The 68,937-nt window shown below is 40.5% G+C and overlaps 1 protein-coding gene across 1 annotated transcript; it reads left to right on the top strand.

Annotated features, from left to right (window-relative positions):
• The first annotated feature begins 24,284 nt into the window (after positions 1-24,284).
• On the top strand, positions 24,285-41,922 carry LOC134638822 (glutathione hydrolase 5 proenzyme-like). Its single transcript, XM_063489729.1, has 12 exons — positions 24,285-24,540; positions 29,806-29,933; positions 30,013-30,120; positions 33,080-33,257; positions 33,346-33,506; positions 33,734-33,880; positions 34,013-34,143; positions 35,798-35,982; positions 36,149-36,240; positions 40,286-40,392; positions 40,569-40,679; positions 40,765-41,922. Exons 1-12 carry the CDS (start codon positions 24,302-24,304, stop codon positions 40,900-40,902), a joined length of 1,725 nt encoding a protein of 574 aa, XP_063345799.1. The 5' UTR covers positions 24,285-24,301; the 3' UTR covers positions 40,903-41,922.
• Positions 41,923-68,937: the final 27,015 nt, after the last annotated feature.

Below are 68,937 nucleotides of genomic sequence, written 5' to 3'. Positions count from 1 at the left end.
CTAATAGGATATTATGGTCAACAGTATCGAACGCAGCACTGAGGTCTAGCAGGACAAGCACAGAGATGAGTCCACTCTCAGAGGCCATAAGATCATTTGTAACCTTCACTAAAGCTGTTTCTGTGCTGTGATGAGCTCTGAAACCTGACTGAAACTCTTCAAATAAGCCGTTCCTCTGCAGATGATCTGTTAGCTGTTTGACAACTACTCTTTCAAGGATTGCTGGGGTTGTGGGCGGGTGGGTATATGGGGGCCCAGTCCTGGCGCAGGGCGCCGCCGGTGCATCGAGCCACCTGGGGGACTCTTCAACTGGTGGGGGAGGTTGTCACATCTTGCAGGAGCTTTCCTCTCCTCAGGAATTCTCTCTGCAGGAGGGGGAGATATAGGAGAGGTGGAGGAAGATCTCAGCCTGGGCGTCTATTGTCTTGTGTAGTCTGGAAGATGAGTGGATGATGGGGTGGGTGCAGTTTTCTCTGTAGTGGGGTCGGGTGGGCTGTCCCGGGCTCTGTGGGGCCGGGCGGCGCTGCTGCACTGGGCCCTGGTCCGGATGGGCCTGGGCCCCCTTTCCCTGGCGGGTTGCAGAGCATGGGGGTGCCTACTGGGGTCAGCGGGGGAGCTGGCCCCAGGGAGGGGTCACTTGCCCCTCCCTTTCTTCCCTCCCCATCTCCAGCTGCCTCCCTCTTCCCGCTCCACCACAATCACCCACACATGCAGGGCCTTGGGGTAGGGGTGTGTCACCAGGGTGCAGAGGAGGCATCCCCCCCCTCTGTCCCCTTCTGGCTGCCTCTGCCTCAATTTTATCTCACAACTTAGACATTCACATTACTCACACTCTCATAACACATACATATAGGATCTTGGGGGTGGGCTCACAACACGGACTCCAAATTACCATCAGGGTGTACACCGCACCCCTGGCGTCGTTGCCCACCTCTCAATTTTAAATACACGTAGACATTGAGGGCTATCAGGAGGGGCTATGCGCTTACCTGCTGCTCTCTGGCAGGTAGCTCCATGCCCTCCTGGGTTTTAATTGCACCTTAGAACACATATACATCAACACTACATATGAGCGGGTAGAGGGAGGTTTGGAGTCTTCTCACACCCCCGGTCTCTGCGGCCTGCTGGAGCGGGGGGGCTAGGAGGAGGAGTTGGCCGTCCGACTGGGGTCTGGTGTGTGGGGCCTCCCTGCTGCTGCGGAGTCGGGGCAGTCTGCTTCTCCCCACTGCAGGGAAAAGGGTAACACCACCTGGGTCTGGGTGCAGTTTCCCCCTCCAGGGGCAAGGGTACCTAGACCCGGTTCTTAGAGTACGCTTGGGGAGTGTGATTGTGTGTACAGCGTCTCTTTATGTCTGTCTCCACGTTGGTTGAGTGTGGAGTAATTGCCTATGAGAGCATGAGGGTGGGAATGGATGTTTGTATTTGAGTGTGCCTGTATGTCTGTGTCTATATGTCAGGTTGGGTATCAGACGCCACCTCTCTGGGGACATCTCAGGCCCTCCAAGGTTTGGAGGCCTATCTCCCCCCACCACTTCCCCTGCCGGTGGCAGACGCCCTCAGACATCGATGCGTTGGTGGTTCTTTGTGTCCGGGGGTGGGCGTCCGGGTACACACCGGCTCACTCCTTGGTGGCTGCTTATCCGGGCCTGGAACCTGGGGCTCGCTCGGGCCACTTCGGGGGTGGGGTGCCCTCGGCCTCTCGGCCTGGGGCTCGGTCACTCAGGCACAGCTGGCTGCCGGCGGAGCTCACGGGCACGTCACTGCAACCCCCCCTGGCTTCTGCTCCGCGGCTGCTGAGTGATCCCTCATCTGGGACTCTCCTCAGCTCTTTCTGGGACAGTGGCGCGGCTGCCCCTCTGTTGGTCTTCCTTGGTCTCTTGTGTTCTGGGGGCCTCTGGATGTCTGGAGTTTTGATCTCCTCCATACCTGCTTCATGCCCTGGAGGATGGGACTGTGGCCCCCCACACCCTCTAGCAGATCATTACATGAAGGAACCTTTTAAATACAAGCGCGCTCATGCTCACAGGTGTACACACAGGTGATCACACACACAAACTACACCCTTTTTGGCTCCTACCTCAAAGCACACTGTGCGCTGTCGATCTTACGTGCTGCACAATGTTTAATATTAAGTATTTAGTGTTATATTCCCATATATCATTGTGATGTTGTTTATTCTATTACTCTCGTTTTCTTCTGCTTGTTTTCTTTTTTCTTTCTCAACAGGTGATCCAGGTGATCAATATATGTATTTTTTGTCTGCTTATTTTGTTGGTTTTTGTTTTTTGCCCTTTATCCCCGTCCCTCTTCTCCGCTGTTTTTTTTTTTGTGTTGTTTTGTTTTTTCCCCCCTCTTTCTTTCTCCCTTTTCTTTTCCCCTGTCCCGTATCTAGCAAGTAAAAAAAATAAAATAAAATAAAATAAAATAAACAATAAAAGGTAAATCAAATGGACCATTACGGCAAGGCTGGGATGGTCCATTTGGTAAAGTAAATCCGTTGGGCATCTTTCTTCGCCTTTAGACAATAATTCTGATGGCAAAAGAACCAAACGGGACAGGTTTAAAAAAAAAAAAGAAAAAAAAAAAGAAAAAAAAAGGGATTTTTGATATGAAAGGAAGGTTGGAGATTGGCCTATAATTAGCTAAGACAGCTGGGTCTAGAGATGGCTTTTTAAGTAAAGGTTTAACTACAGCCAGCTTGAAGGCCTGTGGTACATAGCCGATTATTAGAGATAGGTTGATCATATTTAAGATCGAAGAATTAATTAATGGCAGGACTTCTTTGATTAGTTTTGTAGGAATGGGGTCTAAAAGACACGTTGATGGTTTGGAGGAAGTAATTATTGAAGTTAACTCAGAAAGATCAATTGGAGAAAAAGAGTCTAACTTAACATCAATGGTACTAAGAGTAGCTGTAGACGATATTACATCTGTGGGATGATTATTGGTAATTTTTTCTCTAATGATAAAAATTTTATTTGTGAAGAAGTTCATGAAGTCATTACTAGTTAACGTTAAAGGGATTGTTGGCTCAAAAGAGCTCTGACTTTTTGTCAGCCTGGCTACAGTGCTGAAGAGAAACCTGGGGTTGTTCTTATTTTCTTCAATCAGTGACGAATAGTAAGATGTTCTGGCTTTGCGGAGGGCTTTCTTATAAATCAGCACACTATTTCTCCAGGCTAAATGATGATCCTCTAAATTTGTGACACGCCATTTCCTCTCCAGCTTACGAGTTATCTGCTTTAGGCTACGTGTTTGAGAATTATACCACGGAGTCAGGTACTTCTGATTTGAGGCCTTAGTTTTCACCTGAGCTGCAGTATCCAGAGTCGTACGTAGTGAGGAGGTAAAATTATTAACAAGATAATCGACCTCTGTTGGGGTAGCGTTCAGATAGCTGCTCTGCTCTATGTTGGTACAGAGCATTGAAGATGATAACAGTGGGTGGATTATATTGTTAAACTTAGTTACAGCGCTTTCAGAAAGACATCTACTGTGATAAAGTCTACTCTCCACTGCTGTGTAATCAATTATTGTAAATGTAAATGTTATCAGGAAATGATCAGACAGCAGAGGGTTTTCAGGAAACACTGTTAAATGTTCAGTTTCTATGCCATATGTTAAAACAAGATCTAGAGTGTGATTAAAGTGGGGGGTGGGTTCTTTTACATTTTGAGAGAAGCCAATTGAATCTAATAACAGATTAAATGCCATGTTGAAGCTGTCATTTTTAGCACCTACATGAATGTTAAAATCACCCACAATAATTATTTTATCTGAGCTGAGCACTAAATCAGATAAAAAGTCTGAGAAATCAGACAGAAACTCTGTGTAAGGCCCAGGTGGACGATATATGATAACAAGTAAGACTGGTTTCTGAGGTTTACAGCTGGGGTGGACAAGGCTAAGCATCAGGCTTTTAAATGAATTAAAAGTCTGTCTTGGTCTTTCATTAATTAATAGGCTGGTGTGAAAAATTGCTGCCACACCGCCCCCTCGGCCTGTGCTTCCAGGTTTCTGGTAGTTAGAATGACTCGGGGGTGTTGATTCATTTAAACTAACATAATCATCAAGCCCGTTCTCACTCCCGAGGCGTAACATCCCGACGTTTTGTCACGTCCTGCGGCGTTCCTGAGGAACGTGAAAGGTGACCTTCCACGTTGTTATGGTACGCGGCGGTTTCCAGCCCTGTACTGCAGCCCTAAACTTAACCTTATCACTAAGCCTAACCATAACCTTATGCCTAACCTTAACCATAACCTTATGCCTAACCATAACCTTATTCCTAACCTTAACCATAACCGTATCCCTACGCCTAAACCTAACCTTATCCCTAAGCCTAACCATAACCTTATGCCTAAACCTAACCATAACCGTATACCTAAGCCTAAACCTAACCATAACCTTATTCCTAACCTTAACCAGCACTTTAATGAGGTGAAATAGTGTTTTCTAAAGCGATTTTAAGGGAAAAAGCGAAGATGTGTAGATTGAGTCCAAACGGTTCTCATGTGTCCGCAGTTTTCCGATGTCGTGACGTAGGAACGCCTTGGGTGCCCGAAAACGTAATATGTTGACGATTTGTCACCTAGCGTAAAATGTTACGATTTGGGAGTGAGAACGGGTTGAATCATCCTGCTGCAACCAGTTTTCTGTAAGGGAGAGCAAATCGATTTGTTGATCAATTATTAAGTCATGTACTAACAGAGACTTGGAGGAGAGAGACCTAATATTTAATAATCCACATTTCACTATTTTACTCTTTGGTTCAGATGTGGATACTGTATTGTTCTTTCTTTGTGATTTTTTATGTTTAAGTTGTTTATTGCTGGTTTTTAGTTTGTTTTTTGTCTGTTTGGGAGCTGACACAGTCTCAATGGAGATGGGTTTTTGGGGGGGTAGCAGGAGGAGAGAAGCTGCAGAGAGGCGTGTAAGACTGCAACTCTGCTTCCTGGTCCCAACTCTGGATAGTCATATTTTGGGGGGTTTAATAAATTTGTCCAAATTTCTAGAAATGAGAGCTGCTCCATCCAAAGTGGGATGGATGCCGTCTCTCCTAACAAGACCAGGTTTCCTCCAGAAAGAAAAATTATCTATGAAGCCCACATCGTTTCTTGGACACCACTCAGACAGCCAGCAATTTAAGGAGAACATGCGGCTAAACATGTCACTCCTGGTGTGACTGGGGAGGAGACCAGAGAAAACTACAGAGTCCGACATTGTTTTGGCAAAGTTACACACCGATTCAATATTGATTTTAGTGACCTCTGATTGGCGTAACAGGGTGTCATTACTGCCGACGTGAATTATGATTTTAATGAATTTAGCCAGCAGTTTTAAATTTCCCTCAATGTCACCTGCTCTGGCCCCTGGAAGACAATTGACTATGGTTGCCGGTGTCTCTAGCTACACATGTCTGAGAACAGAATCACCAATTACCAGAGTTTGACTCCAAGCGGGTGTGTCGCCGAGTGGGGAAAAACGGTTAGACACATGAACAGGTTGGGGCTTCTGTTTAAGACTATGCTTCCTCCTCACCGTCACTCAGCCGCCCTCTTTCCCCAGCTGCTTGGGGTCTGCCGGGGAACAGCTAGCGGGGCCTACGCTATCTTCGGCTGCACCAGCTACAGGGGCCTGGCTAGCTACGGGTGAATGAAGGGTGCGAAGCAGAGTCTCCAATTCAGTAATCCTGGCCTCCAGAGCTGCAAATATGCTACATTTGTTACAGGTATCATTACTGCTAAAGGAGGCCGAGGAGTAGCTAAACATCTGACACAGTGAGCAGGAAAGTGCGGGAGGGACAGGTGAAGTAGTCATGGTGCTAACGAGTCAGCTATGAGCTAAGCTAAGCTAGCGAAACAGTACAGAGACAGTGAGTGAATACTTTGGCTATAAATTAGGTAGTGAGTACACAGAAATTGTGCTTCGGATGAAGCACGTGAAGATTATACTATGAAGAAAGAAAGTATTTAGAAGTTTTTAATTAAATTGCTAAGCAGATAAGCTACTCAGAAACACCACTGTGTTTGAGCAGGAACAGGAAGTGATACTCTACCGCACAGCGAGCGAACACCAAGTGACGACAGCCACCAACAACTACAAACATGTTTAATGAATCATATTTCGTAACTTTAAATGCAAATATAAATTGTCATTTTTAAAATCCTATGCACAAGTTTTGCAAACAACAAAGTTATTTGCATCCATTTACCTTTTACCTTGATTTTTAAATAACCATTTCAAACTATTTACAGAACAACCAGCTGTTCTGCAGTCAATACGATGCCACATAAATTATTTGTGCCACTCCAAAAAAATAATTTCTGTCCACTATAAAGGAGAACATCACAGCCTGATACCTGCAGGTCTGACAGCAGGTGTCACTTCTTTTTCTACCTGGAGACAGCAGTCGCCTCATTGTTCTGACACACAACACAAAACTATCCACAACACTACACACTAACTACACAAGACAACACATTAACTACACACTCCAAACACGCTAAACGTCACAAATCTCTCACATCTCAAAACTCTCTCTCTCTCTCTCGCTCTCTTGCCGTGACTCCTAAAACTTCCCCTGTTTTGTTTTGTTTTGGTCATAAGCAGAGAGTGCTTGCTCGCACTGTCCTTAAACAGTAAACGTGACGAAACTATTGAGGAAAAAACGCCATCTATATATTGTTTATCATGACTCTGGTTTTACGTGGCCTATCAACACAATTTATAAACTGGTATATATCACCTTGTTGCTTTGTCTTTAAGTGGTCATGTGAATGGCTTACCACGACTACTTTATTCTTCCTCGGTCAAACAGCAGCACTCATGCGATTGTTTTGGCCCTTAGCTCCAGGTGTTGTGCTAGAAAGTGATCGTGATTATCGTCCGCGGGAGCGCGCAGCTGCTTAAAGCTGTAGCGTCCAGATTACTTACAGCTACTTCCGTGCAACTGATATAAGGTGCGGTAAGCTGAACACAGCTTCAACCGTCTGTTTGTTGAAAAATAGTAACGGACCGCATTTTCTTGTTAGTAACTGTAACGGCGTTGTAACGATAGGAATAGTAATTAGTTAGATTACTCGTTACTGAAAAAAGTAACGCCGTTATTCCCATCACTGACAAGCATTAACAAAATGAAAGAGATAGCAAATGGTTTTAATGAATTCTTCGTAAATATGGGGCCAAAACTGTACATAATAAGAAGTACACACTTGGAGTTTTTTTTAAATAAAAAAAAAAAACTCTTTGATACTGTCAATCATGAAATTCTAATAAAGAAAAAGGAAAGTATGGGTTTAGGGGAGTGGTTTTGGACTGGATAAAAAGCTATGTAGTAAATATGCAACAATATGTACAAATAAATGAGTAGAAATCTAAATTGATGGATGTTGCTTGTGACTTACCTCAAAGATCAGTATTACGTCCAAAAGGATTCAAGGATTCTTTATTGTCATTCGTATCACGTTTACATGAGGTGGAATGAAATTACGTGCACATTGTCCCGGAGCGAAAGAAACAGAGTAACGAAGAAACAGAATAAAAAGAAAACAGAATAACAAGTAATAAGTATTACAAATAAATTAAGTGCCACAACCTGAGTATTATAAATGCAAGTATTAAAGTAATACAAATAAAATAAATAGAGTGCAACAACCTGAGTACCAGTATGGAGTATAGATATAGAAATGTAGGTATAAATACTTTAGCAGCAAACGGCATGATGTCTAGCATTGATAAAGTGACGGTGTCAGTAGTGATTAGGTGCTACAATAATAGTTCTTATCCATTATTGACTGAGAAGTCTCACAGTTTCTGGAATGAAGCTGTTTCTCATTCTGGTGGTTTTGCATTTAATGCTCCTCAGCCTCCTGCCTGAGGGGCAGTAGGTTTATTATGTATATAAATGATATTTGCCAAGTATCGAAGATTCTAAAGTTTGTAATATTTGCAGATGACACAAATATATTTTGTTCAGGTGTGGAATTGCCACAGGTTTTGGAGGTGATCACACAGGAATTAAAGATATTAAAGAAGTGGTTTGATATAAATAAATTATCATTAAATCTAGATAAAACCAAATTTATTTTATTTGGAAACCCTAAGAAAAATATCAAAGTAAAAGTATGTTTTGACAATGTATATTTAGAAAGAGTAAATGAAATAAAAATTCTTGGTGCATCGACCACACCATCATTGTTAGGGGGAAATTGTCACGGGGCGTTGCCGTTCTGGGAAAAACAAAGCAAATCTTGGATCAGAAAGCACTGCACATATTATACTGTGCTTCACTACTACCATATATGAGCTATTGTGTAGAGGTCTGGGGAAACACATACAGAAGTAATACACAAACAATAACTATAATGCAGAAAAGGGCCATTACAGTAATAAATAATGCGGGGTACAAATGCACTCTTTATCAAAATGCAAACTATAAAATTCCAAGACTTGGTGAAGGTTAAAACAGTGCAAATAATAAAGCAGGAAATAAAATGCTTCCAAAAGACATCTGTAAATTGTTTCTAGAAAGAGAAGGGGGATATAACTTAAGAGGGAAATGGAATTTAAAAATACAAAGTGCTAGAACAAGGACACAGTATGTCTTTCTCAATAGTAGGAGTTAAATTATGGAACAGTCTAACAGAAGAAATAAAAGAAAGTAACAAAATAAACCAGTTTAAAATAAAATGTAAAAAACAAATTTTAAACAAATATAAGAATGAAGAAAACGGGGTTAACCCAGGACGGTAATTGAAGTGATGTTTTGGTTTGATGAAACTATATTGTGATGTTTTTTTGTTTTGTTTTGCTGTTGTTTCATTTGTTTGTTTGTTTAATTTAAGACTAAAAGAAAATTAAATGAATGAGATGTAAAATTTGAGGGAGTAGGGCCAAATAAGTGTATACTTCTGCCTACTTTTTTTCAAACAAAAGAATGTAATGATGTTATGTAATGATGGTGAATGTACATGTTTGAAATAAAAATGAACTGAACTGAAATAAATATGACCAGTCTTTGGATAAATAGTACTGCGACCACGTTTTGTACTTCTCTCGTGCATCGATGAGGTGCATTCTCACAATTCAGTAAGCGCTGGATTAATGTTACTGCTGTTCACAAAAGAGGAGATGTGAGTTAATTTTGTGTGATAACTGCCTATGGAAACTGTTTTAAGGTTCTTTAATTCTGTTATTATCAATTGTTGTCATATACGAAGAGTGAGAGGTGTATGGTCACTAGTGTTGATTAAGTTGTTTTATAATATTAATGCAAAATGTGTTCACTGCCCTGTGCAGGTTGGTCTTTTTGGTGGAGTCCCAGCTGAGATGCAGGAAGGTTTGCAGCCTACTTAGAAGTGACAGCCGCGTTACTTCCTGACAGATAAGCTCATGAGATCAAAGCAATACACTACCTGGGTAGTACTTCTAACATTAACACTATCCACACACACTTCACACACCTGAACTGAAAAGACTGAAAAGAACTCTGAACTGAGTACACAGACTGACAAACATGGACTATTGGAATTTTCTCATTGTGAATTGTTGAACGACTGTTTATGGTTTTGTTTAAATAAATGCTAATGTTATGTGTGTCATTTGCTTCTTAGTCAATTCCTGGAGAACATAAGCCCAAGATCCTAACTTCCTCTACATTATGGCGTTATTTTTGTGCAAATATTCTGAGCGCACGTAAAAAAAAATAATTTGAGCGCACGTAAAAGAAAATTTGCAGGTGCAAGTGTTGCATTTTGAGGAGAGATTTATTTCGAGCAAAGAAAAGCTAAATTTGAGTGAACAAAATTCATTGCTGCGTACAAAAAATGTATTTCAGTGTTTGCTTTTATCAATACACACACACAATAGCAGCCCCTCTCACTCAGTTTTTGCATTTGCCCTTGCTCGCAATGTGTTGCTTGGGCTCTCAAAATTTCTGAGGGTCTTCTGAGGGTCGATGAACAAACTGGAGAAATCAAAAAACATGACTCTCACAGTGCACCCGGTGCTCTCCAGATGAGAGAAGGCCCAATGCATTGTGTTCAGTTTTGCTCAACAGAATCATGCCTGAGCAAAAACATGTCAATGTTTTTGCTCAGGAGGAACACTCACAATGGAGGACTTGGCCTCTTATAAAGTCGCATTGACTGAAGCGTGGAATATTTCTTTGGGAGAATACCAAATGTACTTCCCTCCACCCCCTGCAGGAGGAGCCCTCCCCAGCCTCATCATTAGCGTCATGAAAGGTTTGTGTTAGAGACTAACTGTATGGGCTGCTGCTCATTTACATGCTGAAATCAGAAACTCATGCTCGTTGGATACGTTTATTTTGAACTGCACTTAGTGGTTATTGCATATGCCAACAGGCACACGCCCACTAAAAACTGATTATATTTTCAGGATATAAAATGAGTTCAAAACCGAAGATGATTGATGAAAAAACATTATTTTATCACCGTTATATTGAAGCTTTAAAATCTGCCAGTGGATTAAAGGAACATATCTGAGATCCAAAGTTCCGCTCAGATGAAGTAAGTATCATGAAATACTACTAAGAAAATTCATTAATAGATTTGAACCTGCTTTGGTTGCATACAATGCAACAAAATAGTACAACAGTGCATTTAGTTATGACTTAATTTTAATTTTCAAGTGGTGTAACAATTGCCCAAAGCTTAACCACTAGAAGCTCTGCCCTGGGGTTCCACCAAGAGGAGGACCCAGGGCAGAACCAGAACATGCTGGAGAGATTATGGCTGTATCCAAATTCAGGGTCTCCAGCCTTAAAGTACGCAGCCTTAACGGTCCTCAAGGGCCGCGTACTCAAAGACCGCTAAGGCCGGAAGTGCGAGGCTTGTAGGCTTGTGAAATGGGACGGTCTAGCCTCAGGCTTAGCAACCATGACACTAACAGCTGGAAACGTTTCATACAGCTTTGTTTGACAGAAATGAAGGAGAACATATTTTGTTCATTTGTTTCTACAAGAGCTTTGTGTGATTAGTTGAGTAGGGCAGACCGGGGATAGTTGTAACGTGGGTCAGTTGTAACACTTCCAATTTCTCCAATCAGGGCTAAGTTTCAAATGATGTGATTCATCCTGTGCATGCCCAATTCAGTTTTGCTATCACATGTGAAAAATCTGCACATTTTGTCAAACACAGACAATTTAACACGAAAAAAAGTAATTTATATGCCAAAAAGTAAGTTTTTCTACTTTATTTCAATTTCTAATAGCATTATCTGCTTTGCAGTTAAACTCATCAAACTTAAATTATGTTATTTGTATGCCTATGGGGATATATTCTGTGTAGGTCTTTAGTGCTAATGTTTTAGCCGTTGGCTGTAATCTTAGCTAGTTCATGGCTATAGGAGTCTGGGTCAGTTGTAACAGCAACAGTCTGGGTTAGTTGTAACAATAATGCAGATGTTATAACTTACCACACTATTACTTTAACTTATATTAAACAAGTTGGGACAACGACATCAGCAGAGAGAGGTTCGCTGGTCACCTTTGTATATGTGGTTAATGCCATTGGCAACACAATTCCTCCACTGTTTGTGTTCCCACACATACATTATGCAGACCACTGTGTCAGAGATGGACCAGTAGGAAGTATTGGTAGTGGAAATAAATCAGGATGGGTGCAAGAAACAGATTTCCTCATCTTTCTGAAGCACTTTGCAAACCACACCAAGGTAAGCCATGATAAAAAATAATGGAATTGTGATGCTGGTGCACAACAAAATTTTTTAGCTTCATTGTTATGTTCAAAAGTTGTTGCAAGAGTTGTAGGTTATAATGCCCACTGAGCCAATGAGGCCAAACTCAAGGAAGGCCAACCAAAATTAATCAAATATTTAGTTCCAGAAAATTCCATAATTTGGGGGGTTGGAATATGTTCAATAGCTAGATTTCTGCATTCTGTTACACACACACATAGCTACATAAATGGCTCTAAGTGCATTCATGTGTTGAATAAAAAAGATTACATGTTAATGTTTTGTCAGTACCCTTATTTCATTGTGTTACATTTCACCCCAGGATATGTTATAACTAACCAAGGCTATGGGGTTAATTGTAACATTTCACTCTTTGTGTTTGAGACCATACCATGCAATGGGCAATTGTGCTGCAGGGAAAATAGCTGCACTATTTAATAGCAGAGACATGTAAATACTTTGCATTGCATTTTGAATCCACTACCTTAAAAGAGCTCCAAGTTACAGACAGAAATGTCAAAAATGTTACAACTATCCCCGGTCTCCCCTATCTGAGGCTGAGACCACAGGACTGTAAAACATGATTGTTGGGCTTCATTTCTGTACTGAACAGTCATTTTAAGATTAGTTAGTAAATAACAATTAGCTAATGTTGTTCATGAGACTAAAGTCATCTCACTTTGGTAATGTAAATATAATATGGCCAATATTATAGTTATTATAATAATCATTATTAGTTATTACAGCAGTGAGTTTGAACTCCGTGTCAAATACTGAGCTTCAGTAAAGATTCAAGTTGCATTTATTTATGTCCTATCACCTTAAATCTTCACTCAAAGACAAGTATCTTTGACAGTGTGTATATAGATGTATTATATATGAGAGACAAATATTGTTCTTTTAATATGTTGGAATTACTAAATTTGGTTCAATGCTTACATATATGTTGGAAAAGCAAATGTACGAGCTGTGATAATTGTTTCTGATAGAATGAAGAGTAGACTGATATATTAAATATTCCTTTATTGGGTGAGAAAATCAGACCATGTCATAACTGCTTTAAGTCATACAGAATAGATATCAGAGCCTTAAACAGGCTGACTTCTGCTAAATGGGTCAAACTGGGCACAAAGTATACAAACACATAACATCCTTATAGAATATGATGTAACACTATAGATCAACTTACCTCAGAATATATAAAGCATATAAACAATTACAGCAATATGATGCAACAAACACAGCAGTACTACTAATCCAAAATACTCAAAGCTTCATAGAACTGAAACAAACATTTATTTTTAGGTCCATTCTGCTGCTGATACATACTTTAGGTTTCTGAATATTAAACTTGTTGCTGCCTTTCATAGTGTTTAACCTGAAGGCCCTGAGTACTTTCTCCCACACTGAAAACACTGGAATGATAAAATTATTTGAACATTACCTGATAAGACTGATTCAGGACAGACAATTAGTTATGTTAAACTTTTCTAGCAGTCCTTCACAAACAGGGAACAGTCTGTCTATTCTCTCCATCTGTCAGCTGCTGCTGGCTCTTCCTCCTCCTCTTCCTCACACACTGCTGAGTTTGTCCTGTTGGATCATCAGGGGTGCAAAGCCTCACAGATGATGTGCAGCAGTGGGTCTCTCAGTCTGTCCTCACTCTGGACACTTGCAGTTGTCACACATGGAAATCAAACACAAGTGTAACTTATAGATACATGTTCATACTTTTATTCCACAATCAGAGAGAAAGAAAAAGAGAGAGAGTGCAGGACAGACAGACAGGTGACAGTCTCAGGTGTATACACTGCTACAAAACAGCACAAGAGAAGGAGGATTTAGTGTTTGTGTTATTACGAGTGCTAAACAAGAAGAGTTCCCAGATGGTACAGTGGACACATGTGTGACTCCTGTGATTAAAGCATCTTTCTTTCAGCTTAACGAGTGAACCGTCAGCTCGTTCAAACACACGTTAAAGTCCGTTTGGCTCGACACCACCGAACAGAGGCAGCAATATAACATAGCTAACATTAACAGTGCAGTGAATCCTGCTTGTGCCGTCATATTCAGGACTGCAAACCGAGCAGCATTCACTGACTTTCAGCTTGTTGTGTTTGTGGATATATGACTGACTTTAATTATCCACAAAATCATCACATTCTCTGTAGGATTAAGGTCAACTATTGAACGGCGTATATTTTAAAGTAAAGCCTTTAAAACCAAGTTAGTACAAACATCACTAATGTCACATAACTTTGCCGACATGTGGCCAACAGTAATGTTTTAATGTTCTTCATTATTAAACATTTGCACATAAATAAGTGACATAATATTCAGTACTTACTTTTGACAGTTCACTCTTCGGCCTCTCCACTTCAGCCATCCGCCGTGTTTTTCAACAAAATTATCCACACCCACCGCCGCGCTATAAATTGTGGGATATATGGGACCACGAAGTGTACACCGGACCACACTTCAAATTTGGGGAAATCGATGGTGCATTTGGAGACCGCATTTGGAGTACACTTCGGATTGGGACAGCCGTCGTCACGTCGCTGTGATGTAATAGTTCTCAAAATGTATACTCCAGAGTGTGTGGTCGCTGGATTGGGACCAAACCAATATCTTTCCTTATGTGTCTCTGTTGTCAGCTCCCACTCAAGCTAGACCTGTAATTTTAGAAAGATTTTTACCTGTGTCCTTACCAGAGCTGTTCAAGTTAGTTTATTTGATGAGAGCATCCTCCTGCTTTCTTGATATTTTACCTGGATCTTTGTTTAAAAATGTCTTTCAGTCTATTGGTCCCTGTGTCCTTACAATTACCAATACCTCACTGATTTCGGGTCAGGTCCCTGTTTATTGTAAGAATACTGTTATTCGCCCACTGTTAAAAAAACCTAAGCTTGACACTTCTCTTCTCAGTAGCTACAGACCAATTTCAAAATTACCATAATTACCGAAAGAGTAATAAGGGTAATATTAAAACTTAGTAGCAGCCGTCATTGTTGGAAACTGGAATTGCCTGGGCCATGCTATGAATTCTAGAATATGGTGGGCCACGAAGGATACACCTGACCCATCCTTCAAATCTGGGGAAAAGGAGGACACATTTTTCCGCCGGATTCGGAGTAGTCTACGAATTGGGACAGCCTTCGTGTGACATAATCGGTCTACATATACGGCCTCAAGAGGATGCAGCCTACGTGTTGGGACACAGCTAAAGAACGCATGAAGCTGAGAACGCAAAAAATTCCCGGATGTGTTCTTGCTCCACCTGTTTTATCGAGCATGGATTGGTGTTGACTTGTGTGTACTTGGTACAGCTAACTATCCCAGAATGCATTTCGTCCAACTCAAACGCGGCAATGGCGGAGGGGCGCAGCTAAAATCTTTTAAATATTACACTTTCTGGGTCACAGAATAAATGAATGTAGCTGTGTAAACTTCAAATATCTGCTTGATCTATCAAGTCATGATATATTTCCAAACATGCTCCAACGTTTTCGGAGACGTCCGTTACCCACCAACTCCCGGCATATCGTTTTCAACCCCCCCCCCCGTGGTCTTTCGCTACTCAGGTTAAACATAATATATAAGTCTCCTAAATAACTTCGAAATGTTAATGTTTGGTTTATTTCAGTGTTTTATTTGTTCCTGAGTAAATCGGTTTGGCTGAGATATATTTCAATTCAGGAGGAAACATTTTCACCGGGAACAAAAACAGCATGTGGAGATTCTGAAGGCTGTTTCAAAATGATCAGATTATATTTTAAATATTTGTTCGGTTCTCTTCCAAACCCCAGCAGCTGTCTATTGTAATTTTTGAGTGTCTACTAAAATAAAAGTAAAAGCGTTCTAACATCTCACCTGCTTGTTTTTATTAAGGCATACATGTACACTATTTTTATTAATAGAGATTTCGCTACTGAGGTTAAACATGATATATAAGTCACTTACATAACTTCTAAATGTTAATGTTTGGTTTATTTCAGTGTTGTATTTGTTCCTGAGTAAATCGGTTTGGCTGAGTTTAAAGTTAAGCTTTATTACTCAAAACTTTAAACTCGGCAACTCAAGTACGGACTTGTGTCCTTGAGAATTGAGAAAGGGCGCAGACCCATCCTTCAAATTCGGGGAAATGAAGGACGCATTTGGAGCAGCCATTAAATTGGGACAGCCTTCGTCGCGTCGCTGTGATGTTATCGGCCTTCAAATGCGGCCTTGAAGGATGCAGACCCCTGTGTTAAATAATTAATCCTATTTTATCACTGTACCATATCACCCCATTAGAGCACTTCATTCTCAGACTGCAGGCTTACTTGGGATTCCTACTTTTAAAAATATGGCTTAAAACCTATATTTTATAGTTAGGGCTGGATCAGGTCACCTTGAACCCTCTCTTATAATGATAATTATTTAAGATTTGTACATTTGATACATTAACACATCTCTGAGCACCCGGTGCTTAAAATATAGAAAAACAAAACCAAAATACTTCAAGCTGTTTCAAGTTGCATAACAAAAACCTTTTGCATTAGCGTCATGACAGTTTTTAAAAAGAAAATTCAGAGTTCTGGATAAAATAATGGAGTTTCAGTTATCATAAACATCTGTCAAACATCTTAGTCTGCTTATAAAATTTGGGAAAGTCTGCAGTCAGCTGAGAATGAAGAAGTTACTTGAATAAGCGAAAAAACATTTCTCCCACTGAAAATGCTACGTCATGAACAGAGTCAACTTGCTGGGATTTCCTTACCTGGATGATTGAGCCTGCATTATGCGATTCTAATTCAGTGTTTTGAAAACTATGAATAGTAATTAAAAGGAAACAATGATAATAATTTTGTTATTAGCAGTACTATCAATATTTCGTTTAAAGACATGTTTAAACTTTCTAAGACAATGATTTGTTTGAATGCATGGTGAGAGGTAAACTTGTTCTTCGAGTACAGATGCATTTGAAACATTCATAGACATGATTTACGCACAGCTCTGCGTGTACACTCTGCTTGCAAAGGAGTTCCAATAATGTTCTTCTCATTCTTCTCACATCAATGATGTGTGGGTTGTATTTCTTTTTTCTGTCACTCAAGGCTTTTGTTGTATTTCACACTGGATTCCTCCTTCCTGTTTGGCCCAAGCTGTCCTGAAACATTTGTGCACATGACTTATGCACAGATTTGTGTGTGCGTCCTTTTTATGAATGAGGTCCAATCATTTTTTTCTTGTTCTTCTCACACTGATGAGTCTGAATTGTACTTTTGTCCTGTCATTCAAGGCTTTTATTGTATTTTCTCTCTGACACAAAAACTTATTTAACCATGAAGTGACTGTGGACTACTGCATGCTGAGAATTCAGGGTTGAAAAGTGGAGTGATTTCCAATTATGCATACATATTGATAAATATAAAATTATTTATAAAATGTGGTGTAGGAACAGTTCATTACTGGTTAACTGAATGACCGCTATTGTTGTGTACAGTTTGTCACGGTCTGTGTTGGCAGACCGTGGGGAGGTGGGGAAACAGGACCCAAACGCCGGACTCTTCAGTGCAACAGTGTTTATTTACAAGGTGGTGAAGTAAACAACAATAAATCCCCTAGTGTCCCAGACTCCGTGTCGTGTCTTCTTCCCAAAAAGTCCCAGTGAAGTGCTCTCTGCTCCTGTGTCTCTGCACTCCCCGTGCTCACTGCTCTCTCTCGTCCCACATTCCTCCTGAGGGAAAACAATAGAGGCAGTCGTAAACACACTTATCTCAGCAGGCATACACTCACAGACGTTCCAACTATACTAGAAGACTCACGTGAAGTCAAACGCAATAATCCAGCGTCGGTGGAAGCTCCATCGCTCATCTAAATAGCTCCCCCGACGAGCCCAGATGAGGAGCAGGTATGCGACAAGGACTTCAGGTGTGGCCAGCCCTCAAGTCAGGCCACGCCCCCAGGGCTGAAGGTGCCTGTAACTTGGCCACAGAAGAAAGGCAACACACACACACATACCTGCCTACAAACAGATGCGCACAGGGGCAGTGCAGAGAACACACCAAATAATAATAGTAATGACAATAATAATAATAATGATAATACTAATAACAATAATAGTCATAGTCCCCACTGCCCACGGACCCCGAGTCCCCAGAGCCGGATCCGTGACACAGTTATTGGATCAAGCAATTCAAAAAAAAAAATTCAGACACTTATGCACAGTGCCTAGAAAACTGTGCCATACCCCTTATTAGACAATAATGCATGTATACAATATTCTGAACAGAAAAAGCAAATAAATGCAATGAAATAAATAAAAATAAAAAGCAAAGGCAAGTATAATATGCAAAATGTTTAACTAGCTATGAATGGACAAGATTTAAAAATTACAATCTCCCTTTGAAATAAATTAGAATCGAAATAGATAGAAATTTTAATTATATAGCACATAATGTAACAAATGTCATCTCAGACCATTAAAGGTCAGGAAATTAGAGTATACTCAAAACATGAGTCAAGGTAGGAGTTACTTTCCAGAACTGACTGTCCATTATTCATTTGATCAGAAAGCAAATAGATTGAGCTTCCTGGGGAAATTTGAGGTTATGAAGAAGCACACTGACTTTATGGGAACTCTATAGCCAACCATCAAACTGGCCAGAGAAGGGTTTCCTATTCCTCAAGTTCCAGGTTAACACATCCCACAAGGGGCGGTTCTAGCCTGTTTGGTGCCCTGGGTGAACAATCCCTGTTTATTTATTTTTTATTTTGCGAGCTGGTTATTAGATGCTGCTCCAGCCAGCCAGAGAATCCCCTGCCGTCCCGCTCCTCTCCACCCTGTGCAGCAAGCAGCAGGTGCACCTCGTAAATGAAGGGCACCCTTACGCCTCGCAAATGGGCAATAGAAAACTGTTTGGTGCCTATGCAATCCCCAAAATGCGCTGGCATGATGTCGGGGCAACATGAGTGTGAGCAACTTTTTTTTTTGCTGATGCCATGATGCCGCCCTGGGCAACTGCCCATGTCACCAATATGGAAAATCACTACTGCATCCAATGCATTGCTTAAATGTCGCTGTGAAATAATGATGAGTTTGTCTTTTACAGAGTTATATATTAATATTATAGATAAAAATGGAAACCTGCTTAAAACCGGTGATAATGTGAAATTTGAGAAACTGGCTGACACTTAGAAGATGATTGCAGAGCAGGGACCAGCTGTGTTTTACAAAATAATTTGCAAGTGATCCCAAAACTTTAACAAGTAGTGTTTTTATATAGGTTGTATATGACAGGTTGTCAACTCGTAGCTGCACTGAATAGTAGCTGTCAGAGGTGGAACTGAGGTGGAACACAACTTCAGTGCTCAAAGTGCTCTCACCACCAACCTCTCTCTCCAAAGATAAGAATAAAAACAGCATTAGCTTGGAGTGAGTTAAGCAGCAAAAGGCAAGGAGCCAGGCTTCACTAACTGAAACTAGTTCAACAATCCAGCAAAGACCGAAGGTTAACCACTACCTTACGTAGTAATGGTAACGAGGTCATCAGCAACAGGTGCACAAATTACAGAAAAGCAAAAAGAAAAAAAAAGGAAAAAAAGAAAAAAAAACATGAGCCTAATGCAGGGAGAAGTGACGGACCATGACAAGAACGCCGCTTAATACCATAAGTTAAATATGATGGATCCAACATAATGGTCTGGAGGTGCTTTGGAGGTGTTAAAATGGGCTATTTGTATGTAATGGAAGGTAACTTAAGTTAGGAAAGTCATCACTAAATTTTGCAACACCATGTGGACAGCACTTGATTGGGCCCAATTTCATCTTACAGCAAGATAATGACCTAAAACAAACCTCAGCAATATTTAAAAAAATAATCAGATGGCTACAATTCTGATTGTAATGGAGTGGCCAGCACAGTCTCCGGATTTAAATCCTATTAAGGCATTGGAACAGCTCGAACTGTATGGCAGGGAGGAAGACTCCATCATGCCAATCCATCTTGCGGAATTTACTCCAGGAAGCATGGGGTGAAATCTCATCAGATTACCTTGAAAAATTGACACTTAGAATGCCTAAAGTCTGCCAGGCTGTAATTACTGAAAGAGGTGTTTGTTTTGATGACGGCAAAGTTGGAAGAACACATTCATGATTTGATTTCCATTCAAATCATTATTTCTAACTCTGACAATGTCAGCATTTCCTGCGAATTTGCTAAATTTCCTATTCAGACAAACTTCATGTTTGATCCCAAACATATGACCAGTAGTATCTATATATCTCTATCTCTTTAGATAGAAACTAAATAGAAAAAAGTCTTTATTATACTTCATTGCGGATGCAGACACAGACAACTGGAGACACAAACACTGAGAAACTGTTCTTGGTTCACCAACTGTGGTGCTCGTGTAGTTGGTGCGCTTCCCCACAACATCCCTCATGTTTAACATTTACACAGGGCCTGATAACTCCCTGGAACTTAGCTTCTGGCAAAAGCGTGGTGATACAGAACTTTAGGATTTGTGAATGCACAAATATTTTACAACTTTACTCTTAAAAAACAGCTATTCACAAGGTCAAGGAATTTGTCTTCATGACATGCTGTTCTTTAATCTCCTACTCTTGCCATCCATCCTTTCCTTTCCTTTAGTAGCTGTTGTGTGATAGCTTCACAAGTCTTGACTAAAAAAATGTTTGACGTCCACGCAGACCAGTTGGGCCTCTCAAATGAACATTCAGAAGAAACACAACTTTGAGTGTGTTAATGCATGAACTTCACATCAACTTCTTTGAATACACAGAATTCAAAGAAATATAACAGAGTGACTACACAGCTGTGTTGTCTCCAGTCATCTATGTCTGCAACAATGCTGATTTACTAGTTGATTGTATCGCACCTTTTTCTTTCCTCTACATGAGCTGTGGGCAGTAGTTGTAGTCGTGCACTGTGCTCAGTGTACCTTTTAGAGGAAGTAGCTTGTGTGTGTCAAAAAAGGTGTAGGTATGCATATTGTGCGCATTGATATTGGTCGCTATGGTTATTGTAACTGTGGGTGTTCTTGTAGGGCTGCTTGTGAGCATGCACAAATGTGCCATTGGTACTTCCTCAAAAGCTGCAGTTGCTGCAGCCTCTGAGAAATGTTCAGAGATTGGACAGTACATTACAGAGCCTCGCAAGGGACGTTGAAGAAAAAAAAAATTGAACATGTATTTTGCGAAATGAAGATAGTACTTAGTGGAAGGGAAAAAACTCGTGGCAAGGTATACGTCCATCTGGTGGTCTTGGTTGCATTCATTAACAACCATCTGCAGCACTCTGGACAGCTTTACAGGTACCGATGGAAGCATGATAAATGCAAAGAAAAAGTTTTTCTCAAGATCTTGCAAAACTTTTATGGGATCTTGCTAAAGTAAGTTTTGACATAATTTGTTTTGTTTAGTGTGGTGCACAATAGCAATGTTCTAAGATCATACTTAATACATACTAAAATGACTTAGAGAAGTCCTTCACCAGTCCTATTGTCATGGATGTATCCTATTATCTTTTTTTTCTCTACAGGGTGGACCCACGTCCCTTTTTTGGGCTGTGCCCGGGTGGACCACATGGAGTAAGGCCCGTTAACAAACAATGAAACCCAATTAAACCAGACTAGGAACAGATGTTTTTAACAAACTAAAATAGTAAGGCACATCAGCTCCTTTGCTGGCAACTCCCAATATACCAGCAGTCTAGTGGATCAGAAGGTTAACATTGACTTACAATGTCTAGTGATTTAAGCTACATTTGGAGGGTGCTCAAGCCTGGTCTAAACTTGCCTATGACTTGCAGGATCACCTTACCCTGCAGGATCCTTTTGGGATCTCAGTCCTCCTTCTGTGCCTGATTGAAGAAATCAAGCTCATCTGTTTTTCATTTGCAGATTAGCTGGCCACTGTTTATGCTGAAAACAAACCTTCAGTCGTTCCCTGAGTGTTGAACTAACTGTTGAAGTGAAACCTTCTGGAATCAACAAGACTGTTTTCCCATTGTTGCCTTAATGATTACTTAACTTTAACTGTTTTCTCCTCTGTGCATATCCCACGAAGGCTGGAAACAACAATACTGCAAGAGCATATAGGAAAAGAGACAACACATAACAACAATGCTCAGTGGCTCATGGAGATAAGAGTAAGCTACAGCAGCTCCCCTGAACAAACTCCAGTGATCATCACAGTGACAGACATCCAAGAAAGACTCTCAAGCATGAAGAGCTGGACAGCACCAGGCCCTGACATGATTCACGCCTAGTGGCTAAAGAAGCCAACTGCACTCCATGAGCACCTGGCTGAACAAATAAACCAGCTGCTGTTGGATAAGACAAAGGGGACAGGCCTGATCCCCAATAATCCCCAGAAGGAACTGCTTCCATCCAGCAGCCAGCCAATAAACTGCCTCAGCACAGCTGGAAGCTCCAATCAGGTATCATAGCAGCTAAGATGCACAGGCACATGGTTCAATACATGAGCAGGGCCCAGAAAGGAATTCTCAGAAACATGAGATGGGCTAAACACCAGCTCCTGGTAGATAGAGCAGTCACTTACTATAACTGTAAGACCAAACTGACTAACCTGTGCACCACCTGGATTGATTTCACAAAGGATTATGACTCTATTATTGACTCTGTTATTATTGATTATTATTGATTTACTGATCAGAGAGAGGGAAGGGAGTCAGAACTGAGGGGATTGCACTACTAGAAGGCAACATTGTCGCTATCAAGGATAGTTATGAGTTTGAATCCCCCAGGCAAATGACAAATATGAAGAGGCCACCAGGAAAGCCGGAACCACCAAATACCTGCAGAGAGTGAGGCAAGTGAGGAGTAGTCTGCTGAATAGGAAAAACAAGATGAAACAGGATGAAAGGGTTTCACTCCAAATCCAGCACCCTGAGACTGTAGGCTAAGGAGGAGGAAGGAGGCCGAGGACTAGTGAGTGTCAGAAACATCATCCAAGATGAAACAACAGAGATCCATGAGTACATCAGGAAGATGGCTAAAACTGATCATGTGCTTAGTTTATACTTCAGCCAGTAGAAACTTGAGGAAGAGAGGAGCCATCATGGAAGGACAGGCCCCTCTACTTCATGTAACACAGGCAGATAGGAGATGTGGCTGACATTCAGAAAATTTACCAATGGCTGGATAAACCTGGTCTGAAAGACAACACAGAGGCATGAATCATGGGAGCACGGGAAAAAGCCTGAGCACAAGATCAATAGAGGCTGGCGTCTAGCACACCAGGCAAGACCTCAGGTGCAGGCTGTGTGATCCCAGGAATGACATCTGAGATCTCTGTACAGAAGAACACAGTCCTACAAACAGCGATGATACTGCGCTGGACCCTCAAGTTCCCAGGCCTCTGGGACAGGACCTGGGCTTGAAGGAGAAAAGGCCACCTACAGGGTGAATGGGGAATATTTATATATGACAGTGAAGAAAAGATTATTCCAGATGTGTTGAAATATGATGCTGATAAATAGTTATTTAGCCCAAATATTTTTCCATTCTCAGACAATCACATGTCCCTGATGCTATCCACACTTTGAGCAAACCAGTTGTCCTATTATCATAAACATGCATATTTGTGAACACTATGCATTGCATATTTCTATTTATTTAGTTTATATATACAACACATTTACAACACATATAGATATAATATGCTCTGAAAGATAAAGAAAATATATTAAAATACCGCACTTTGAATGGAGTTCATGATGGTTGTGTTGGCAAATCTGAAGCTAACAAAATACATTTAAGCTAAATACAGCTCACATAGGTTTCATCTTAAATACAAAATATTGTTTCAGTTTTTATTTTTCCTAAAGTTTAGTTTTAAATTTCAGCTAACTGCATTTTTCACCCTTGAGTTTTAATTTCAGTTTTAGATCACTATAAATAATTCATATTTAAGCAGTTCTGACAGATACCCGAACATTCAGCTGCACTTGATATTAGCCCAACTGAAGATCTTAATTTGCTGTGGTAACGTGTCTGCCCTCGCTCCCTTCCACAGACGGATTTACAAAGATCTCGGTCAGACAGTGAACCAACATCACTGCCCTGAGACTAGGTCGTGAGGCAAAGTGCTTTACGGTTTGGGTGAGGAAGATCAGCGCGTGGCTCATGAACATCGCATAGAGAACAGCAGGAAGTCGCTAAAGCAGCGATATGGGCCGTCGATGCTGCATTTTTTTCAGTTGGAAAACGATGTGCACACAGTCCCTGTTGGGATCACGTACAGGGAGGAAAAAGCTGAGTTAAGCGAGGTTAACCCAGTATCTTGCAGAGATGAGTAAAAAATGTCAGCGCTACCGGACCCCTCTCTGTGTAGCGTGCGCAAAGAGAGGTAGGGGAAGCAGCATTAAACGACGTAGCAGCTACTCTGCTTACCAATGAACAAACACACGTCTCCGCTAGTACTACGCTTCACCCACCATTACCCACACAGCGGATATATGTGCGCAATGCGTCGCTGTGCTATCTGGGGAATCAACAAGCTGTAAACTTTCAGAGGAAGTGAACTACCGACGGTTACGCAGAGAAAAAAGCAGCAATGTTTGCGTACGAGGACTTAGAGGGGGCAAATACGAGTCGTTCTCGCTCCCCCAAAGTTCCCATATTAGTAACAGTTTTGGTTTGTGTATTGGTAGGTGTAGCTGGTCTAATTATAGGTGATGTTATTGGGTATAGGAAAGATAAAAATATTTATGACCCGTCGCGCAAGGGCCCTGATTGCCCTTTCTCAAAAGCTGCAGTGGCCGCAGACTCCGAGAAATGTTCAGAGATTGGACGGTGAGTAACATTTTAAACTTCTGACACGTTTTCACATTACACATAATATTATGCACTGTCCCAAATGCAAACTTTAGCGATAAAAGATCTTTGAGAACTGCGTAACCAGCGTCTCATCATGGAAGTGTGCGATGCCCCACCGCCCGTCCCCTCCTCTACATCTATTTACAAAATGACTACTCATAACTAATGAGTAGTCGTTTGTCTTCTAATTTGTCGTTCTTTACGAAACCAATGTGCCATTTCATAAAAGGCAAAATTCGGTGTGATCTGCATGATATTAATTAAATTGTCTTGTCTTATTTACATAGAATCACACAAAAGCGTGAACTATATTTTTTTCTCCAACCACACACCCATATTTTGTTTTTAAACTCCATTGCGGTTTATTTCACACCTCAAACATTTAGTAAACAATTAAACAAATAAAAGTAAACCGCAATAAATCACAGGTATTAATAAAAGAAACTACTAACTCTTTTACGCTACGTCCACACCTACGCGGGTATTTTTGAAAACGCAGCTGTTTTTATGCGTTTGGACCTTTCGTTCACACGTAAACGACGTTTCGAATCACCGAAAATTGAGATTTTTTAAAACTCCGTTTTTGCGTTTACATGTGGACGAGGAATACAGAGTTCGTCAAGCAACGTCAAAGGTATGTGCCTTTTTTCACGTCAGGCTGTGCGCCACGTTATTGTTTACATGAGATGAATTTCTACAATCGCGGATAGAGACAAAATACTGTTACTGTTAATCTGACTATCTGCAGTTTTTACACGCTAACATACAAGGGCGGATCTAGAGAAGTTTTCTTGGGGTGGCATAAGGGTGGCAAAGAAATCAAATGGGGTGGCAAAATCGAAGCCTTTTTTTTCAAACACATATGAAGGTGGTTACATATGGTTAAAATAATTCAAATGCAGTAAGTATACACGTTTTTCATATAAATATAGTTAGGGCTGGGCGATATATCGAGTTTTTTTTAAAAATATCAATATATTTTTATACGAGATATAAAATGTGACAATATCCTTTATATCGATATAGTATATGTTACGTTATAATTATAGTTGTGGAGCCACAAGTTTGCCTCTCTTTCGTCCACTTTTGTCTCTACTCAACGTTACTCTGCCTCGTCTCCCACCTTTACTGAACACAACTCCCCCTCCTCCCCTATTGCTTCACCTGCAGATACACCTGCTTGTGCATCTACGCTGTATGTTAATAAAAGTGCCTGTGTGACATCTGGGACACCGCTTTGACCAAGAACTCTCTTTTTGTTCTTACTTTATGGCTTAAAAATAAATATGGAGATATATATCGTATATCGCCATCCAGCTAAAAAATATCGAGATATGAATTTTGCGTCATATCGCCCAGTCCTAAATATAGTCTATAACTTAATTATTGTCTGTATTAGTAACACATTAGTAACACATTAGTAACACTTTAGTTACATAAAACATGTGAGTTTTGAATCTATGTACTGCATAGCCTGTATAATAAATAAATATGTAGCCCAATAAGTATAAAATCCAGAAAGCTACACAACATGGGGCGGTTCATTTACAAACACAAGTCTAACTTTAGTTTCACACTGTTTTTTGTTAGAAAACAATCGTATTGTTACATGCAATATAACATTTACATGCAATACATTAGTGTAATTTAAATTACACAAAATGTCAGAAATCTGCACTGTCATGAACAAAAATTTAAACCTAATTTTTCATGATTTGTTGGATTAACCCACTGAGGTCTGAAATACAACCGACCATTTTTGACTCCTTTTGAGTTTACATTTGTACTTCACCCTCAAATTGTTTAATTAAATTTTGTCCCCCTTGCCTTGTTTGGTATCATTCTTTTCAGCTCAACTGAATTTAGTTGTTTTTTTCACTGACATACTGCATTAGTACTACAGATCTGAAATATCACAAAGAACTTAAAATCCTAGTAGTATTTTTCACAGTAGAAAAAAACACAGACATATTGAGTAAATTTTTATAGCTTGAAATGCAAATATAAAATGTACATTTTGTAAACATATACAACCATTTACCTATAAATGCAGCCAATATACCTGCTGTTTTGTTCATTTTGTACAACAATTTAAAAATATTACTAAAACTAAAATGAGAGAACAATCAGGTGTCGCAATAAGATGCCCCACAAATGATGTGTGCCAGTAAAAAAAACAGTTTGTCCACCAAAAGACAGAGGAGAACAGCACAGGGATAAACCTGCAGGCCTGACAACAGGAGATGTATCACTCTGCTGGTTTTCTACTTAGTGACAGCGTTTACACTGCAAATGTGCCTTAGTGACATTCATTAGTGCCCTCACTGACACACAAATCAGAACAACGACTACACAACAGAACAACTACACAAGACAACACAATACACTAAGTATACACTCCACACTAAACGTCACAAATCTCCAACATCTAAAAAACTAAAAACTCTCTCTCTCTCTCTCTCTCTCTCTCTCTCTCTCTCTCTCTCTCTCACTCGCTCGCTCTGTCTCGCTGCCGTTACCGTCACTCCCAAAACTCTCCCTCTTCCTAAACAACCGAATCCCACGTGTTGACTTTTTTTTAATTGTTCGAGATGGTACATTTTTCCACCGATAGAAAAGAGGTGGCTTTTTTCCTTTCTGTCCTTAGAAAACGCTTAAAACACACACACACACACACACACACACACACACACACACACAAACATGAGGACAGTATTTAGAAAAAAGCGTGGCTTATATATATTATCATAACTCTGGATTTACTGGCCTGTAATTAAAATTTAAAAACTTTGAAGTCCGAACTTTCAATGTGGGCTGAAACAGAGACTCAGCGTGGCTGCAGCTTGTTGCTATGTCAGCTTACATCAGTCATGTGATTTGGCGGTGCAGCGTGTCCGTGGACCACGGAGGGTTAATAACACTCACCTTCCTTCCATTTCCAGACTGTAACATCCAACCACCTGTGTAAAATCCGAAATTCCCATGGTGTTGTTCAAAATGTGCTCTGGCACAATCATAAGCATTGCTTGCTACTGAACACAAGAAAAAAGCCGGTCCTGCTATGGGCTGAACCATTTGTTAATGATGGAGGGGGGAAACAATCTGCAATATATTCAGTTTTAGCATTTATATTCACTGTTGACTGTAACTGCGCTCAAACTGTTAATGCTATCTTATTTTAATAAACAACACTGTCATATGCAAAACTGGGGTGGCACGGGATTATTTTAGGTTGGCACTTGCCACCCCATGCCACCCTTCTAGATCCGCCCCTGCTAACATATACACATGCAGTTACTGTCCCTCCATTCAACATGGAATTTGTAAGTGTTTTGGGGTTTTGTACGTGTTTTGGAGTTTGTACGAACCCAGCGCGTGTTCCAGACCCAGGGCAGACCTACCTTGGCACTTGTGCAGGTGAAGCCAAAGGGAAGATATTGCGTCCCAATATTTTCTAGTCTTTGGCTTGGAAGGAAGTTGGTTTGGAAACATATTCAGCGATGCTTCATCTCCTGCTTTGCGTTTGTGTTTGCGTTTTTGCGTTTGCTAGCAGTGTCCAAGCAAACTTTTTTTTTCTTTTCAATGGCTCGTGGCAGGCAACACACTTTGACTTGTAATGGTGCACAGTGCGGTCATATTAATTGATTAATTTATCTATTAAAAATGTCCTTCATCCATCAAGGTCTCCAAGGTCAATCTAAATTATTTATTGGTCGAAAATGGAGAAAAAGCCTTATAACCTAGAAACTATGATTCTTACAATGTGGTGTGTATTGTCAACAGAAAGTACGGTATAAAGATTAAAAATATTTGACCTCTGACCTCTTCTTCGAGGTCAATGAATTGATCTGAAGGTCATAATGCTAGTAATGCTATTTAGAACTATTTAAAAACTATGTTTCTTACTACTGATTGGAATTCAAACTCTTTTAAGAGAGCTGGTTCTTACGGCTCAGTTCACTGAAAAGAGTTAGGGGACCTTGGTTCTATCGGATATTTATATAGAGATCCTCTAGCTTCAAACTGTATTACCCTTCGAGGACCTGTAGTTCAAAAAGCGCCCCTCCGACAGCCAAACCCATCTGTTCTCTAATTGGATTGTTAAATTTGTGATTGACATGACATTGACCAATCAGATGAAAGGAAGAAAAATAGGGTCATAATTCATACTTGTAACTTGAAACTTGAGTGCAGAGTTTCACACGTATTTTTTGGCTAAGTCCACACACAAATCCTTTTTTACGCACACACAAATTCTTTTTACACATACAAAACTTTTTTACACGCACACAAAATCTTTTTACACATACAAATCTTGATTTACAAGTACAAAAAATTTATGACCACAATTTGAGCTTAAATTCAGTTAATTTAAACCTCGTAATTTCCCATCTTATTTTACGTCTTTTTCCTTCAACTTTCTGCTGGAATATTTTTCTGTTTATTTGTTCGAAACAGTATGTAAACATTTTACTTCCACTTTTTTAACTTGCCAACACAATGCAACCGTCTTTTCAGCTTTGTTGCATACAAACTTTAGCTTTCCCACTAATGTATAAATCTTTGGATCAAAATAAGGTTGGTCCTCCTTATTCACTTAAATTCAGTGCAGGTTCAGTGCAATTAACAAAACCTAACACAGGATTAAATCCACAGAGCACTGCTTTCACTTTTAAATTGTTGTTTGAATTGCTTTTCTACTGAAACTGAGCACTCAAAGTGCATAGTTCCTCTCCAGCATCAAACCCTATGCAAAAAAGCTTTGTGTGATATTTGACATATTTAACTTAGTGGTTAAACACAGCTCCATCTCTGCTCCATATCGAACTGAGGCCTTTTCTTTCCGTGAGAGATGGTGAAATTGTAATTCATGCACTCATTTCCTCCCACTTGGACTGTTTCTGTTGACTTTACACTGGTCTCAGTCAGTCCTCTCTGCCCTGTCTCCAACTTGTCCACAGTCCTGATGCTATCCTCCTCACAGACACCTGAAAAAGTGGTTTTATACATTTCAAGATCAGGTTAATTTAATTTGGGACATGATTGAGATTAAGATTCAATGAACTGTGCATCCTTAGCACATGCAATAACAACAAAGACAACACATCGCTGTATTATTCAGTCATGGCAATTTAATTGTGGGACATTATAATTTTAATAAAGATTAAAATTAAATTAATTGTGCACCCCGAACACACATGATAACAATAACACTAAAGTGATAACGATGAACTCTTTCAGGGACATTCTCCAAAAAGGCGGCTCTGCAGTAGATGCTGCAATTGCTGCGCTGCTGTGCACCTCCATCATCAACCCACAGAGTGCGGGGATCGGAGGCGGGGTCATATTCACTGTGATGGACAGCTCCGGTAACAAGACACCCTCGCTCATCTTAGCTCAGCCCTGCTGGGGAATAACATAATACTGTAATATGTCATCTTTTCAAAGGTAAAGTGAAAATCATCACCTCCAGAGAGACTGTCCCCAGCAACGTGACCTCTGACCTGCTTAAGTCGTGTCCTAACACCACAGAGTGGACCGTGGAGTGGAAGCAAGGTGGGCTGTTTTTCTGCCATAATGCTAATATTTATAATATAATAGTCTAATCTGCTCTTGGACTCACCTTTATGCCACAGTTCATTTATTCTGTACAGGTGACTGCTAATGCACACTGTGAGTCATGTCTTTCCTCAAGAAAGCAAAACTGGGATAATAAAAAAGAAAAGAAAAAAGAGATCAAGCAAACCACTACAGAGGGTTTGGCTGTCAGCAGTTATTAAAGACAATGAGTCAGTTTCATATGTGACACTATCAGAATAATCTTACATAAATTAACAACATGACATATATTGCTCCTTAGTTTCAGAAACAGCCAGAGAGATTGAATCAGCCAGGTCTTTTTTCAAATGATGCACAAGATGTAACACAAAAGTTTTAAAGGTGTAGTCAGTTGTCTGTAGAGGTTTTTTTTTAATTTTTATTCTACACATTAGTCTGCAAGACAAACTCAAGACATGAAGGATCATACCTACGTTTCATCATATGAGATAGGGCTCTGCTTACCAAAGAAGGGAAGGAAAGAGACAGCATGACTGGTATCTTATTAAAATGTCACCCTCCTCCTCACCTCTATCCTCATCTCCTGAACTAAAGTCGGGACTCTAACACACTAAGTGCATAACCATTCTTATGTAATTACTGTAAGCTAATTGGACATGGAGCGCTCCCAGCTGCAGGCAGTCAGACAGCTGGTTATAAGCTAACATTATAGCAGGCTTGAGCTTCCTAAAAATCACAATTTCCTTCTGATAAACAGTTTGATTGAATTTTCATTTTCTATGAGAATTTATGAAAGTTTAGTTCACACTTAAATTAGGACAAAACAATTGGACAAAAGAATGAAACCCCCAAACACTAAAGACAGGACCTGGAGATGAGACAGAGAGAGACTGGACACAAAGGAAACATAATCAAACTCAAAAGCACAAGAAAATAATTTACTCAGGAACAAAAACATAAATTATCTTATACCTCTTCAAAGAAATAATTAACAAGTCCAGACAAATTCAAATACTGGGTAAAAAAAACCTCACATTTTTGTTTGCCAAAGGATTCTAGCTGCTCCACAATCTTGTTTGTCATATCTTTCGCTTCATGAAGCACCCAATGTGTTTTTTCTTGGTCAAAGGTTTTAACTGCAGGCAGGCCATTTTAACACCCAGGTACTTCTACTGTGAAGAGATGCTATTGTAATAGATGCAGTATGCGGTTTAGCTTGGTCTTGCTGATGTCAGCTTGATGGGAGCATAAGTTACTCTAAGACCTGTGTACACCTTTCAGCAGTGATGGTGCATTGCCAGATGTGCAAGTAGCCAATTCCATAGGCAGTAATGTAATTACATACCTTCAGAGGTTTTGAATTGAGTGGTGATAACAAGCTGCAAAAACAGCAGCACTTAACAGTTTTAATTTCTGGATGGAACACTGAACCATGACTGTTGTGGAGAGGTGGTCAGGGGGTGTTATGACTAAAATGCAACAGTGCCACCTAGGGGAATTTCACCCCTAGGAAATATAAAGAGAGTGTTTTCAGGCTAAACAAAAGATTACATAGCTTTGAAGATACACTACTGAGGCAAATTGTTTTATTTTTTACTTTACTTTTTTTTTTTTACTTTACTTTATTAAATACATTTGTTAAAAGACAAAAAACAAGAAAGAGAAATATACCCAGCTTTTCGCCCTAAAGGCAGCTGTGATAGGGTCGAGCTACCCCCTGCAACCCTGAATTGTCCTGCAGAATGTATGAATGGATGGTCAGTAGGATACATACTGGACTTTAAGGATAGAAACAAATTCAAATTTAATCCAGTTGTGTTAGGATCGATCTGATACCGATACCAGTGATGGTAACGATACTATCAATATTTGGATCGATCTGTCCAACTCTAATAGAATTATCAATGCGAGTCTGCAGAGAAGTCCACACATAAAGTCTTCATACAGTAAAAGATATCATCATCACATTAAACAGCTTCTAAGAGAAAGATCCGTTTCTGAATGGGCTGTTCAACAATAGACAGCTTGCCAGAATGCTGTCCTATCTTTCCCATTTTCTGGTCTCTAGATAATATAAATTTGTCCCCAGGATGAATCTTAACTTTCCTCACAAGTCCATTTTTATCAGTCATTGTTTCTACATCTTTGGCTTATCTCCCCTCGTTCCCTGGCAGATTATCTGTCTGTGGAGGCGAAGCTGGAAATTTTGTGAGATGCTAAAGCGGGGATGCACATGTCCCTGCCTCTTATGTTCCTGTCAGCAGAGTACAAATGACCTTCCTGCATTATTTCCTGATCGTCTATAGTGTGTTGACTTTGTAGCGAAGCTGTGGATCCATATGTAGAATGAGCATAGTCTCTGTTAAGAAGCGCCTTTTGAGTATGGGATGGAGCGCAATAAGAACTGGGAGTATTTCTTGGAGCAGTTCAGTTGTGGCAGACATAGAAAAATAAAGAAAATAGAAATTAGAATATGTGTAAGAAAGACGGATCAAGAAAAGAAAGGGGGCTACAGACACCATTTATTTATGGGGCCCAGAGTTCTGTGCTACACTCCTGCACACAGGCTGCATAAATAGTAAGAAAAGTAAATATAAGATAAGATAAGATGAGATAACCTTTATTAGTCCCACACGTGGGAAATTTGTTTTGTATGCTAAATGTTTCTTTGAGCCAGAAATAGTGTAAATATGTAAATATAGTGAAATAATCTAAAAGTAAATGTAAGATGCAAAATGTTATCTCTAACATAATCAGTTACAAACAGAAACACATTTAAAAATTACAGTGTTTCTCTCTGAAATGGAGCAGAATACAATAGAGTATTTCCAAAGCAACAATTTATAAGAAAAGTCATCTCAGATCATTAAAGGTCAGGACCTTACAGTTTACTCCAAACACGAGCAAATGTATGTGTGACTTTCCAGCACTGACTATCCATTATCTGTCTAACCAGATAACAAATGGATTGGGGTTCCTGGGGAAATTCGAGGTTATGAAGCGGCACACCGGCTTTATGGGAAGTTGCCGTGGGCCGACCTCTTTCAGCCGACCATCAAATTAGCCAGAGAAGGATTCCCCATTCCTTACTACCAAGGTCAACACATCCCACGCATTAATAATACGTCAATAAGGTATGAAAAACACCCACAATGTGATTTCATAATTACAAAGAGCAAACAATGAATGTTTCAGCTTCATTTCACTGTCTTTGTCTTTTAGGGAGTTATATTTAGATAAAAATGGGAACCTGCTTAAGACCGGTGATACTGTGAAATTTGAGAAACTGGCTGACACTTTGGAGACGATCGCAAACGAGGGACCAGATGTGTTTTACAACGGAACAATAGCAAAGAATTTAATCAGTGACATACAGAAAGCAGGTATTATCAGACGGGCTTCATGCTGCTCTCTTTCTGACAATTTTCTATGTTTGCCAGGCACAATGATCTAATTACAAATTAACAAATCGATTGGTTCTATAAAAATCTATCATGATCCCTCACAGGCTACACTGTGATCTGTCTAGATCCTTTCAAACTCTTGATTATGAAATGCATTGGGTTCATTTTTGCTCAGCAGAATCTTTTGTTTCACTGTTTTTGCTCAGGAGGAACACTCACACTGGAGGACTTGGCATCGTATGAAGCTAATGTGACTGATGCGTGGAATATTTCTTTGGGAGAGTATAAGCTGTACTTCCCTCCACCCCCTTCAGGAGGAGCCATCCTCAGCTTCATCCTCAACATCATGAAAGGTTCCTGATTGTTGCTTATAGCATGTAGAGTTTGTTTCATATAAGAAAATGATCCTTATCAATCGTTACAAATGTGATACACTAAGAATCGATGTTTTAAATCCAAAAAATAAAAATTATTTATATTTTCAGGATACAAAATGAATTCAGAACCTAAGACGACTGATGAAAAGATTTTGTTTTATCACCGTTATATTGAAGCTTTAAAATTTGCCAATGGATTAAAGAAACATATCCTAGATCCAAAGTTCAGGCCAGACAAAGTAAGTATCTCAAAATCCTACAGATTTGCACCTACTTTATTGCATATAGTATGATTCTATTTAAGTGACGAAACGGGTAAAAGTAGCAATATCACATCACAAAACACAAAATATATAGTGTAAAATATTTAAAAGGGAATGCGTTAGTTTTATTTTGATTATAATAGCAAATTATATATAGCAAATTTTACTTATAATTATAAATGTACCTATTTACTTTATAATTATCAGTATATTTGAAAAATCCAGCTGCATCCCCTCTCCTCCAGGCAGAGGTGGGAAGTAACGAAGTACAAATATTTAGTTACTGTACTTAAGCAGAATTTTCAGGTATCTGTACTTTGAGTATTTATTGTTTTACTTTTACTCCCTACGTTTATAAACAAACATCTGTCCTTTCAACTCCTTACACTTTAAAAATAGGCTCAGTACTTTTGCTTTAAAGCATTTGAAGGAAGTTATTATTTTGTCACTGCGAGCCTTTATACATCAAACCCATTTAAGTCGACACAGTAACACACATTTATTAATCACAAGAGGCTGTGCAAGGTTTCTGTCTGCTCAACAAACATCAGCAAACACACAGACTGTTTGTATACAGCTTGTGTCACGGTGTGTTGCCAGCTAAAAGTCCAGCTGCTGTTTTTCACAGGGAGAGATAAGAAAGAGAGCCAACTTCACTCAGATTCACACAAATTTTTAACATTAGTATCTTTACTACTACTTGCCACCTCTGCCTCCAGGCCCCGACGTGTTACTAAAAAGGGGGGGACATGATGAAAATAATGAGCCTCTGCTCTGCCTGAACCCACTGCTCCACCCCTTGCCTGCAGTAATCAACAAACTACACCCAACCACAGTCAGTTTATGCACATTGATAATGAGTTGAGGTGAGAAGATATCTGAGGTTTTTTGTAATATCTCTGAGCTTTGCACAGTTGGACTTTGGGTTAATTTGCTGGGTGAGATTGTGACTTTGTGTTTACAAAGTGCTTTTACAGAGGTGTTCACCCTTCATAATTATCAGCTAATCAGGGGCATTTGATTATCAGTACCTGGTTGCTACTTACAATTAAAGTTCTTATAGAAGCACTAAGGGTGTACTTTACAGGTCTGTTTAGAGTACTGTGAAAAATTTCCAGTAACTTTGCATTTTCCTTTCAGCATAATTCTGATGAAACTTTTGAAACATTTAAGTATGAATAAAAGTTTTCAAAGCACATAAACCTAAATTGCTTTAATATTTGTCTCTAAGTATTTTAACGTGTATTATTATCATTTTAGGATTTGTCCATTTTGTGTAATGTGATGTTTTCCAATGCTCTGTTGTTCACACAGACGGCAAAGCATTTCAGAGAATATATCTTTGCCAGTTACATATGGAGCTTGATCACTAAATAGTGTCATAACCCCCTACTGTTAATTACACCTTCACCTCATATCTGGACAGCATCAGTAACCACACATTGGTCTGTGCTGGCTGAAGATGCTCCTGCTATGTCTGTCACCAGCAGCATCAGTGATGCATCAGTGATCAAAATTCTGTTAACATTTGCCTGTTACTGGTTAATTTTCTTGATGGCAATGTATTTTCTGTAATGTGCTTATTTAATTAGTTTTAATTCATTTCATTAATTCTCTGTATTTCACACAGATGGCAAAGAATTTGACAGAGGATAGTTTTGCAGACAGCAAACTGAGCTTGATCAGCAGCGAAAAGACTCATGATCCCCAGTATTACGGCGACACCTCACATATGGACAGCATCGGCACCACACATGTATCTGTAGTGGCTGAAGATGGATCTGCTGTGTCTGTCACCAGCAGCATCAACGACGAGTCAGTACCTGCATCATTCTGTTTCACTGTTAGAAACCAGCTATCAGATTTTTTTTTTCTTGAAACTGAAGATTTAAGACATTATGGAGGAACTTGTTTTTAGACTATTTCTGTACTACAAAGAGTGTCTTGGTGTTGTAGTTAATTTAATGTTTATTCTTTACAGATTTGGCTCCAAGGTCCTCTCTCCAAGCACTGGAATCATCCTCAACAACCAGCTGACTGACTTCTGTAATAGAACTAATAGCACCTCTCCCGGTAGGAGATCAGCAGGATGCTTTTTACATTTATTTTTTTGTGAAATACAAGTAATTAGACGAGGAAGGCGGATTATTTAAAAACTAATACCACAAACAGTTTAATTTTTTTCTTGACATTATTTTCCTGAGAGGACATATTTTTTAAGTAATTTCTAATAATAGCAAAATAGTACCATTGAGGAAATGAGAAGAGAAAATGGCATTTCATAATTTATTGTGACGCATCATCTGACCATTCATGAAAACAATCAACAAATCTGCCAAATTGAAGCACATCATATAAATTTGGATTAAAATTGCATTTTCTATTTAATGTCATAGCCTGCTAAAATGTCTTGAATGTTTAATAACAGGCACAGTTGAGCTCTGAGTGACCTTCTATAAACACAAATTACATAAGCTCTAAATCTGTGTTAGTGAGCACTTCTCCTTTGCCGAGGTAATCCATTCCACCTCACAGGTGTGGCATATCAAGGTGCTGATTAGACAGCATGAATATTGCAAAGGTGTGCCTTAGACTGCCTGCAATAAAAGGCCACTCTGAAATGTGCAGTTTGATCACACAGCACAATGCAGCTGTCACATGCGGTTGCGGGGACTGAAGCGCAGAGTGGGTTTATTTACAAACACCAAGTGCAGAATATATACAGTGGGGGAAATCCTATAGGCTCAAATTGTGGTCATAATTTTTTTGTACTTGTAAATCAAGATTTGTATGTGTAAAAAGAATTTGTGTGTGCGTTAAAAAGATTTGTGTGTGGACTTAGCCAAAAAATACGTGTGAAACTCTGTACTCAAGTTTCAAGTTACAAGTATGAATTTTGACCCTATTTTTCTTCCTTTCATCTGATTGGTCAATGTCATGCCAATCACAAATTTAACAATCCAATCAGAGAGCAGATGGGTTCTCTGATTGGACACACACAAATCTTTCTTACGCACACACAAATTCATTTTACACATACAAATCCTGATTTACAAGTACAAAATATTTATGACCACAATTTGAGCCCATAAAAATTTCCGAGGGTCCAAGGGAAAGGTCCAAAGGAAAACTCTCTTGCACTTGTTCTCTTCTCCTATACTCCAACACACACACGTCCACCCATCAGGAAGGTCACGGGTCTGGGGAGGAAAACTATCACACAGGAAAGGCAGGTTACACAAAGTCACGAATCTTACACAAGGTAACATTCACAAGAGCTAGAGAGGATCACTAACGTGTCTCGCACAATCATCCAGCGACGAGAAGGTCTGCGTTCCAGCCTTAAATGGTAGACACATAATGGCAACATAATAGCGAACAGGTGTGTGGACCAAGGTTATTATCGTTAACGAAAACTAACGAAATAACGAAAACTGGAAGTGAAAAAACATTTTCGTTAACGGAAATAAAAATAAAAACAAGACTTTGCGAAAAAAGGAAAACTAACTAAAACTGTAATGAGTGTTCACAAACTAACTAAAATTAACTGAATTAATAGCAAAAAATGTGTTTAATGAGAGACATTTCTAAAGGGAAAGAAATCCCACAAACCTTAAAGTGCACTTGAAAAGCTCACACAAGAAGGCTAAGCTAGCTTACCTTGAGAAGGTAAGGGAGCACACTCAACCCTCATCCCCAGAAACAGAAGCTAACCCCAGGCAAGGCAGCGTGCTGCATCCCGAGACAACAAGACTGGGATATCTACACAACTGTGTGAGTCAGTTGCCTTCAGAAAGCTTATCAATTCACTTGAACCAAAATTACGAACACCCGGTGCTGCAAGAGTTAATAGTCTCATTGGGGCCAAGATATACCTTTTATAGTTGCCTGGTGTCAATGGTTGTTCATCTGCCCTAATTTATTTATTTATTTATTTAAAGAACCCATATGTGGGAATGTGAGTTGTCTGTCTCTGCGTGTTAGCCCTGCGACAGACAGGCGACCTGTCCAGGGTGCAGGGTATGGTAGCTGGAATAGCAACATACCCAAGGATAAGCAGAAGAGCATGACCGATATGATGAAACTGGGATTTTGTTACACTTAATTATTGCAAACACAACTAAAACTATAACTGAAACTAATCAAAACTAAACTGAAACTAAGGATTTTCAAAAAAATAAAAACTAAACTAAACTAGCAAACAATTGGTAAGAACTAATTAAAACTGATATAAAATTAAAAATCTGAAGTCAAAACTAAATAAAAATAAAAACTAATGAAAATTGCAAAACTATTAACCCTTTAAGACCTACCATAGAACCAAGTCCGCCAGAGCTTATATTATATTTTTACATGCTGTAGTGCCATTTTTGGGAGCATTTCAAGTTGCTATACATCAATACAACCATTATAGCCCAAATTTTAATAATATGTATGCATTAAGTGCATAGCAATTACATAAATTGCAAAAAAGTGCAATAAACTACAAAAAAATTGAAAATCGTTTTTATTTTTTTTAACATATATTTCTAGTTAGAAAAATTTAAGAGGCTTATCCCTCAAAACTGTAAATACAAAAAAGTTGCACAAAATAGTTTCCCACCACAGGAAATTTATTTTGAGTGTCTTCATAGTTTTATTTTTGAAATACACCAATTTTTATATACTGCAGGAAAAACGAAAATAAATATTATAGTGCAAATTTGCAAAAGAAACTGCATATGCATCAAAATAAACTATTTCCAGCAGTGCAATATGAGTCCAAAGCATCCCAGAAACAACACAGAAAGTTATAAAGTCAAACATAACTTTTAAAAATACCAGTATAGGCTTACAAGGCCATGATGGTAAAAAAAAAAAAACTACATTTCCGCGAATATGACATCACTTCCGGTTTCGGGCAGGTAATGGCGGACATGCGATAGTTCGCGCTGACGTCTTTTCCAGCATAGGAAGTGTTATGAACAGCTGATCGGATCGGGAAAGCGTGTTTCTGGAATATTATGTTTTTGTTGCTTCAAGCGCTTTTTATGGAATGTTTGCAAAGCTATATGTGGAAGAAAAAAGCGACCTAGGGAAAGCTGATGGCATAAGATGTAAGTACAACTCCTCCGGTTTCATATGCAAAAAAAATTATTGCGCTAGCTTATGTGGTTGCAGTGCTACCGGGATTTAAAAATAGTTACGCAAAACGGAGCGTGCCCGCTCCGACCGGCTTTAAAGGGTTAAAACCCTGGTGTAGACCAAGAGCAGGAACCTGCAGTGAGCTCCGCCCAGGCAGAGCGGTGAAGGAAAGAGAGAGAGAGAGAGCAAAACAAAAACACATGTAGCCTTGCGGGCCGGCTGGGCAGACACGGGGACCATGACAGACACAGATGTCCCATCCTTTGAGGGAGTGTGCAATTGGCATCCTCACTGCAGGAATGTCTACCAGAGCTGTTGCCCATGAAATTAATGTTCATTTCTCTACCATAAACCGTCTCCAAAGGTGTTTCAGAGAATTTGGCAGTACATCCAACTGGCTTCACAACCGTAGTCATGTGTAACCACACCAGCCCAGGACCTCCACATCCAGCATGTTCACCTCCAGGATAGTCTGAGACCAGCCACCCGGACAGCTGCAGCAACAATCAGTTTGCATAACCGAAGAATTTCTGCACGAACTGTCAGAAACCGTCTCAGGGAAACTCATCTGCATGCTCATAGTCCTCATCAGGGTCTGGACCTGACTGCAGTTTGTTGTCGTAACCAACTTATGCTCACATTTGATGGCGTCTGGCATGCTGGAGTGGCGTTCTGTTCACGGATGAGTCTTGATTTTCACTGTTCAGGGCAGATGGCAGACAGCGCGTGTGGCCTCGTGTGGGTGACCGGTTTGCTGACGTCAACGTTGTGGATCGAGCGGCCCATGGTGGCGGTGGAGTTCTGGTATGGGCAGCTGTATGTGCAACTTTGCACAGCTATTGTAGAGTGGACTAACATTCTACAGCCCACAATCAACAACCCGATCAATGCGACGGAGATGTGTTGCACTGCGTGAGGCAAATGGTGGCCACACCAGATACTGACTGCTTTCTACTTTTGTCCTGCAATTCAAGGTCTTTGTTGTATTTCTCAGGGGAGCGGCCTCCCTCCAATACAGCCCCATCTGTGCTGAAGTCTCCGTCAAAGACGCTGGTGATTGGAGGGTCTGGTTCTGAAATGATTCCACCGGCAGTGGCCTCGGTACGTATGCATGGTAAACACACAAAAGTGCCATTACATATTAAATAAAATAAATTGATGCAGACTGATGCCCGTCTTTGCTGTTTAAGCTTGCACCATAGTAACAAGATTCTTCACACTAATTTATCCTGTAATAATCACTTTCTCATCTCATAGAATTATTTTTTCTCTTCAAGGCGGTCATGAACCACCTTTGGTTTGGAAAGAGCCTTGAGGAGGCTATTGTTACTCCTGTTGTTTTTGTTGACTGTCAAAGTGAAGTAAAACTTGAATCAAAGCTTGACAAGGTAATATATTCAGTGTATTCAAATGATAAAAGCCTTGTTCTATTTCTCTTGTTCCATCTGAGTCTCTCTCCTCTTTGCCCTGCAGGATGTAGTTGATGGTCTTGAAGCTAAGGGACATAAAGTAGCAAAATTCTACAACACAGTTAACGCTGTGGAAAAGGCGGACAGCTGTATCTCTGCATGGTCTGATGAAAGGAAAAAAGGCAAAGCAGCTGGTTACTGAGATGAAGAATCAGTGATGTTAGTTATACAGCATGGTCTGAAGGTTATGGACACTGCTGTAGCTACAACATTGGTAAATCTATATTTGTCTGTTAACTGATAGTACATTCATGCTTTACACATGTGTCTAAAAAAGTTTGTAATATTGAAAACATAATGCGATAATCAGATTATTTAAATCCAATGTCACATGCAAAATAGTGCAAAGACAGCACTGTAAAAACTATGTTATTGGGTTTGTTTGTTTTTTAAATTTCAGGGGTTGCTGTTGATATCCGTCTTTTTAAAATAAAAATAAAAAAATCAATATGACCTTTTAAATATTTGTTCATTTTGGTTTTTGATACACAGAATAGGCTAAACAAGGTCATAGCTTTCAGGTTGAAATGTGAAGCCCATGACTACGTTTCTTCAACCTGCATTCTTTCTAAGCAGCAGGCCAGCAGGACGAGACTGACTGCAAAGATGTTTGGTTATATAAAAGACTGTTGGAAAAAGAACTACAGAGTTCATGTTCCATTCCACCAGTAAACAATTCATATTTTCAAGTCTTATCAAATTCATGTTTACTTTATAAATTTTAGCCCACTGGATTGTCCAGAAGGGAGATAAAATAGGGCTGTCCTAAAGTGTACCCTAAGTTATCCATCAATTAATTTGTAATTTAAAAAAAAAAAAGACCAGCATAACCTGCAGTTACTGTTACAGGGATGTCAGCATCAACAAAGCTGGAACTCACAGACTGTTAGAGCCAAATAGAAAGGTCAGTATATTATCTGAATATTACTAGCTACATTTAAATGCTTTTTAGTATTTTTTTTTATTCAGTTTGCGTATTAAGATTTTTTTTTTGTTGCTTTATTAGTTCATCCTGCTATTGTTGTGCTGTTATAAAGTGTGGGTAATTCTGCTGATGTGGTCAGGGTAAAAGTTAATCAGGCAAGCAGTTTGCAAAGCAACAGTTTGCTTTTATAGTTCTTTAATGTGTTTTACTGATAGATATAGATAACCCAGACTTGAACGGATATGTTTTGTTTTGAAACTCTCAGTTTTGTGTACAATAAAGTCATTTCTTCAGTGTTTAATGTCTGCCTTGTTTTCATTATTGGATTACATCCAAGCTGCCTTTTGGAAATCACGATTCAAAAACTTTGTTTCAAATCTTGCATGAAAATACTGAGTAGTCTTGTCCAGTGCATTAAAGCACTGTGTGTGACTGTGGTGTCTATAGTCAGCCTGCAATCCACAGCCACGACACTCTCTCTCCACGCTGCACCATAGCCTCCGTTAAACGTCCTGACACCCTTTCCCCACCTAATGCTTTTATTCATGAGCACGTTCAGAGACAAATGAGAAGACTCCACTTAGGCAAGTCTGCTAAACCAGATGGGGTGAGTCCCCATGTCCCCAAGGCCTGTGCCCCGAAGCTTTTTGGAGACTTTTATAAACTCTTCATAAAGAACCTGAGTCTGCAGAGGGTCCCAGTGCTGTGGAAGACATCATGCCTTGGTCCTGTACCAAAGACGCCATGTTCCGGTGGCCCCCAGGATTACAGGCTTGTGGCACCGACTTCTCACATAATGAAGACACTGGAAAGATTTATCCATGACCAGCTTTAGCCTATTCTCATGCGACAACAGGATCCCCTTCAGTTCTCCCACAAGCCCTGTCTTGGAGATGAGGATGCCATCATCTACCTGCTCAATCGTGTCTATGTCCATCTGGACCAGCTCTCTACATCACAGACTTCAGCTGCTGCACAGAGACCTGGCATCTTCATGATGACTCAGCATCAGTGTTAAGCAGTGTTGGGACTAACGCGTTATTAAGTAACGCGTTACAGTAACTACGTTATTATTGTGATAACGAGCACGGTAACTAGTTATTATGCCAAAACCAGGAACGCGTACTCGTTACTGGCATTTAGATAGGCTCGTTACTCGTTACTTCGTGTGGTGGCTATCGCGGAGCTTCCACAGATTCAATAACATTAGCAAGTAGTGGAAGCCAGCAGGTGGATGAAGGAAAAGGGACGCAAGAGGAGAGACCCCAAGCGGCCGGCGGTCCGAGTGTCAGGTGAACTGAACTTCAGGTAAGAAGTTATGACCTGCAGTCTATCTGTGTCAGATATAAACCAAGTTTAGGTGGAGTTTATTTTCGTTATGCTGACATTTTCGTACTGCGTGCTAGCTAGCATGACGGAGTTTCTATACAGCTGGGTGGGTGCTATGTTACTGATGTTGAACTTTATTTTGTTCATACGATTAATTATTAGAGTTGCCAACCGTCCGGTAAAAAACAGAATCGTCTCGAATTCAGAGAAAATATTACACGTTTCGTATTGAGGTGAAAAGGAACACAGTTTGTCCCGGACTTCAGCTACAATGAAAAAGACACAAAGCTGGATTCTGTGTTTACGCTGCACAGCTGCCTCTTCTTCTCTCATTCTCTCCCCCTCCCTCTCCTGTTTCTACTTCAGTCATGAAACTGATCAATGATCAGCTGATCGGCTTTTCTCTCTTGTTTATTTATCGCCCACTTTGCGCCAGAAAGAGGAAACCGCCGGATGTCGCGCTAAACAACAGCAGCACGTTTAAGCTTGATCAGCTGTTGTTAGAATTTATTTAATATTAATTTCTAGTATCAGCTGATGTTTGCTGGAACCACAGCTGTAAAAGCTGCTGGTCATGATATCGATTTGGTTATCTGGTGAGAGGGAAACATGAAGATGAAACCAGGAGATGTCCTTACTGAATCATCAGAGCTGAACAGGTGATGGAGAAACAGGTTTACCTTTTAGGTGACATGAATGAGTTGAAGGGAAGTTATGAACTGTTTCTGACAGACAAATAACACCAGGATCCTTTTCTACGTAGCTGACAGCTGGTAACTGTGCAGGGGCAGGTCTAGCAAAGTTTTGCCAGGGGGCCAGGTAGGGCATTAACAGGGAAAGGGGGGGGACAAGGAAATACTTTTCTTTCTTATTCTCATTTAAAATGTCTAGCTTTAAAAAAAAATAATTATCTGAGTCTTACAACAAACAATTGATAGATTGATACATATATACCATCAGAACAGTATACATCACTGTCACAACAGTGTTTATTTTCATTCAAAGGCTTTATGATTTTTCCTATAATGGTGGGCAGGTCTCTAGTCAAAATGCCCGGGACGATTTTTTTGTCCCAGTCCAGCTCTGTATGCAGCTCATCTGCAGTCTGGTGTTGCCTACATCTTCCTATTCAGAAGGCAGAATTTCCGAGTTCTGAGTACAATCGAAAGCACCACGACTGCAGTTTTTGTGTTGGATGTAAAAAGCAGGTTAGAATCATGCAGCGGTCAGCGACAGTCCAAGCATAAGATTTCTCTCGTGGAAATGTGCACATTATTTTTTCCTTTCTATTGGTAGGTGGCACAGTGCACTTGTGGCAAGTAAGCAAGCTAGGAGACTGGCAATCTTGCTGGGTATCCAGTTACAGAAGCAACACATTAACAAGAGAATTTTGAGTAAAACCAAAGTTACTTTCCCTAGAAACTAGTTACTCTGAAAGTAATGAGTAACTTGAAGTAACTAGTAATGTAACTAAGTTACTAATTTAAAGTAACTTATCCAACACTGGTGTTAAGTTACTTTAAATTAGTAAATTAGTTACATTACTAGTTACTTCTATCAAAAGTAACTCAGTTACTTCAAGTTACTCATTACTTTCAAAGTAACTAGTTACTAGAGAAAGTAACTTTGGTTTTACTCAGAATTCTCTTGTTAATGTGTTGCTTCCATAACTGGATAACCAGCAAGACTGCCAGTCTTCTAGCTTGCTTACTTGCCACAAGTGCACTGTGCCACCTACCAATAGAAAGGAAAAAATAATGTTTATAATAATAATATTTCCATGAGAGAAATCCCACGCCTGGACTGTCGTTGACCGACGCCATGATTCTAGCCTACGTCACAGCGTCATGTGCGCTTTTTACATCCAACACAAAAACTGCAGTCGTGGTGCTTTGATTGTACTCAGAACTCGGAAATTCTGCCTTCCGAATAGGAAGATGTAGGTAACTCCAGACTGCAGATGAGCTGCATACAGGGCTGGACTGGGATAAAAAATCAGCCCGGTCATGTTGACTAGAGACTGGCCCACCATTATAGGAAAAATCATAAAGCCTTTGAATGAAAACAAACACTGTTGTGACAGTGATGTACACTGTTTTGATGGTATATATTGTAAATGACCTCATTAATATTTTGTAAAGTAGTTTGTAAACTTTTGAGTGGCTATTATATTGTTGGAGCGGATGCTTTTATTTTGAAAGTCACAGAGCGACAAGATGCCGTAAATTAAGTGGCGTAAACTATATAGCAGAAGCGCGAGTTTTAATGCACAGAGAGAAGGTGTGCTCTATGGTTAACGGATGGGAATGGGAAAAAGAACGGCTATTAAGGTGCAATCCTGAGTTGTAAGCAGTTCCTAGCACCTGGTTGATGAGGGAACAAGGTTTGTAACAAAGTTTGTCCTGTGGATATGTACTTTGTTGTTTTACAGAGCATATAGCTGCTGACCGCTACTAAGGATAAAGGCTAAGTTTTCACCCACTAGAGGGTGCAAACGTACCTCGTCATGTTCAGGCAGCGATGCAACGATTTCACTGTTATATGTTATGTAAGTTAAAGATAATTATTTTGTGATTAATGAATAAGTCAAAAGGTTAAAGGTAACACACTGTTTGATTTACTAATAGTCTTTTATTCTGTACGTTGTAGCTGTTATGGTGTGTTCACATACACGGCTGATTAATAAAAGGATTGTGAACCATCAGTTTGAGAGACCATCTTTTCAACCAGGGATGCTACATATATGCATCAATCTATCAAACGTTTGTTGCAGGATTCAGAAAATTATTTTTTAAAAGCTAGACATTTTAAATGAGAATAAGAAAGTATTTCTTTGTGCCCCCCCTTTCCCTGTTAATGCCCTACCTGGCCCCCCTGGCAAAACTTTGCTTGACCCGCCCCTGCACAGTTACCAGCTGTCAGCATAAAAAACGGATCCTGGTGTTATTTGTCTGTCAGAAACAGTTCATAACTTCCCTTCAACTCATTCACGTCACCTAAAAGGTAAACCTGTTTCTCCATCACCTGTTCAGCTCTGATGATTCAGTAAGGATATCTCCTGGTTTCATCTTCATGTTTCCCTCTCACCAGATAACCAAATCGATATCATGACCAGCAGCTTTTACAGCTGTGGCTCCAGCAAACATCAGCTGATACTAGAAATTAATATTAAATAAATTCTAACAACAGCTGATCAAGCTTAAACGTGCTGCTGTTGTTTAGCGCGAAATCCGCTGGTTTCCTCTTTCTGGCGCAAAGTGGGCGATAAACAAACAAGAGAGAAAAGCCGACCAGCTGATCATTGATCAGTTTCATGATTGAAATAGAAACAGGAGAGGGAGGGGGAGAGAATGAGAGAAGAGGCAGCTGCAGCGTAACGACAGAATAACTCCAGCTTTGTGTCGCGTTCTTTTTCTCTGAATATGAGACGATTCCGTTTTTTAGGGGACGGTTGGCAACTGTACTAACTAACCTTATGAACAAAATAAAGTTCAACACCAGTAACATCATAGCATCTGCCCAGCTGTATAGAAAGTTCGTCATGCTGGCTAGTACCCAGCAGTGGCAGTCCTAGCCTGTTTGGCGCCCTATTTTTTACCATTTCTTCTTGGAGCAACTGTAACCACATAATTTCCTTAAGGATTAATAAAGTATTCTGATTCTGATTGTTTCAGGATACATGAAATGCCAAATGGCACATCTGCTTTTCTGTATCTTTTGCTCGTTTCTCCTCCTCTTCTTTTCTCTTTTTTCTAAACTGAGCACCTGATGGTTTTGAACTTTTCTTGTCTATCTTCCACTGGTTTTAATTTTGCACTCCAGTATGAACACCCATCCCCCAACCTGAGGATTACCACAACATAACCTAATAGACCTACGCCTTAGTTCACAGATTCACTTTGTCTAAGGTGTATTTCTGGGATTTCGCACAACCCAGGATTCAAAACATGAATACATAATGGGCTTGGATTTACAACATTATAAATGAAATGTGCTCTACTTGGAAGCAGCCGGCCCCTCCCCTTTCAACAGATTGTGTGTGAGACTTTAAATCATCAAACTGTAAATTATAAATTTCAAATTGTTATTGATCCCTTTACCCTAAGTCCTAAAGTGTATATTTATTTTCTTACTCTTCCTATGTGTATTGTTTGTTTACTTGCACTGCTGTAACTGGAGCCTCATCGTCTCGTCTCTCTATATACTGTACTGTATGTAGCGGAGATGACAATAAAGTTTACTTTGACTTCAGCAGCAAGCATGCGCAACGAGAGCTCTCGCGCTCACTTTTCGTGTATATCGAAAAAACATCAGTGCAAATTATAAGTCTGTATCCATCGTGCAGTTGGTACGTAGGCTGCCCGCGGAACGCTAATTTCAAGTTTTTTCTGTGCAGCGTTTCCCTTTGCATTTTGGAATGGACTCCAAACCGAAGCGAGCAAAGCAGAAATTTTCTGTTTGCCCCTGTCCTCAGGGATGCAGTTTCTCTTTGCACGACAGCGACCAGCACGATGCCTGCCCTGTTTGCCGGGGGATCGTCCACGCTAGGAGAGCGTTGACGGAGCCCAAAGCCTGTGCGTTTTGTCGCCAGCCCCGGCGCTCAACCCTGGAAAGACGGGTGACGTTTGTGGAAAAAGTGCTGGGACGCTCGGCTGTCACACAGCATGACCCTCTCTTTTCCGAGTCTGGAGTCCTGGCTTCGCCCGAGTCCGAAAACGAGGATTATCCGTTCGATGTCCCCGCAATTAGTTGGGCTGACCACATCGAATATGTTGACGGGTTAGCCGATGACGAGCCGGAACCATGCAGGAGCGCTGACGGGCTTCAGCCTGGGTTGAAGCCTGCCAGCGCTCCCCAGGAAGACGATGACGTGCTGGACATCGGCCTGGACATCCATGGTTTGTCGGGGATGAGCAGGAGAGCTCATTGTCGGCCCAATGTGCCGCCGCTGCTGCGCCGGTCGGCCACGATGACACCTCTCTTTTCTCCCTGTTTCACCGTGCTGCTGACAAGCTGCAGGTGGACTGGCCTTCTCCTCCGCAAGCTCAGAAGCCGTCGTCGTTCGCGGGTTTTTTCCTCCCACAACAGCCAAAAACTGCCTTCCCATGTTCCCAGACTTTCTCTGCGAGCTAACAGCGTCATGGGACAAACCTCTGTCTACCCGCGTCACTGTGCCCGGCTATTGTACATGGAATTGGATGGCGCCGAGGGGGCTGGCTTAGCTAACCCACCCCCTATGGAGCCGTCTCTGGCTGCTTATCTGGCCCCGTCCCATAACCGGCACTGCTCGCGCCATGAGCTCCGTCACCATGCTCCAGAAGTACCAGGCAATGTGCCTGGCGGAGCTCGGATCGCTGGTTCCCGATGACAGCCCGCTGGCACCCCTTCTTAACGAGGTCAGAGTCGCCACAGATTACATCCTCCGTGCGTCTCGCTGTGCAGCGCTCTCCCTGGGCAGAGGGATGGCTTCGACAGTAGTGGTGCAGAGGCACCTGTGGCTGACCCTCTCTGACGTCCCGGATAGGGACAGAGCTGTATATCTGGACGCACCGGTGTCTGGGGCTGGGTTATTCGGACATTCACGTGAAGCCATTCAGGCTAGATTCGATCTGAGGAAGAAGCAGACAGAAGCTCTGCGCGACATCATCCCCAGATGTCAGCCCAAGCCCGCAACTAGCTCTCACAGGCCCACCGCTCCTCTGCCGACTGGCAAGAGACCGGCACCCACTGCTGAAGTGGGTGTGCCGCCAGCGAGAGCACATCCTCCGGCCCAAGCTCCACGGCAGTTGGCCTGGAGCAAAGGCCCACCCTCGGGCCCCCGGCGGGATACAACGCCCAGGAGGAAGAAGCCTCCTAGCCCTCCTAGCTGTGGTTTCATTACTCATTACATTACCTCCTAGCAGTGGAGAAGGGGTCCAGCAGCAGGGAGACACTGCTTTTACCCCTCTGTTGCCGCCCAAGAGGTGCCGCTTAAGTTCTGTTCAGGTTGTCAGCCCCAGAAGGCGCTGCACTTTCCTAACACTGTCTCCCAAGCACAAAACCCCTGCACACAAAATGCCTCAGGTAACTCCCTGTTGAGATTTGTTAAATGTTCAGGTGACCACATCAAGTGTTCCTGCTGTTTTTCATTGTTATGCCCCAGAAAAGGTGCCTCCTACAAAATGTATGAATGTACATGTTCCCATGTTACAATCAATAAAGAGTGTTGTTTATTCTCAAACAATCACAAATGCTCAGCCTGCAGGCAGAATGAGCCAGGTCAGGCAGGTGATGCAGTCCCCTGCAGACACACTGGGGGGCAACAACGCCCTGCCGATGGTGCTGCAGGTCAGCCGGCTGGCTCTTGGGGGGGCTGGCTGCTCACTTCCCTCAGTGGCGCGCTTTTCAATTCAATTCAATTTTATTTATATAGCGCCAAATCACAACAAAACCCAACAATCATATGACCCCCTGTGAGCAAGCACTTTGGCGACAGTGGGAAGGAAAAACTCCCTTTTAACAGGAAGAAACCTCCGGCAGAACCAGGCTCAGGGAGGGGCGGCCATCTGCTGCGACCGGTTGGGGTGCTTGCGCCCCCTCTCCGTGGGTGCTGCAAACCGTTGCCATGGGTTACCAGTTGCAGTTCCGGGTCAAGCCACCTCTTTTCCAAAGAGTCGTAAACACGACTGTCAACACCGAGGCTGCCATGACACTCAGAGAGGAAATAAAGGCGCTATTGCAAAAAGAGCAATACGAGTGGTCCCTGCTTCAGAGCGAGACAAAGGTTGGTACAGCCGTTATTTTGTTGTTCCGAAAAAAGGGGGAGGGCTTCGTCCCATCCTCGACCTGCGAGTCTTGAACACGTATCTACGAATGTACAGGTTCAAAATACTAACACTCAGACAGCTGTTGAATGCAGTCGGACCGGGAGATTGGTTTGCAACAATCGATCTAGGGCTGCCACGATTAGTCAACTAGTCACGATTACGTCGACGATCGTCGGCGACTAATTTAATAGTCGACGCGTCATTTGAAGCTTTGTAAGATCCCAAAAGACGCAGGAATAAGTAGTAGGATTTAAGAGTGTAATAATGGACTGAAACAGAAGATGGCAGCACTGCATGCACAAGGATGCCAGCTGCTGTTAAACCCCGAAGAAGAAGAAGCTGTGTCCCAGAATTCATAGTGCGGCCCTGCTCAGTTTTCAACAATGGCGGCAGCTAGTTAGTTTTAATATTACTCTTATTATTCTTTCTGGGTCACAAAATAAACTTTTAACATATTTTCAGGCGAGAATGTAGGTGTGTAAACCTCAAATATCTGCTCAGTTTATCAAGACACCACATATTTTCAAAAGTGCTCCGACGTTTTCGGAGACGTCTGTTACCCACCAGCTCGATAGCTAACCGGGGTTCAAGGCTCACTAGAGCCGTTGAGAACACCGGACTCCCGGCAAATCGTTTTCAAACCCACCGCCGTCTTTCGCTACTCAGGTTAAACATGATATATGGTGACTTGGATAACTTAAAAATTATATTGTTTGGCTTTTTTTTAGTATTTCATCTGTTCCTGAGTAAATCGGTTTGGCTGAGATTAAAGTTATCGTTTTTACACAGCTGCGCAAGTTTGTCGGAGCACAGAGTGGCCGCGTTTCATCGTTGCCTTGCTCAGTTGGGATGCAGATTGCGTTTCCAGACGATATTACGTTTGTTGGGCATGATGGCATCTATGATCGCCGTAGTGCCACTTGGACTGTTAAAAAATGAGAGCGTTTCAACGCTGGACTCTCTCTCACCGTTTGTGTGCATCACGTCAGCTCCGGAGGAGGCTGCCGATAACCGCGTCTTGCATGCTAGCTCTCCGTCCTTGGAGGGAGGGAGCCCAGGCTGCTGTATCAGGGCTCTCGGATTGGGAGGGTGTTGTATCGCAAGGTGGTGTCCACAGATGCTTCCTTAAGAGGGTGGGGAGCGCTGTGTGAGGGTGCATCAGTAAGAGGGATCTGGTCTGCAACCTAGCGCGAACTGTACATCAACCACTTAGAGCTGTTAGCAGTGTTCTTAGCTCTAAAGCATTTCCGTCCAGTCTTGGAGGGCCAGCATGTCTTAGTCAGGACGGTCAATTCAACAGTGGTGTCTTACATAAACAGGCAGGGAGGAACATGATCTCTTCCCCTGTTGAAGCTGTCTCGCGCTCTGCTGTTATGGTGCAGTGTTCATTTTCTGCCTCTAAGAGCTACCCATGTCCCGGGCCACCTGAACCTGGGACCGGACCTTCTCTCCGGGGGGGGGGGGGGGGCGGGTCCTCTGGTGAGAGAATGGAGGTTACACCCTTTAATAGTGGCTCAGATTTGGGATCTAATTGGCAAGGCACAAATAGATCTTTTTGCTTCCAGGGTAAATACTCACTGCCCCCTGTTCTTCTCCATAATCGACCACGATGCACACTTGGGCTTGGACGCGCTGGCGCACCAATGGCCAGACGTGCTCCTGTATGCATTTCTCCCAGTGGAAATGATATCTCCAGTTAGGGATGGGTATCGAAAACCGGTTCTTGTTGAGAACCGGTTCCCACTGTTTCAATTCCTTGGAATTGTTTGCCATTTTTGCAAACGATTCCCTTATCGATTCCAGTCGCCCCGAATGACGTCACCACGTTGCGGAGCGTCATTTACCTGACAGGAAACACGGCGCCTAAGCAGCTCAAACGCGCAAAAGTTTGGTTATACTTTACGAGAACGGATGACAACAGGGCTACTTGCAATACTTGCAAAGTAGCTATTTCATTTAAGGGAGGAAACACCACGAATATGCAAAAGCATTTGCTCACAAAACACGCGATAACCTTAAATGAATGTCGTGTTTTTAATTCCGCTCCGGACTCGTGAATCTCAACCCAGCAGCAGCGGTAACGTTTGCACGTCCTCTCCCGTTAATGCGGCAGGTAAATAAACAACTAACAGTGCATATTATGTTAGCGCGATCTGCCTTATTACAAAACCTGCCATTACTGTGCGTCGCATTTAGGTGACCATGATGAGAGAGACAGACAGAGTCTGGCTGGCGCTCCCTGGCAGTTGTCGCTGCAGTCTACCGTTAGCGTCTCCTTTAAGGCCAGGATAGACGAATGTCACCGTGCAGTGACTAAGTTTGTGGTAAAAGGCTTGCACCCATTTGCCACAGCAGATGCCCCCGATTTTCGGCAAGTGAATGTGTATAATTGTAGGCAGGGACATTACTGGATATTCTTGTGTAATTGCTACTGAATAATTTATGTTATGCTTTGTTATTGCTACAGAAGAATATTTATTTTATTGTTTTACATTTACAATTTTTTTCCCCGGGGACCCTGTGACACCCCATTGAAGAGCCATAGGCTGTGGATCTCTTAAGATCTCACTGTTGGGTTCGTAAGGCCATGTTACTCCTAAATTTCTATCTTGTTCAAAGAGAAGATATAAAACAAAGTTCTAAGCTAATTGACCTTAGTGTTCTCCTTTTTTAAAAAGAATCGATAAGAGAATCGATAAAGAATCGAATCGTTAAAAAGAATCGAAAATGGAATCGGAATCGTGAAAATCTTATCAATACCCATCCCTATCTCCAGTTCTAGAGAGAGTGCGTCGGCATTCCCTCTCTCTGATTCTAGTGGCCCCTTGGTGGCCCACAAGGTCGTGGTATGCAGAGATAATCAGCCTGCTAGCAGCGAGTCCTTGGCAGCTTCCTCTCCGCAGGGATCTCCTCTCTCAGGCGGGAGGAGAAGTGTTTCATCCGCGCCCAGATCTGTGGCACCTTCATGCTTACCTGCTGAGAGGTTAAACTTGATTGCTAAGGGTTTGCCACCTAGTGTAATAGCGACAATTCAGAGCACTAGGGCCTCATCTACTAGAGGCTTGTACGCTTATAAATGGCGAGCCTTCGAACAGTGGCGCCAAGACTGCCACACTCTCCCATTTCAGTGCTCTATTGTGGATGTTTTGACATTCCTGCAGGAGCTGCTGGATAAGGGCCTTTCATTTTTGACAATTAAGGTTTATTTAGCAGCTAAATCTGCTTGTCATATTGGCTTTGACGGGGTGACACTAGGTGCAAATCCCCTCGCCATACATTTTCTGAAAGGGGTTCACCGGCTGAGGCCCGTGCTTAAGTCCAGTGTCCCTGCTTGGGACTTGTCTTTGGTGCTGGAGGCCCTTTGTAGCCCCCCGTTTGAACCCATTGAGTCTATGGATATGAAATTTCTTTCATATAAGACTGCATTACTTCTCGCTTTGGCTTCGGCAAAGCGAGTGGGTGACCTTCATGCGCTGTCTGTGCATCCCTCCTCCACACAGTTCTCTCCTGATGGCCACAAGGTCGTATTACGTCCAAATGCTGCCTATTTTCCCAAGATCATGCCTGCATCTTATAGCTCAATAGAGTTTGAGTTGCTGAGCTTTTGCTCCCCTCCTTTTGCATCTGAGGAGCAGAGGAGGATGCATTCTCTTTGTCCAGTGCGTGTGCTACGCACCTACATTGAGCGCACTCAGAATGTGCGTTTATGTGACCAGCTGTTTGTCTGCTTCGCCAATCCAAATAGAGGTAGAGCTCTGTCCATCAGAGGCTGTCCCACTGGATTATAGAAGCTATCTCAGTGGCATACGGCACCAGAGGTCTGGCTTTGCCCCACGGGGTGAGAGCTCATTCCACCAGGGGGATGGGAACCTCATGGGCTCTTTTTAAAGGCGTGCCTGTAGCTGATATTTGTGTGGTAGCTAGTTGGGCATCACTGCACACTTTTGTGCGGTTTTATCGGTTGGACGTTACAGCCCTTTCGGTGGCTCATACTGTCCTTTCTGCTGGGTCTACCACTCACTAGGGATGTGGTGGTCCGATTCCGGTTCGGTGGCTGCTCTGCGGGGCGTGTATATATGTCCCATACTTATGTGTTGTACCAAGTGAATGGACTGAAAGGGAACGAATAGTTATGTCTATAACTTCTGTTCCCTAAAGGAGAGGAATGAGGTACAACACAAGGAGGCCCCACTGAGCAGTTTGGCTCAGTGAAGAGCGGCTATCGAACTGAGGGATGACTGCAGGGGCGGATCTAGAAGGGTGGCATGGGGTGGCAAGTGCCACCCTAAAATGATCCCTGAATGTAGTTGTTTTTTCACTGACATACTGAACATAGGTTCTTTGTGTGATTTCAGATATTACTGATCTGAAATCACACAAAGAACCTAAAATCCTAGTAGTATTTTTTACTGTAAAAAACCACAGACATGTTGGGTAAATGTTTATAACTTGAAATGCAAATATAAATTGTACATTTTGTAAACATATACAACTATTTATCTAAACATGCAGCCAATACACCTGCGTTTTTTTTTTTCATTTTGTACAACAATTTAAAAATATTACTAAAACTAAAATGAGAGAACAATCAGGTGTTGCAATAAGATGCCCCACAAATGATGTGTGCCAGTAAAAAAATCAGTTTGTCCACCAAAAGACAGAGGAGAACAGCACAGGGATAAACCTGCAGGCCCGACAACAGGAGAAGAATATATATGATACCTATTTGGGGGGGGGGGGGGGGGTGAGGGGTCAGGGGAGGGGGGTTTTGCCTGTGGGCATTGCCCCCCACACCCCCTTTGCCGAGCTTAAAAACTGACATCTTGTGCACGTACGAGCACGCGCGCATGCACTCTCATGTACGCGCTTTCACTCTTCGGAAAAGGGACACTGCCTGTGGTCCCACTGCGCATGCTCTGTCTCCTCCTAGCAGGGTGTTTTTTTAATTAAAGGTTCATCAACCGCTGTAGGCATTTCGGGCTTTTCACGGTAAATTTACACAAACAGGAATGACTTTGTCTTTTATTCTATAGAAAGACTTTTGTTGTCAGAAAATCAAGCTGAAACGTCAGTGTGTTTTATAAGCAGATTTTCTACAGTTAGTAGCTAGTTAGTTGGCTGTTTCAGACTTTAAGACGCTGTTTATCTCAAGAAATGGTGAATAAGGATGTGGAGAGAGACCAAACTTTTATCCCTTTCATTAAATAACTGCATCCCCCCCAAAAAAACCTTTCACCTAAGAACAGCGCCGTTAGTTCGCATTCATTTTCAGTTAAAATTTAAAATAATTAAAACAAAAATAGGCGAGGGCTTTCCCAGACATTCTTTAAAACACAGATGTGCAACGCATTATTTAATTAGTGTTTATCAGCCGATGCGTTTTAGTTTTCAGTGTGAATATATACAAACAGGAGTTACTTTTGCAATAGTGTTTTACACACTCTAACCGAAATGGTAGATTTTGTGTGTTTTTTAACAACTGCACTTTGGGGAGGGGGGTAGTTAAGGTGAATTTGAGGTCTGTGCTTTGGGGTGGGGGAAGAGGCATAAAGGTTTATAAAAGCCAGCAAACTCTATCCTTGAGCCTGACACCCGCACGTTAGTTTGTGTATTCGACCGTAAATTTTTAGAGAAAATATGCATTGAATTTTGATGCAATTTTTAAAACATAGATGTGCAATACATTATTTTAATGTCGTTTATCAAACGCTGTGTGCGTTTTGGTTTTCACTGTGAATGATTTACTTTTGTAAATGCAGGATCACATTTTTTTAATGGTGCTTTTGAGACACTGATCTGAAAGATAAATGCTTTCGGTAGAAGCAGCTTTGCTGGATTTGTTTTTTAACTTGGTGAAACATAGTGCGAAACTTGTAATTTAGTATTTTTACAGGTTTTAACTGCGTTGTCTTTCTGTCTTTCTGGAAAATGTTGGTAAACTTGTGACATGAGAGCATGCACCGTACTCTTCAGACCTGTCAGCTTTGCTCGTTTCATAGATCCTCTGTTGATAAAACTGATAAAACTCTAGATGTAAAATTTTAAGGCTACATATTATTTATCTCGCACTAAGTCTGCTTGGCATATGCTATGTATAAAGGCTCTTTCCAAAAAAGTGTAGAGGCGACTTTAGCGTGATTAATTTATTACAATGTCAGTTTTCCCTCCTTTGTCTAGCTGGTGCAAGTTTTTTGTTTATTTGTGAAACTGAGTGCGGTTGTGGACAATTCCGACTGTGCTGTTTGATTTGTGTTTCGTGCTGGATCACTTTCTTTAATTGTTACTTCTCTGCGAGCAGTGAAGAACCAAACTAGTACTTCAAAGTTTAGAATCAGTTTTGCCCCAGTGGCCAGTGCGAAGTTGTGCTGCAGATCCCAGTATGAAAGCTGAGGGTCCAGCCAGCCGGCAGAAAGGCCAGTTGATGCCTCGATGGGCATTGGAACCGGTTTTGCCCGCACAGAGCGTTTCTGACATGCTGGCGTTGCTTATGCATAAGAGAAAAGCAACAATACAGCGTGTTCTCTGCTCCAGGACATCCTTTCACACGGTATGTATGTATGTCTGTCTGTCAGCGCTAATTATTCAAACCCTGTTTAAAAGGCGACTCATTTGTTGTCCAAAAACATTTCCTCTAAATTTGCAAAGTTACTGATTTAAAAATATATATTTTCGATTTTAGCTGGATGTCACACTCTAGACTCTTGAGCATATTTATATAGCAAAATTCACAATGGTATAACCATGTTAAATAAAAGATGCCCAAGTGTCCACCAATGCACTCTAATGCATGCCATTAATTACCTCTATAGCTGAAAAGAGTCTGTATCCATAATTTGTGGATCTGCTGATTTGTTTTTAATGTGGCACTTTTTTTTCCACGAAATGCAGATGATGAAATCGTCTTTATTTGAGAAAGTGTCCCTAAGCTATTGTTGTTCATACTTACTGAGTTCCCTAACCACTTCTTTGCTATGTCAGCAAACTTTCTGAACAGGAAAGGTATCGTAGATTTAAAGACACATCTTCATTGAAGCAAAGGCAAAAAATTGGAATGAATTTTATGTTCATATTAAAGAGTGAAAATCCAAAATCTGCTGCAATCTTTTGTATTAATGATCTCTCTCTCTCTCTCTCTCCCTGTGTGTGTGTGTGTGTGTGTGTGTGTGTGTGAGTGAGTGAGTGGGTGTGTATAATGCTGCGTGTGTGTGTGTGTGTGTGTACAGGAGAAAGGTGATGCCAGGAGCTTTTTTAATGCATTTCGAATCAACTTTTTTTTTTTTGTTTTACAAGAAGTGTATTTCATACATTGGAACAAATGTAATCTTTTCGATACTTTATAACTATGAAACTCTAAAGATTTTAAGTTCATGCACATTGTGAAACAAGAATCTAAATCTTTCTGTCACAATGATTTCTATAAACGCATGTTGTTTATGGGGATAATGTGAAAAATCTTTTGTGGGCTCTAATAATGATCAGTGGTGATTGAAGAGGAAGCTTGAACCCTGGCTCTGGACATTTTCATGACAAGTGACAGTGCAGACATTTGTTAATCAGAGAACATGTTTTATCATCATAACGACTGTGAATTTAAGCGTCGTTAAAGTGTCACTTCAGCAATGCTGCCAGGAGAAAGAAGTGTTGACTGATGTTTTTTTAATAGAAGACTTAAAACACTAAACTCTAATTTCTGGGGTTTATTTTAAGTTTACAGAATATAACGTCTGGTATGACAATGAGTTTTACTCCTCACTGTCTGTGTTATGTGTATCCATTTATCATGTATGCTACTTTGCTCTGTGGACTAAAATGTTTCATTGTATTCATGAAATAAACCAGAATTTCAATGTCCGAATCTTTTTACTGTTTTTCTGCTTTTGTTCACTCCAAGTTTGACGAAACCCACAGCTCACTAACAATGTGGAGCAGTCTCAGTGTATTTAGCTGCTTTTTCCCTAAACACAATCAGTTGACTGGGAGAAATGCCTGTAGTCCTCACTTTGGTCATTGTGAATGTTGAAGGAGATTTGTTTCATAGACACCTTATGCTAGTGTTTCCTACACTTAATCCAACACTACTATGTTCTATTTAAACCCAGATTCCTTTTATAGTTTGCAGTGAAATTTGTTAAACCGTTGCTTAATGGGACAGCAGTACAAGTCACTCTTTCCTAACACATTGTAGATAAGTTTATCGCTGGACAACACAGCTAGCAGTCTCACACACTCTTTAGGTTTTTGAAGTTTTGTGTGTAATGGTTTATTCTATCAAACCTTACCCTTTTCTCCCAGTATCACAACAGTATGACTCCCAAAGTACAGAGCAGTAAACAAGCAAGGACTCTGAAGTCAGAACAGAAAGATACAGTTGGAAGATGAATGATTGTGTTTTTATGATGCGTAGTAAACTACCCCGTCTTCTTTTTCTCTGTGTTGTTGTTCTTGTGTGTGTGTATGCTTTTAAAAGTCAAAGTATACATTAGCCACACTTACAAAAAACATTTTGAATTTCATTTAGAACTGAGATTCTACGTTGTAAGCAGAAATCTTATGCTCAGCCAGAAGCGTGTTTCCCCACTTTCACAATGCTGAGGTGTCAAATCCACAACCCCCAACAGATGGTTTGTCACACACTGGGTTCAAACACTCAAAAAGCAACACAACAGCAGGTTCATGAAGGACAAGCCCCCCTTTATTTGCACAGCCTCACACACTATAGATTTTTAAAGTTGTGGTGTACAATGGTATAGCCACAGATGTGACTTCTACTTTTGATAAAGATCACTCCACATGCATATTTCTTAAGAAATGAAGCGTCTTTATTAAGCTCTTATTTATACATGTCTACACAATAATAGACACCGTGTGCTCTGTGACATTATAGTCTTCTACTTCTGCGTCCATTGGTTTGCATTTTCAACTCCCAACCTTTCAGGTTGTTATGAACGGCTTATATTTCTAACATTTTGTGATGTAAAAGTGAATCATGCAGCTTTTTTATTTTCTGTCTGATGGAAGGACTTAAGACACGAGTTATTTAAACAATTCTAAATGACAGTGTGACGGCCATAGTACTTTATGCGGGTGAAATATGTTAAGGATAATGTTTCTCAATGTAACATGGCAAAGAACTTTTGGTTAGGATACAACATTTTGTAAACAGTTACCTCAGAAGCTGTACTGTCAGATCTATGCATGTAAGGTTAAACTTTCCACAGTACATCCACGTAAGTAAGTAACCAAACACATAAAGTCACCCTCACCAATAATCAACTGTTCCTTGAAAAAGGTAGCACAAACAGACAACTGACTCAGCAATGATAAGTAGAGCTACCCGAGGCCGATACTCAAGCAGAAGAAAATTAAAAGTTGTTTTGTGTTTTTATGGCTCGAAAGATTGAAGAAAAATATGTTTAATAATTCAACAAGACCCTGCACCTTCAACACATGTGCATTCAAATTTTGGAACAGGCTCAACATTGCTGTTGTTCAATAGTTTTTATCCACTTTCAAAAGTCATTTTATGGTTTTAATATTTCCAGCTGATAAGGAGACTTACAGCATTTCAAATGCCCGTCCAAATGCTTTAAACATCCGCATTGTCTGTAACAACAGCATCAAACTGCAGAGCATTGTTTTTACTCAAATTCAGCATTTTCTGATGAAAATTTAGCTGCTTTTTTTTTTCACTGTAACACCCCCCTCAGTGCCATTTTTTAGGATGATATTCTTGGAGATTCATTTTTTATATATATACACTTATGCTTTGGGAGTGAGGGTATCTAATACGCACGTTGTCACTGTGTTTTGTACTACCAACTGTGAGGGCTCTGCTTTTACTTTGAGAAGTCGGGTTTTATTTTGTCTCGTGAGTGTGTGTGTTTTTCAAAGGAGATCTTCATCAGTTTCATTTTGTTACCACAAACTTTGTGTAAAGTTCACAACAGAGGTAAAGAGATTTAAACACACCAGTTTAAGGAGGCGTGCAGGGTTTTGGACCAGTTGCACAGGAGAGGTGAAGAAGAGAGTGTCAGCGGAGATGTGCAACAGAAGCAGAGGGAACATTTTACAAGATGATAAATGGCAGATTTAGATGATTACGAATTATGTTGACAAGATTAAAAGACACGTCCGTCAGAGTTCAGCAACATTTCAGTTTGATTAAATTAAAGTTGTTGTTTTTTTTTTTTGTTTGTTTTTTTTAACTACACAGGGTTTATTTTCTCCTTTGATAGTAATCATATTGAACATGTCAGTGATGGAAACAAAAATATAAAGAAAAATGCTAAACGCGTGTCTAATTAAACTGTTCCTGTGAACCATAAATCATCCTTTAGTATGTTCGGTGTTACAAACTTGAAAAAGCACAGAAAAGATCATCGGACATTAATCTAATCAGTTTTCAGCCTTCATTCATATTGAAATGTTGAAATCTTTCCTGCTAGACCGAAGTGTAGCGTTTGATACCGTTGGCCATTACATTTTATTACATCTATTATTAAATGGAGAGTCCTCTTCACACACTGAAGTCAATTATGAAGCTCCACGGCTTCTGTGCAAAGACTAGTTCTGTTTACATTATACTTGCTTTAGAAGGCATAGCATATATTTTTACTGCTATGTAGATGATACCCGCTTTTATTGGTTAAACTGCTGGTATGTCTTACATACATAATGAGCTTTAATTTTCTGCTTCTAAATTCAGATAAAACTGAGGTTATTGTAATATGGCATAAAAATCTTAGAAACACTGTGGCTAACAAGATCCTTTCTCTGGGTGGGATCGTCTGTTGTAGGGATTAGACACATTATAAGTAAAATTGAGGCACACAATCCCGTCGCACAACATCAACATTTATTTATATACAAAAATAAAAATGCTTTTTTTTACATAAAAGAATTGTAACTTTACAATTCATCACCGATTACGTGGGTACATAGTCCTCATCCTTAACCCATAGTGGTTCGGGTAATTCCTCAGGGCCTAGGAAGGGCGGCCATGCCCAGTCTATCTCATCAATGTCGGGAGAGTCGCCGAAATACGAAAAACCTTCCTCATCGCCGGTGTCCATAGTCCACACTTGTGGCGGCGAAGGGGGTGCGCTCCACTCTGACACTGGTGAATACGGTGCGTCTTCACTCCAATCTTCAAATGTAGGGTTTGTGGATGGATCTTCAGAGAGTAAAGATTGCACAGCGTCCCTGATAGTACCAAGTACCAAGTATGTACCAAGTTCTGCCACACTGATGGTTGATTGAGCAGAAGGGCTGCAAGGTGTCATTTTTTCATGGAGATATTCAACCCCAACAGATAAGAAAGGACATTACTGTTCTTTTCTAAAGTTGACGGCCAGCTCTCCGGTTTTAAAAATCGCTGCCACTCCTACCTGCCCCTCTAAGAACATCCCACTTCCAGACCACGCCCGCCTTATTTTACTCTAAAAAGAAGACCGCTTTCTCATTCTTTCAAAAACCTAGCTCAAAAACAGAAAGAAAGATGGACTCTGCACCCCTGCGTCGCGCTGAGGAGGACAGTTCCTTGGCCAGTTCCTCGGTTGAGGGCACAATAGTACCCGACACGCCCGGTTACTATCGCCCCTTGGAGAAACTGCAGCAAGCCGACGAGCTTGATGGTTGGGCACCTTCTTTATTCATAGATACCGTGAAAACCGCAGTGTATCATCTAGTCAACCTTGTAATGAACAAGTACCGCACCGAAGAATGCAACGGCTGTAAGTTCGATCAACCCAGCCAGAGACAGCACGAGTGTCTGCAAGTGTTGGAGGATGACTTTTACGCTGAAAATTATTACATCATCAGAAAAAGACTCCTCACCCCTCGTTTCATTCCTTCCATTCAACGCCTGCTGATTGCCCGGAACATCAAAACGGACGACCTCAAAGTCGGCACAGTGGCGGAGACTCTCTTGCATGAGCTCAAATCAGTGAGGAAAGTCTTTGACGCCATTACCGAGGCCTACGACAATCTAGTGGGGGAGGATGTGGTGAAAATCGGACAGCTGTGGATGGTCACAGAATGTTACAAAGGAGGCCGCTAATGCTTTCTCTGAAAGACTGATTCTTTCCAAAAAACACGTATGGTACCGTATCTTTAAACAGTTACCCTTTTTTTCTTTCTTAAAACATGTAATCTGCATTTTGCCACATCTTTTAAAAGCATGTACGCTTTTTCAAGCATGTATCTTACATTTTAGCACATTCAAAAACAAACAAACAAAAAAAAATAAACATGTATCCTGTTTTCAACCATGTATCCTGATATGGCCCTGAGGAATTACCCGAACCACTATGGGTTAAGGATGAGGACTATGTACCCACGTAATCGGTGATGAATTGTAAAGTTACAATTCTTTTATGTAAAAAAAAGCATTTTTATTTTTGTATATAAATAAATGTTGATGTTGTGCGACGGGATTGTGTGCCTCAATTTTACTTATAATGTGTCTAATCCCTACAACAGACGATCCCACCCAGAGAAAGGATCTTGTTAGCCACAGTGTTTCTAAGATTTTTATGCCATATTACAATAACCTCAGTTTTATCTGAATTTAGAAGCAGAAAATTAAAGCTCATTATGTATGTAAGACATACCAGCAGTTTAACCAATAAAAGCGGGTATCATCTACATAGCAGTAAAAATATATGCTATGCCTTCTAAAGCAAGTATAATGTAAACAGAACTAGTCTTTGCACAGAAGCCGTGGAGCTTCATAATTGACTTCAGTGTGTGAAGAGGACTCTCCATTTAATAATAGATGTAATAAAATGTAATGGCCAACGGTATCAAACGCTACACTTCGGTCTAGCAGGAAAGATTTCAACATTTCAATATGAATGAAGGCTGAAAACTGATTAGATTAATGTCCGATGATCTTTTCTGTGCTTTTTCAAGTTTGTAACACCGAACATACTAAAGGATGATTTATGGTTCACAGGAACAGTTTAATTAGACACGCGTTTAGCATTTTTCTTTATATTTTTGTTTCCATCACTGACATGTTCAATATGATTAGTATCAAAGGAGAAAATAAACCCTGTGTAGTTAAAAAAAACAAACAAAAAAAAAAAACAACAACTTTAATTTAATCAAACTGAAATGTTGCTGAACTCTGACGGACGTGTCTTTTAATCTTGTCAACATAATTCGTAATCATCTAAATCTGCCATTTATCATCTTGTAAAATGTTCCCTCTGCTTCTGTTGCACATCTCCGCTGACACTCTCTTCTTCACCTCTCCTGTGCAACTGGTCCAAAACCCTGCACGCCTCCTTAAACTGGTGTGTTTAAATCTCTTTACCTCTGTTGTGAACTTTACACAAAGTTTGTGGTAACAAAATGAAACTGATGAAGATCTCCTTTGAAAAACACACACACTCACGAGACAAAATAAAACCCGACTTCTCAAAGTAAAAGCAGAGCCCTCACAGTTGGTAGTACAAAACACAGTGACAACGTGCGTATTAGATACCCTCACTCCCAAAGCATAAGTGTATATATATAAAAAATGAATCTCCAAGAATATCATCCTAAAAAATGGCACTGAGGGGGGTGTTACAGTGAAAAAAAAAAGCAGCTAAATTTTCATCAGAAAATGCTGAATTTGAGTAAAAACAATGCTCTGCAGTTTGATGCTGTTGTTACAGACAATGCGGATGTTTAAAGCATTTGGACGGGCATTTGAAATGCTGTAAGTCTCCTTATCAGCTGGAAATATTAAAACCATAAAATGACTTTTGAAAGTGGATAAAAACTATTGAACAACAGCAATGTTGAGCCTGTTCCAAAATTTGAATGCACATGTGTTGAAGGTGCAGGGTCTTGTTGAATTATTAAACATATTTTTCTTCAATCTTTCGAGCCATAAAAACACAAAACAACTTTTAATTTTCTTCTGCTTGAGTATCGGCCTCGGGTAGCTCTACTTATCATTGCTGAGTCAGTTGTCTGTTTGTGCTACCTTTTTCAAGGAACAGTTGATTATTGGTGAGGGTGACTTTATGTGTTTGGTTACTTACTTACGTGGATGTACTGTGGAAAGTTTAACCTTACATGCATAGATCTGACAGTACAGCTTCTGAGGTAACTGTTTACAAAATGTTGTATCCTAACCAAAAGTTCTTTGCCATGTTACATTGAGAAACATTATCCTTAACATATTTCACCCGCATAAAGTACTATGGCCGTCACACTGTCATTTAGAATTGTTTAAATAACTCGTGTCTTAAGTCCTTCCATCAGACAGAAAATAAAAAAGCTGCATGATTCACTTTTACATCACAAAATGTTAGAAATATAAGCCGTTCATAACAACCTGAAAGGTTGGGAGTTGAAAATGCAAACCAATGGACGCAGAAGTAGAAGACTATAATGTCACAGAGCACACGGTGTCTATTATTGTGTAGACATGTATAAATAAGAGCTTAATAAAGACGCTTCATTTCTTAAGAAATATGCATGTGGAGTGATCTTTATCAAAAGTAGAAGTCACATCTGTGGCTATACCATTGTACACCACAACTTTAAAAATCTATAGTGTGTGAGGCTGTGCAAATAAAGGGGGGCTTGTCCTTCATGAACCTGCTGTTGTGTTGCTTTTTGAGTGTTTGAACCCAGTGTGTGACAAACCATCTGTTGGGGGTTGTGGATTTGACACCTCAGCATTGTGAAAGTGGGGAAACACGCTTCTGGCTGAGCATAAGATTTCTGCTTACAACGTAGAATCTCAGTTCTAAATGAAATTCAAAATGTTTTTTGTAAGTGTGGCTAATGTATACTTTGACTTTTAAAAGCATACACACACACAAGAACAACAACACAGAGAAAAAGAAGACGGGGTAGTTTACTACGCATCATAAAAACACAATCATTCATCTTCCAACTGTATCTTTCTGTTCTGACTTCAGAGTCCTTGCTTGTTTACTGCTCTGTACTTTGGGAGTCATACTGTTGTGATACTGGGAGAAAAGGGTAAGGTTTGATAGAATAAACCATTACACACAAAACTTCAAAAACCTAAAGAGTGTGTGAGACTGCTAGCTGTGTTGTCCAGCGATAAACTTATCTACAATGTGTTAGGAAAGAGTGACTTGTACTGCTGTCCCATTAAGCAACGGTTTAACAAATTTCACTGCAAACTATAAAAGGAATCTGGGTTTAAATAGAACATAGTAGTGTTGGATTAAGTGTAGGAAACACTAGCATAAGGTGTCTATGAAACAAATCTCCTTCAACATTCACAATGACCAAAGTGAGGACTACAGGCATTTCTCCCAGTCAACTGATTGTGTTTAGGGAAAAAGCAGCTAAATACACTGAGACTGCTCCACATTGTTAGTGAGCTGTGGGTTTCGTCAAACTTGGAGTGAACAAAAGCAGAAAAACAGTAAAAAGATTCGGACATTGAAATTCTGGTTTATTTCATGAATACAATGAAACATTTTAGTCCACAGAGCAAAGTAGCATACATGATAAATGGATACACATAACACAGACAGTGAGGAGTAAAACTCATTGTCATACCAGACGTTATATTCTGTAAACTTAAAATAAACCCCAGAAATTAGAGTTTAGTGTTTTAAGTCTTCTATTAAAAAAACATCAGTCAACACTTCTTTCTCCTGGCAGCATTGCTGAAGTGACACTTTAACGACGCTTAAATTCACAGTCGTTATGATGATAAAACATGTTCTCTGATTAACAAATGTCTGCACTGTCACTTGTCATGAAAATGTCCAGAGCCAGGGTTCAAGCTTCCTCTTCAATCACCACTGATCATTATTAGAGCCCACAAAAGATTTTTCACATTATCCCCATAAACAACATGCGTTTATAGAAATCATTGTGACAGAAAGATTTAGATTCTTGTTTCACAATGTGCATGAACTTAAAATCTTTAGAGTTTCATAGTTATAAAGTATCGAAAAGATTACATTTGTTCCAATGTATGAAATACACTTCTTGTAAAACAAAAAAAAAAAAGTTGATTCGAAATGCATTAAAAAAGCTCCTGGCATCACCTTTCTCCTGTACACACACACACGCAGCATTATACACACCCACTCACTCACACACACACACACACACACACACACACACACACACAGCATTATACACACCCACTCACTCACACACACACACACACACACACACACACACACACACACACACAGGGAGAGAGAGAGAGAGAGAGAGATCATTAATACAAAAGATTGCAGCAGATTTTGGATTTTCACTCTTTAATATGAACATAAAATTCATTCCAATTTTTTGCCTTTGCTTCAATGAAGATGTGTCTTTAAATCTACGATACCTTTCCTGTTCAGAAAGTTTGCTGACATAGCAAAGAAGTGGTTAGGGAACTCAGTAAGTATGAACAACAATAGCTTAGGGACACTTTCTCAAATAAAGACGATTTCATCATCTGCATTTCGTGGAAAAAAAAGTGCCACATTAAAAACAAATCAGCAGATCCACAAATTATGGATACAGACTCTTTTCAGCTATAGAGGTAATTAATGGCATGCATTAGAGTGCATTGGTGGACACTTGGGCATCTTTTATTTAACATGGTTATACCATTGTGAATTTTGCTATATAAATATGCTCAAGAGTCTAGAGTGTGACATCCAGCTAAAATCGAAAATATATATTTTTAAATCAGTAACTTTGCAAATTTAGAGGAAATGTTTTTGGACAACAAATGAGTCGCCTTTTAAACAGGGTTTGAATAATTAGCGCTGACAGACAGACATACATACATACTGTGTGAAAGGATGTCCTGGAGCAGAGAACACGCTGTATTGTTGCTTTTCTCTTATGCATAAGCAACGCCAGCATGTCAGAAACGCTCTGTGCGGGCAAAACCGGTTCCAATGCCCATCGAGGCATCAACTGGCCTTTCTGCCGGCTGGCTGGACCCTCAGCTTTCATACTGGGATCTGCAGCACAACTTCGCACTGGCCACTGGGGCAAAACTGATTCTAAACTTTGAAGTACTAGTTTGGTTCTTCACTGCTCGCAGAGAAGTAACAATTAAAGAAAGTGATCCAGCACGAAACACAAATCAAACAGCACAGTCGGAATTGTCCACAACCGCACTCAGTTTCACAAATAAACAAAAAACTTGCACCAGCTAGACAAAGGAGGGAAAACTGACATTGTAATAAATTAATCACGCTAAAGTCGCCTCTACACTTTTTTGGAAAGAGCCTTTATACATAGCATATGCCAAGCAGACTTAGTGCGAGATAAATAATATGTAGCCTTAAAATTTTACATCTAGAGTTTTATCAGTTTTATCAACAGAGGATCTATGAAACGAGCAAAGCTGACAGGTCTGAAGAGTACGGTGCATGCTCTCATGTCACAAGTTTACCAACATTTTCCAGAAAGACAGAAAGACAACGCAGTTAAAACCTGTAAAAATACTAAATTACAAGTTTCGCACTATGTTTCACCAAGTTAAAAAACAAATCCAGCAAAGCTGCTTCTACCGAAAGCATTTATCTTTCAGATCAGTGTCTCAAAAGCACCATTAAAAAAATGTGATCCTGCATTTACAAAAGTAAATCATTCACAGTGAAAACCAAAACGCACACAGCGTTTGATAAACGACATTAAAATAATGTATTGCACATCTATGTTTTAAAAATTGCATCAAAATTCAATGCGTATTTTCTCTAAAAATTTACGGTCGAATACACAAACTAACGTGCGGGTGTCAGGCTCAAGGATAGAGTTTGCTGGCTTTTATAAACCTTTATGCCTCTTCCCCCACCCCAAAGCACAGACCTCAAATTCACCTTAACTACCCCCCTCCCCAAAGTGCAGTTGTTAAAAAACACACAAAATCTACCATTTCGGTTAGAGTGTGTAAAACACTATTGCAAAAGTAACTCCTGTTTGTATATATTCACACTGAAAACTAAAACGCATCGGCTGATAAACACTAATTAAATAATGCGTTGCACATCTGTGTTTTAAAGAATGTCTGGGAAAGCCCTCGCCTATTTTTGTTTTAATTATTTTAAATTTTAACTGAAAATGAATGCGAACTAACGGCGCTGTTCTTAGGTGAAAGGTTTTTTTGGGGGGGATGCAGTTATTTAATGAAAGGGATAAAAGTTTGGTCTCTCTCCACATCCTTATTCACCATTTCTTGAGATAAACAGCGTCTTAAAGTCTGAAACAGCCAACTAACTAGCTACTAACTGTAGAAAATCTGCTTATAAAACACATTGACGTTTCAGCTTGATTTTCTGACAACAAAAGTCTTTCTATAGAATAAAAGACAAAGTCATTCCTGTTTGTGTAAATTTACCGTGAAAAGCCCGAAATGCCTACAGCGGTTGATGAACCTTTAATTAAAAAAACACCCTGCTAGGAGGAGACAGAGCATGCGCAGTGGGACCACAGGAAGTGTCCCTTTTCGGAAGAGTGAAAGCGCGTACATGAGAGTGCATGCGCGCGTGCTCGTACGTGCACAAGATGTCAGTTTTTAAGCTCGGCAAAGGGGGTGTGGGGGGCAATGCCCACAGGCAAAACCCCCCTCCCCTGACCCCCTGACCCCTCACCCCCCACCCCCCCAAATAGGTATCATATATATTCTTCTCCTGTTGTCAGGCCTGCAGGTTTATCCCTGTGCTGTTCTCCTCTGTCTTTTGGTGGACAAACTGATTTTTTTACTGGCACACATCATTTGTGGGGCATCTTATTGCAACACCTGATTGTTCTCTCATTTTAGTTTTAGTAATATTTTTAAATTGTTGTACAAAATGAAAAAAAAACGCAGGTGTATTGGCTGCATGTTTAGATAAATAGTTGTATATGTTTACAAAATGTACAATTTATATTTGCATTTCAAGTTATAAACATTTACCCAACATGTCTGTGGTTTTTTACAGTAAAAAATACTACTAGGATTTTAGGTTCTTTGTGTGATTTCAGATCAGTAATATCTGAAATCACACAAAGAACCTATGTTCAGTATGTCAGTGAAAAAACAACTACATTCTGTTGAGCTGAAAAGAATGATACCAAACAAGGCAAGGAGAAAAAATAAAATGAAACAATCTGAGGGTGAAATACAAATGTAAAC

Source organism: Pelmatolapia mariae, linkage group LG12 (genome assembly GCF_036321145.2).
Source record: "Pelmatolapia mariae isolate MD_Pm_ZW linkage group LG12, Pm_UMD_F_2, whole genome shotgun sequence".
In the NCBI taxonomy this organism is placed as follows: Eukaryota; Metazoa; Chordata; class Actinopteri; order Cichliformes; family Cichlidae; genus Pelmatolapia; species Pelmatolapia mariae.
This window is presented reverse-complemented; position numbering and strand designations above follow the sequence as displayed.

Bases quoted from the DNA above. Each gene is read 5' to 3' on its own strand.
- LOC134638822 (XM_063489729.1), top strand. From the start codon at position 24,302: ATGTTTGCGTACGAGGACTTAGAGGGGGCAAATACGAGTCGTTCTCGC. The intron at 33,881-34,012 runs GTTCCTGATTGT...TTATATTTTCAG, and splicing joins CATCCTCAACATCATGAAAG to GATACAAAATGAATTCAGAA. The intron at 36,241-40,285 runs GTAGGAGATCAG...TGTATTTCTCAG, and splicing joins AACTAATAGCACCTCTCCCG to GGGAGCGGCCTCCCTCCAAT.